Below are 62,623 nucleotides of genomic sequence, written 5' to 3' on the forward strand. Positions count from 1 at the left end.
GATGCAGCAGAGAAATATGATCAACTTATTAGACTAATTATTGGGTTTTTCACATGCAAGGAAGGTAATAATATCCCTCCCGGATGATATCATATTCTTATGATCTGCCTTAAAATTAAATTATAGATGCAAAAAGTATGGCTAAACATGAGTACTAAAGATATGGTGTCGATACAAACACACAATTCATATATATATATATTGCCAATTGTATTGAAGTTCATCTTTTTTCCCAAGTGAATTAGGCTCGTTCAACGATTAGTATCTTGTCTACCTATGGATGTCAGTGAACCTCTCCGAGGTAGGACCCTTTAGACCCATCCTTATAGAATAAACCCCAATCTTGTGTACCATTGCTACATCAATTCATTATCTTTTACTTGTGATATCCTTTTCATTTTGCTTAAATATTCATTTATCATGTGATATATTTTTATTATTTTACTTGTAAATATATAATGTAAAATAATCAAAATATCCCATATCTTATACTAAATATATAATATCCTCTATATTATATGCTTTTGTCCTTGTATCGTACGTATAGACATTCACTTACGGTGCATGTAATCATATTGTTATGTTCTATTTTCTTTCCCTTTAGTTTCACTAATACTTGGATTTTCTCAATTTGCATTGTGATACTAACAATACAAACCAATTCAAACGATCGAGAATGGTTTTTGTAATACTCTAGATTGAATTTAGAAAGATGGTAAATGAGATCGATTCTTTATTTATGATCTAAGATGGATAAGTTTTTGTAATTTATAATAATTCCAAACCGTTACGATTATAATCTTGATAACCTTTTTGTTTAAAGTCTTAATATTAATGAAAAACGATATTTCTTAAATTTTTTATTGGATCGTTATAAATTATTATTGTAAAATTTCGAACATTTCTATTTATATTTACTCCCCCTTTAAAATTATGATATTTAATTGTCTTTGAGTTGGCTCAATGGCTTTGTCCATTACAATTGACATAGAAGATGGAAGTCTTGAATGTAATTTCCTTTACATTTACAATTTACCCTTCACGTTTTCAATAAGAAAAACGTTACCTATGCATAGAAGACACTTTGGGCCTTGGCCTTACAGAGAAGAATAGTGGGAGAAGTGTTGTTCGTAGAGAGTACTAGCCCACCATTGCACAACACCCGCTACTAAAAACAAAAACGCCTTCGTTTAACATTATGTGATGATCATTGATCCTGTGCTCATCAAAGCTTCTACCAAATTCATAAAAAGTTATTGTTCTCCTCATAAGCAAACTTGTGCATTACAAAACCAAGTTTCCTCTGATCCTATCTCATGTTACAGTTAATCTGCATGTCATTATACTAGATTAACTCAATAGTTACTAAATAGATAAAAGATATTTATAACTGTAAATTGTGTAACAGTTACGTAATCGTTTTAAAAAAATGAACTAAACATGGAAATCAAATAAAAAAATTTTAATAGTGGACGTCACTTTTTTTCAAAATGATTACGCGATATTTATGTAGTTCACAGTTATATATAGAATTACTCTAATAAATAATGTCAAGTCAATATAGAAAAACATGAATAAAATGCAAGTGTATAATATAACATTTTCCTTCTATTTAGGAAATACCTTTGTTTTGGGTCATGATGGTCAACGCTTCATTGATAATTCCTTCAAGCGTCAAATAGCTCATTATAATAAAAATGTTTTTTTTTTTAGATATAAAAGAATCCACTAAAAAAGAGAGTAATATTAAATACACTCGTAGAGTGCTCAGTGCATAAGCATCATGCAATCTTTCTAAAAAAGTCTAAAGTTTACTATAAAAATTTATTCATTTTTTTTAAATAAATTATGAGTTGCTTACATATTTTACGACTGTAAATAATATATGTATATATATATATTTTAATCATGTCTATTGTAACGTTGGACCAACGTCGGGCCGATATATACTCTTGTTTCAACCTTATTGGATGTGGATGGCAATCAGAAGCACATAGTTTTGGCCCATATCTTACGATTTATAAATTCCGGAAATTTCTTGCCTTTTATGCATGGATTATTGGAATTTCTATCTCTACTTTTATTAAAACTAAAAGACGTTACCCACATTATTAAGTAGGAGTACTTAAATTACAAGTCATAAATTACTTCTTTTATATGGCAATAAAATACAAGCTTTTGAACTCAGTTGAAATAAACGTTACGCATTTTGACTTTTGGAGGGAAATAAGTAAATAACCTCAAAATTCTGTAAGAAATATTATTCACCAAAATCCCAATTAATAAAATGCTTCTATTGCTCTTGTACATATATCCATCCATTCATTAATATCCTCTCTAAATGGTTGAAATCTAAAATTTTATTGTTCCCTATACCTCTCTGTATACTTATCAATACCCGTTATTTTCTGTTTAATAATCGCATTCTGAATATTGTTAACGATCTAACCGTTTAGTATTTTGTCTTAAATATGTCGGCGATCTAATTTCCACTCCCAAATTATTATTAAAAATAAAAACAAAAAAAAAGAAAGAAAAAGAATACTAATGTCCCTCAAGGATACTATATATATGCATCATTTGTCATCCCTGGTACTCATCCCCAAGTTTTGAGAAAAAGATACTCGGAACTCATCACTCTATGGCAGGTCCTTCTCCCTCTCAGGTATGCCAAACTGGCTCAAGTCCTTAGGCTACTTCGTTTCTCCTTTCTTCTCGATATTCCTTTTACATTTCTCTTTTCTCTCAAAATCTTTCTGATCCTACTAGAGTTCTTTCTGTTCTATTATATCTAATGCAAATAATCAAGATTTGCTATGAAAGTTGTATCTTCTATACTGACTTACAAATAGAATAACTCTTTTGATTATTATATCAAAAAATGTATTTTGTTATATTTCTTGTGTTATCATGTTAGTTTACTCATTATATTCATCGTATATCTGTTCAATCAAATTAATGATGTTTGTATTAATAAGTTTACGAAAATGTGATTTGATAATTGAAATAATATCTCTGTTTTTTTTTTTTTTTTTTCATTTCAAGTGAAATAGATACGATATTTTTAATATAAGAGATAGAGTATTCTTATTATTTTCTTTAATAAATTTAATTCTTTTAGTAATAAAAACATCTCATATCTTATAGTTTCTGAAGATTATCTATCCTTCATATCAACTCAAGAATGAAAAATAGCTCCTTCATGAAAACAGCAAATACGAGGGAGGAGTCCTTGCTCTAAAATTTTATTATAATTTCTTCTCCGTGGTTTGTCTCTCTTTGGTGGACTATATACTTGGGCCAGAAGTCTTTCTGGCCCGTTGGGCTTTTTCCCTTATTAGTTCAAAGGAGCCCGGTTCATATGACAATGCAAAGTGGCCCGTTAAGTGTAGTTGAAAAAAACATAAACAAAAAATAGTCTGTGATTTAGGTGCTGTTTGGATTCATCTAATCTAATTTAATATCATCTCATTTTATTTTATTATTATAATTTTTTCAAATTCTCACATAAAATATAATAAAAAATTTAATTTTTTTAAAGAGTAATGCTATATATAGAGCATACTCTTTATACACTTTACTGATGTGATTAACTGCATTATTTTTTTAATACACAATCAATCACATCAATAGAGTGTCTAAAAAAATACACAAAAATAACTATAAATAGAATTTTTATTTTTTAAATCTTAATTCAATTTTTTCAAATCTCAAAATAAAAATAATTTTAAAAAATAATATTTAATAATATTTTATTTAATTTTTAATTTTTATATAAAATCATCTTTATCTCATCTCATTATTCAAACAGTGACTTAACATGCATCTGTTTAGACTTTTTGGGACTGACAAAAGCAAATTTTCTGGTGGAGGTTTACCTACTTCAGCATTATTTCTTTTCCTTTAGGTTTAAAAATATTTATTAAGTTATTGACTTAAAATAACTTTCTAGATCTAAAGTTGCTTTCTTTCTTAAGTGTCAATAAATAAACCATAGTTAATCATGCAAAATTATTAACTCCCCTGTTGATAATGATTAATTTAGAATTAATTTATCATATTGTCTATATTATTATTATAGGCTAAGAGTATGGTTTAATTTATTAATAATTATTATTTAATAATAATTATATTTCATCCAATTCTTCATGTGAGATTTATGGTTAGATTAATTATAGTTTATTTTTCAATAAAAAAAGTGAAATTTTCATTTTTAATTTGGATGTAAAAAAAAAAAAAATTTGTAAAATATATATAGTTTAAGATTTTAGAATGAAATTAAAATAATAAAAAAATCGAAAAGAAAAAAACGAAATTAAGTGCGACCAGTTCAAAGCGAGCGACCTTCTCGCAAACCCAAACGCCAATCAGTTTCTCGGCGAGGTAGCGAGAGCGATGACTATGACGATGCTAGACAGCATTGTCGGTTTTCTTCTCCTTATGCTGCTTTTGATCCTTCTCATTATCTTAATTGCCTGTAAACCATGGCGCTTCTTTTCCTCCTCATCTCGTTCCCGCACCATCAAGGTACCCCTTAGCTTTCTGATTTTACCCCAATTCTCCTCTCTATCTCTCTCTCTCTCTCTGAATTTTCTGGAAGCTACTGGGTTTTAATGTCCTTTTATTTATCTCCTTAGTGCAATGCACTGCTTTGTTGCTGAGAATTTGTCGGAAAAGATTTGACAAGATTTGAGATTTTTCGTAACGTTCGGTTTGTTCGATGTCGGTTTGTTTGTTTGGTTTTACATTTTGTTCCTCTTTCCGATTCTTGGGATTTATACGAAAGAAACGCACCCGTTTATGGATTTAATTCGGTGCGACTCTTTTCGGCTTGTTTCGAGATGCATCGACAAGCAGGATCAATCTTTTCAAGATGGATGACTGATGTGTGTAGGATTATGGAATTGAAGCGCCTTCTGCATGAGCGTTGATTTAGTATTTTTTTTCCCATATATTTCTTCTTGCTCGTCTTAGTTCGTTAGGGGCCGCCTTGTTCCATTCGGGTAAACTCCGAGCTAAGCAATTTAGATTCATTTTCTGTAATGGTACCGTTTTTGGATATTTGCTGTTTTTATTTTGTGTGTTCCGTTTGGGTTTGGTTCTGCTGGGAATATGAGTTCAGATTGATGTTGGACCAACTCACGTCAACTGGACAATTCCGTTTATTTACTCACTTGATTACAACTTGGAGTTGGGAACTTGTTAGTTTCTGTAAATTGCAACCTTGTTATGATTTTTTTTAGTTTTGTAATGGAATTTTAAAGCTATATTTTGTAGTCTTGTTACATGTAAGTGTTTTTTTTAAATTTTTATTTTTTTATTTTTTTTTTAATTGATGTTATATGCGAGCTTTTGATCATGTGAACGAGTTCATTGTGCTCAAAATTATTATAGGTTTCAATACAATTTTATTTCCTGGTTGCTAAAGGACAATCTGACCTTATATCATTTCATTATGTTTTTTTAGATTTGTTTGATATACCTGCAAAAGATGTAAATAAAATTAATAGATTTTTGAGTTGTCCTTCCACTTGATTACCAAGAAAATCTTATGCCATGGGATAGAGAAACCCATCTGAATATTAAATTGAAGCAATTTCTTAAGCTCAGAGATCAGTGTGTAAGAGTGAAACTAGGGACTTGTATTATTCAGGAAAAATGGGGACTAGAAAGGCCCTATTTCACATTTAATCTCCATGGATCAACGATGTTCACTCCCTGTGATTGCATATTTTGTAGGCTGGTGAGCTAGAAAGGCCCCTTGTTGCAGATGATGTGGGAATTTCCCGAAACCAAAGTAATGAATTGCCAAGGGATTATGATCTAGAGGGAGCACGTGTTCAAAATGAAGGGCATTTCCGCTCACCCCGGACTCATGGACTTGTTCATAAACAAAGGCTCCCCAATGTATCTTCCCATATAACTCAGGGTATTCAATGTTATTTTATATCTTTTCTTTTATCACCTAATGCTTTTGCTTTAATTGCTCTTCTACTTCCAGTACCCAAACAAAACCAAAAGTTTATTTTTCACTCTTCCCAGGTGATAGCTTGGTTTTAGACCTGACATCTGATCCTCCGGAAGATGTTTTGGTTGGTCAGACGCTTAAGAATCCTTTTTCACCAGAACAATTAGCTGAATTTTTAAAACATGGTAGACAGAGATTAGTAGGAGATAAGTTGCAGGAGCCCGTGCACAAGGACATTCTAGATCAAAGTAATTTCTTATATCTTTTACTTGTATTTGCAGTTCCGTTTTCTCTGTTTCTTATAATTGACTGAGTATATAAAACATGTCATCATATCTTTCTGTTAGAACTGCAGGAAGCTGCCTCACCCTGGAGGTTACCTCTGGTCCATCTCTTGGGGTCCGTTGTTCTGCACAGTCAACAAATACTTCTAGGCTTCCACTGACCCTTGGAAGGGTTTCTCCAAGTGATTTAGTATTGAAAGATTCAGAGGTGTCGGGGAAGCATGCGATGATAAACTGGAATTTGAATGTAAACCTTCATAACTTCTTTACTACTTCCTTTACCATTCTGCTTCCATGCTGTATCTATGGTGCTATTTATTGTATACTTGTCTATTGGTTTAGAAATTGAAGTGGGAGCTTGCAGACATGGGTAGTCTAAATGGGACACTTCTTAATTCACAGCCGATCAACCATCCTGATTCTGGAAGTAGACATTGGGGTGACCCAATTGAGCTTGCGAGTGGAGATATAATAACTCTTGGCACAACTTCAACAGTATCTGTAAGTTAATCTAAATGCTATTCTTTGTGCTTGTTTACAATTTGTAAATTTGTAACAATGTTGGCCCTTGGGACATCTCTGGTCATCATCTCAAATATATTGTATTAGTGAGTTTCCAAGGTGAAGAACTGTTGAAGCTACATTGAAAATTTTAAATTACACAGTTCTAAATACTTTTAATGCATTAAAAACTTTCAATCAAATGGATCTGAAGTCATGAATAATGCAACCCTGACAGAACTTTTGAGATGTAATTTCCCTCTCTTAAGCAAAATAATAAAGAGACCAGTTAATGGAGAATGGTTCACCGCTGTAATGAATTGAGTAATCTTTTTTTTTTTTTTTTTTTTTTTATAAGTTGAGTAATGTTTTAACTTTATTAAGATGCCATCTTACTGGTTTTCTTCTTCCTTTTTTTTTAAAAAATATTCTTTTTAAGTTATTTATTATGCTTATTTGTCAGATTAATGATAAATATTTCAAACTTAGATTTAGTTGCCTTAGAATTCTCTATCTAATTTCTATGGTGATATTAAAAAAGAAAAGATGTAGCATTAAGTATTATATTATTTATTATTATTGTATTATCATTTTGAATGAAAGTTCTAAAGATGCTGCAATAAATATTGTAGGGCCCACACATTGTGTTTGAGATCCCAAAATTTGCACATTATTTTTAGGGGATCTCGATCCAGTTTTGTCCAAGACAAGTAAAGAAAAATGCAGAATCCATCATTTATGGTATTGATAGACTCATGAAAGCAAAGGTTTATCCATATTGATATCAGTATTGATAATGTACAAAAAGGAAGGGAAAAGGTTTGACTTGTTGTGAATGACTAAATGTATATACTTTTTACCAATTGCCACGTGATGTCGAGTGCCATGCTGCACATCTTCCCTTATGATTTGTTCACCTCACCAAGATTTGTCTTTTTTTATACTTTTTCGTGCAACTCTTTTTGGTACTAATTTGGTTATATAACAATGGGAGTAAAATTTAAATATAGAAGAGTTTTGGAGCTTCATGTGTTAGCAGAAAAATAATAGTTTTGTGACCAATTTGGATAAACTAATCCAGCTAGTGACATGATTTGGGATATTCCTGTGTTTGAAAAAGAAAATATTTAGAACATGGCTTCAGAGATTTCCTATTGTAGATGATGGCTTGATTGGCAACTGTTTATTTTATTTTTGAAAAAAGGCAATTAATGCCACTATTTCCATTTTTGTAAGCACCTGAAATATCCTGTGCCAGGTTCACATTACATCTCAAACTGAGCAACAGATTCCCTTTGGAGTTGGTGTGGCATCAGATCCGATGGCTTTGCGTAGAGGAGGAAAGAAGCTTGCTATGGAAGATGTGTACTATTACCACTGGCCTCTCCCTGGTGCTGACCAGGTCTTGGAGTTATTTTTGTTTATTTCAGTGAATATCCTTCACATCTTCTTCAAAGAGTGACATTCACTCAACATGCCTACCTTGCAGTTTGGTTTGTTTGGCATCTGCGACGGCCATGGAGGAGCTGAGGCCGCAAAATCTGCTAGCAAGTTAGTTCTCAACTCAAATGGGTTACCGTTCTGGGTTTCTGAACTTTGTAATCTGTGTTGAAAAACTGGATAACTATTCGGTTAGTGGGAAGAATTTCACTATTATTTTATGGCATTCGGCCCCCATATACTTTGGCTATGCCTATTTCTCATCAACAAAATTCTTATTTACTGATCAAAACTAATTTTTTTTTTTCATTCAGCCTACTTTAAAAGTAGTGATTGATGATTCTAAGTGAATGCTTTATGCATTGTGTTTATCATCTAGTAAAGAAGTAATTGATTGTCTTTAATGCACTTTTTAGACCAAAATTCTCTTTGGTATGGACATGATCATGCAAATCCCAAGAACTTCACTTTTTTGCTTAACTATTATGCCCCTGGTCTTGCTTTTCGATAATGTGTGTCAAGATGCTTTGGTGTTCTGGTCCTTGGCTGCAGTTTGATACTTAAGTAATCACTGATAATTAAATTTCGTCTCCAGAATTCTACCGGAGATGGTTGCTGCAATTCTTTTGGATTCACTGACAAGGGAAAGGGTCTTTTCACATTGCGATGCTTCAGATGTTCTGAGGGATGCATTTTCTCAGACAGAAGCACGCATGGATCATTATTATGAGGTATGATAGTTTCTTGTTCTTTTGCAGTGAAATGCATTTTCCTTTTTGACCTTACTTTTTCTATGCATTTATCCACAACTTGCAATTTAAATGGTAGCTTTATTCATTGCAAAGTGATTTTTGTCAGTATCCAGTTTAGTAGCATCTCTAGCATTGACCGGCTACAATACGGACAAGGGTCCTTGTATCTTCAATGAATCTTGAATGATTCCTTCCATATCCGTGACACGTGTTCAGAATTCTGAATTATGTACAATGATTTGTAAGTTTGTCTGTCATGACTTGTAAGACCACAATAGGTCTATGATAAGATCATTCATTTACAATCTAATGGTATACAAATCAACGTCTCTAAATTAAAGAAAAATGAATTTATGGCTGTTGAGGATGATTCTATAGCTGGTCCAAGACAAACTATTATTGGTGATTTATTGAGACGACCCTTGCATTCGTAGTATGTTGGTGAACTAATCCTTTGATGGGTTTTGCTATGGCTCTATTTGTGAGATTCCTATCTATTATTTTGGAAATTTGTAATTCTTCCATTTTACTAGATAGAAACCCTTTGCTTCATGATGGCGTTTCCCAAGTGTTCTGAAGTAATCTTGTTAGTCTAACAATAGCCACGGGAAGTTACTTATAGGAAGTTCCGAAGTTGCAAATTTCATTCATCATACTTGCTGAGAAGTTGGTAAGCAGTTTGAAGAAATATTCCCTTCTCTCTCTCTCTCTCTCTCTCTCTCTCTCTCTCACACACACACACACACACACATACACACAAACAACTTAATCGTGCTTCTTAGATGAGCATGGGCTTGTTCTCAGTCTATATTGTTGTTTCTATAGATTTGAATGCTGCCTTTATTTTGGTGTTTTGCATTTTTTTAGCCAAATTCTTAACTGTTTGTCGAAATTTTGAGTTCATCCTGTTGATACCCTTTCCTATCAGAGTTCAACTTTTTGTGTATCCTACCTTTTATCTTACTGTGGCAAATTACTGGAGAAAAAAGAAGTAGAATTATTCCATCTTCCTTTTAAATATTTGTGTTCTTAGTAATTTAAGGCTGTGGTGTGGACATTGTGATAATCAATTCTTTGCAGGGTTGTACTGCAACAGTGCTTCTGGTATGGGCTGATGGTGAAGAAAATTTCTTTGCGCAATGTGCAAATGTTGGAGATTCAGATTGTGTTATGAAGTACGTGTTCATGTTGTCATTCTTCCATTCATATGATTGGTAGGATAATATTTTCCCAAAACTTGTATGCTACTGTTTTTGATGGGGTATACTGGTGGACCAAGGGGGAAGTTAAGGATCCTGACTCTGATCTTCTGAAGAATAGTCATTGTGGGTGGCTACTATGATTTTTGAAATTTTATGCGTTTCTTTTTTCAGCATTTCTTATGTATCCGTTTATTAAAATAGAGTTGCTCCTTTGAATGTGGTAGAATATAACAGGGCGTTGGTGGTTATTAATTTTACCTCCATATAATCACAAATATTACTGTTGGTAGTTTTTTTTTTTTACCTTGTTATATTACAATGACTTTGGGCTTGCAAATGTACACACTAATTCATCTTAATCTCTCTTGTTTGATACACGCTAATACATCTCAATCTCTCTTGTTTGTGTTGATGTCTGATCGTGTTCTCGTCGTCCCTCAAATAATTTCCTTTCCAGTAGTTTGAATGTCTGGTATGGTAGTTCAAAAGTTACTTGTGATAATATCTTTAAATGCCTTATTTACAACTACATGTCATTTTGTTTGTAGCAGTGTTGATGGGAAACAAATTAAGATGACAGAAGACCATAAAGTAATTAGTTATTCTGAAAAACTCCGTTTCAAAGAAACAGGAAAACCACTGAAAGAAGGGGAAACTCGTCTCTGTGGTAAGCAAAATTACATTTTAACCTTTTCATACATTATAATGATGGTTAATTGCTTACATATTTCTTTTTTCGTACTTCAGGTTTGAACCTTGCTCGGATGCTTGGAGATAAATTCCTTAAACAGCAGGATTCCCGCTTCAGTTCAGAGCCTTACATAAGTCAAGCTGTTCGTATCAATCAATCAAGTGGAGCATTTGCACTATTGGCAAGGTGATTTTGCCTTTGGTCAATTGCTTTTTGTAATTCTTGTGTATAGCATCAGTTTCAGCAAATATTGATTTGGCTACTGTTGGTTGATCCAATTGATTGGCCTTATTTAGGTTAACTAGATTTCATTTGTATGTGACCAACACATTGCTCTTGAACAAGTGCATTTATTTTCTAGACATACATAACTATTAGAAGTTGGATATACATTCTCAATTATATTCTGTTCTGTATTTTTTATTTTCTGTTGTGAAATTTAAGAAATATAACTCTGGATTGTGCAAAAATCACAGTGATGGGTTATGGGATGTCATTAGTATGAAGAAGGCAACACAGCTAGTCCTTCAGGTATTATATTTTTACATGATTCAAAGTTCTCTTCCGATCACTCTGAGGGTTTATTTTATTTTCCGTTGATTTGTTTTTTTTCCTCTCTCTTCCAATTCTTCCTAATATATCTCTAAATTTCTCTGCTTGACAGGCAAGGGAGAGACACTCGAGAGAAGAGAATTCTGCAGAGAAGATTGCTAATTTCTTGTTGAGTGAGGCTAGAACGCTGCGAACAAAGGATAACACATCTATAATTTTCTTAGATTTTGACTTTTCTGGAGTCTCATGTAAAGTTGAATCATGATCGGGTCAAAAAAAGGTTTGAGGACTTCACATATGATTATGTTTGTTGTCTATCATTTTTTTAAGTTTCTGGACCATATCTCCTATGCGATATCACCCATATGATGGATATACATTGGCCGATTCCTTGGTACAAGAAGAGTATAAGCATCTTCCAGATATGATGACCATTCAGTACCCACATTGGTGGCACTGGCAGTAGGTCGGAGAACTCTGCAAGGTTACAATGGTGGTTTTCCAAGCAGGGTCTTGTGCTGTAAGAGCACGTTACTGTTGTCATGAGCAAAGAACCGATCCAAGATACCGTCATCACCGAGTTATGGTGCAGTTCCGGTGCCTGAAAGTTGTCCAATGCCAGATTATGCTGCAGTGCTAGGGAGACGTTTTCCCCATGGTTTATAGGAGAATACCATAATTTCAAAACTTTTACCCAAGTTGGTTTTTCAATTATTGAAACTATATCATCTTATCTCAACATTTAAACACCATTTAAACATAAATATTTTTCAATTTCAATTTTTAAACTTTTTCATCTAATAATTATTTATTTATTATAACTTTTTCGAACTTTTAGACAATATAAAATATAATTTCATTTTTTCAAATCTCAAAATAAAAATTATATTAAAAGATTATATTTTAACTCTCTTTTAACTTTATAATTTTTTTATTCAATTTTTTTTATTTATTTTTAAAAATCTCATAAAAATTTTAATCTAACCTATTTTGTTACTATTTATAAATTATTTCACTACTATTTATAAATTTTTTATATCTCATAAGTGACACCTAAGAGGTAGAGGAATGATCACTTTTGACATGAGCCTAAGAAGTCGTCATATTTGATAACTCAAATCTCCAGATTCAACTTCAACCGGAGAGATTGAATAGAGGAAAAATGAAAATTATAATATAAAGAAGTTTAGAAAAACTCAACTCTAGTCTCTCAAAATTTGGAGAAAAACTTGAAAGATGTAATATAAATTATATATGTTTTCCAAAATTAAATAGTTTGTGAATAAATAAAAAATTATTCAAATAAATAGAAAAGTATTTATATTTTAAAGTGTAATTCGATGATAAAATTATACTTGATTCAAAACAAATAGAAGTTGAAACACTTATCATTCGACATTTACCTTTACTTAATTACGGTATACAAAACTTTAATTAAAACCCAACCGGGGGGTCCCCGCTGGTGCTCCCACTAATGCCAAGCTCACCTCACGGCCCAAACCCTCGCACTCTTGATCTCAAACCCTTGGAAACAAGGCGCGGGTTTTCTTGTCAGCTCGAAGGACCGTATAGAAATGGCGAAGAAGAAAAGGAAAGCCGAAGCTGAATCGGACTCAGGACCGAACGCACCGGATGCACGGCAAAACGATGTCGAGCTCGTTAATGGCAACCCTCATAAGAAGATCAAGAAGAAGAAGAAGAGAACGGACGAAGAAACACAGGAGATACCCACTGTCAGCATAGCCGTGCCCGGTTCCATCATCGACAACACCCAATCTTTCGAACTTGCCACCCGAGTACATCTTTCCCTACTCTCTATTTACTTTTCCGTTTATCTGAACTCTATTTTCGCTCTGCTTTCGCCGCGTCTAAACGGTGTCTTTCTGTCATGTTATTTATCTTTTTTCTCAATTTTATATTATTTTCTACTTCTCAGTTGGCTGGTCAGATTGCACGTGCGGCTACCATTTTCCGAATCGATGAAGTTTGTAACTAGTCCTTGTTAACTTTTACTCGCTCTGTGTTTGATTGTTTAAATTGTGCATTAGAGAAATTAACTTTCTGACTTATCACGTAACAAACGTATACATATTATGACTACATAACTAAATAATTCATAGGTATCTTATTCCTGAGATCTTTATTGTATTAACAGGTGATAGTATTTGATAACAAAAGTGATGGAGTGAACGATTTTATGGCTCTGGATAGTACAGATGAGAATGAAAGTGGTGCGGCTTTTCTTGTAAGGATCTTGCAGTATCTTGAGACGCCGCAATATTTAAGAAGAACTCTCTTCTCAATGCATAACAGCTTAAGATTCGTGGTATGGACTTCAGTTTGCGTTGATATGTTACCAGTAGCAATAGCATTTCTTTTAGTTGAATTTTGGTTGATGGTTGATTAAGTTGTTTGTATATTGCATTTTGACAGGGAATGTTGCCTCCTCTTGATGCTCCACACCATCTGCGGAAGCATGAGTGGGCCCCATATCGAGAAGGTATGCCTAAATAGTTGAAAAATGTAAATTTGAGCATGGTACTTACATTTTGAGACACTCATGCGTAGGTGTTACACTTGTATATGTCCCATGTACTTGGCTATGCCTATTAATAATAAAGCTTTTATTTACTTATCAAAATATACTTATAAAAAAAATTTATCAAAATATTTAGTGATTGATGGCTTTCAATGCCTAGAAATAACCTCATTTCTTAGGATTCTGTACTTTGCTTTAAAGTACCAGCAATGCTAGTGCTGGATATAGAGCTAAAAAGACATACGTACCATATGGAGAATCTAAGAGACAGACTATGTTTTGAAATTCTTGTATTTATGTACAAAAAGGATCTTGAATTTGTTAATTTGACAGAAGAAGTGGCTTAAAATGGATGTTATGGGTGGTGACAATTCTTGACTTTTTTTAAGATAAATTTATTTGTATTGTTGAGTTGATGCACGGAACAAATGGCAGGAGTCATGAACATATAATTGGAAATAGTTGATTTTTCGAGGGAACATTGTGCATTGCATGTTTCTGTTGTCTGACGTTAAATAATTGGCAATTTTAGTTTAAATGACTAGGTTTGCTTCCTTTGTTTTGGACCTTTGCCCAAAATTTTGATTTCTTGAATTTTCTTTATAGGTGTCACTCTAAAAGAAAGATCTGCAGGCTCGGGAACACTCGTTGATGTGGGTCTAAGTAAGGTATAATCACTTCTGCCTGTTCAAAAGCTATTTGTGCAACTATTATAAACTTTAATTAAGTAAATGTTGTGCCTCTCTCTCTCTCTCTCTCCCCCCCCCCCCCCCTTTCTTTTTCTCTAAAAACTAGAATTCTTTCTTTGATGTCGAGCATATCAAGTTGTTTGGCATCAACAAAAATAAGTCCTGCAATACTGTTGGTGTAATACTGCTAATTAAGTATGGAAAGGTGGTGATGGAATACCACATTGTTTGGGAGAAAATCATTCCAGTTTATAATGTTTAATTTTCTTCTGCTTGATATAACCACTGACATTGGGATGCTGACAAGGTGGTAGGATTCTTTTATGCCATTTGTATTTTCTTATTCTATGAAGATGTTGCCAATATAAGCACAAAAGATCATGCTTCTTAGTATGTATGAAAAGTGATAGCTGATGAACCAAAAAAGGGATAAATAACCACTCAACAAATGATCTGGTTGCTTATAATGTTGTCAATGAGCTCTAGCTCAAATGGCACTTCCTCCCCTCGTAAGAACTGGGAGGGTGATGCTTAAGACCCACTAAAATTACGTGTAACTTACTAACAAAAAAATATTATTTCACTGGTAATGCAGAATATTGTCATTAATCAAGTAATGGAACCCCATAAAAGAGTTACTGTGGCTATGGGAATCGACCGCAATCTGGATGCTGGTAACACGAGATTTTTCCTTTTCCCTTTTCTTAATTTTTTTCTCCTCTATGTTGTTTCTTAATCGTATTCATTAAGCTCTTATTATTGCTCAGTTGATTCCTTCTGCATATCCAAAATTCTGCCTTTGTTTCTTCTATCTACATGATATTTATTTGAAGCATTAGATTTTAGTTAAGCTGGTTTGACATTCATTTTATTCATCCCACCTGTTTTGGCATCAGGATAAAGCATTGCCTGTGAGTTCCATAAGCCAATGCAGTAGATGGAATTCTTTTAGGAAAAAATCATTTTTTATCATACCTTCAGGCATCCATATGCAATCTTCTGTATTTGGAAAAAGCTACATGATTAAATGGGGTTTATGATTCCTCTGTTGCATTTATCTAGATTTACCTCGTGAAATTGTCTCGTCCTCCAAGCCGAGGGAAGAAGCAGGAATTTATTGGGGGTATAGAGTTCGTTATGCTTCCAATATAAATTCAGTATTTAAGGATTGCCAATTCAAGGTCTTCATTCTCTGACTCTGATTTTTTTTTCTGCTCTCTTTTTCCTTTCAAGCCACAGTATTGTTTCTTTGATAACCATTCATCGGAGGCCTTTATCTATCAACTTGTGTCATATTAATCACAGGGGGGCTATGACCAAATAATCGGAACCTCAGAGCATGGTCAGATTGTTAATTCATCAGATCTGACTATACCTACCTTTAGGTATGCTTCTGTTTGATGTCTTGATCACAAGTAATTTTTTTTTTTTTTTTTAAATGGTGCTGCGATTGTGACTTCCTTTGGCTGGCTGTTCTTTAGTGACTGGAGCTAAGTTGCTCTCAGCAAAATTGTAAATGGTGGCTCTTTGAGGTCTAAAAAGAGAACTGGTGAGCACTAGAAGATATGTATTGAGAACATGTCTCCGGGCCTGGGGCAACGACATGTCTCATAATGAGGTTGGAAAATGGGAAGAACAGAGATTGTCTTTCCCTCTTCTTGTTACTTGATAGGTTGGAATGAAAAGAGAAAGATAGGAAACTTTGAAGGTTTGTTTTTCTGGAAAAGTAATAGATTTTTTTTTTTTTTTTCTTTTAAGACAAAATGAAACAATCAACTGCACAGGAAGTGCACAAGAAAGTCGCCTAAAGAATTCCACTGTGCAATTCATTTTTGAGAAGTATTAAAAAAAAAAATAGAAAGTCATCAAATGACTACCACTGCAATTCTACATCAATAAAATACTAATATATATAATAATTATCAATTCAAATGATCTGTTTTGACAAGTGGGGCATTCAGTAGTTTCTATTTTACATTAATTTGTCAGGATTCGTGATATTTCCTTTGTTTAAGTTCATCTTGAGGCATTCTTAACATATTAGTCTTTCCACCTTCAGTTACAAACCAAATTTAGGTATGCGGCAATATTACATCGAGTATTTTCATCAAGATATAAATACTTTGGTCTACACTTCATGATTGTTTTTTGTTTTTGTATTTTTTTTTGGTGGGGGGGGGGAAGGGGGGGTTATGCCAATCAGGCCACATGCCTTTTGGCTACACTTCATGATTGTTAATCTGATGTTTTGTGATTTTGTAGGCATCTGTTGATTGCTTTTGGTGGACTTGCTGGGTTAGAAGAAAGTATAGAAGAAGACAACAACTTAAAAGTATGGTTCTACAAGAAAATTAATTTCTGTCACTCAACACTTCTCTGGTTTAATTTTTTGTGAAACTGCTCCCAATTGTTCCAGAACATTGTTTTGAATAGAGGACATGTTTGTAAGAGAATGATACTTCTACAACTATTTTACAAAAATTCTCTTAACTTTAACCAGAGTTGTAAAAAGGGTTGTAAAGGAGATTTCTATCATTACTCATGATTTTATATCACTGGAGCTAGTTTTAAAAAAGCCATAAATACTGAGTATTGTTCTTTTTTCTCCCCTTTTGCTTTCAGGATAAAGATGTGCGCCAGGTATTTGATTTGTACTTGAACACTTGTCCAAATCAGGGGAGTCGAACAATTCGAACAGAGGTACTCATATATTCTCCATTTCTGAGTTTTCCCGCTAAGATATAATAATAATAATAATAATAATAATAAGTCTTCTCTAACTAATTTTGTTCTTACTCAATTTGCATCTTTATGGACAGGAAGCAATTTTTATTTCTCTTCAGTATTTCCAAGAGCCCATAACCCGAGCATTGCAGAGAGTGGAACTTTAAAGTTACTTGAGTCAATTAACAGCTAGGTAATTAGGTATTTTTGGACTTATGGGCCTGTGGCCTTACTTGGTGTAAGTCCTCAATCTGGTAACACCATTCTGCAGATCCTAAATCTGGTTTCAGACAGATGAAATACAAAGTATGCATAGAAAGGTATAATTATCCCCATCTGTCTTTATTTCAAATCTAGTCCACTTGTTTTAGGCATTTTGCCAAGATTTTTAATTTGTAGTATGTAGTTCAGTTGTTGAATTTTGAGCTGTAGATGGGGGATGTTGTAACATAATGACTTGTTTACTTGATTTTTCTTACTTGAAACTTCTGGCTGAAGAACAGAATTGAAGGTTGATTTGTGGTTCTTATTTGATGTAATTTTTCGAAATTCAAATAAGGAAAATGTGCAAAAGAAAAATTATCTGTTGACAACATACTTGTTGCCTTAATATTTAAAACTATTTTGGAGAATATTAGATTTTTCTAAAAGCTTATGCCAGGTATTATTTCTCTCTCTAAAATTTCTGTCCCTACATGTAACTCTAATTTAGCAGCCAATAAAAAAAAAAAAAACTCATTAATCAAGATACAGTTTATTAAATTGTTTATTTAACTTCTAATTACATTGTTTTTGTTAATGCGTAAATTTGTACAACAGACCGGAATGGATAAGAGAATCATCCCGAGCTCACGATGATAATTCAGGTGTTCTTTGTGTTCATTTATGAAATAAATAATAAATAAGTAAATAAAAATAGATAAAAGAGACATAAAGATTTACGTGATTTGACATAATGGTTACGTTCACGGATTGTTTGGAGGTGAAATTTGCTATGATAGGTGATCTTACAATCTCTCGTACCCTCACATATCTCATAATATAATTGAAGAATTTAGTCTAAGTGTAGGAAATTTTTAGTGAGTCTGGGTGTAGGGAGCTTCTCTAGAGAGCTTGTGGAGAGTTCTCTCCTTATATAGATGTTTATTTCCTCGAAGTGATTGAGATTAACTTGCCTTGTGAACTCATTTCCTTTTATGAGTTTGAATTTCTTTTTCTTTGGGAGTCTAAGTTAATTTTTTCTGACTTATCTCTTACTTGCATTGACTCTTCTCTGCCTTATTTCTTAATTTTATATATTCCCTTATTATTAGTGATAGGTTTTCAATGGGTTAAACTTAGTCAATTTAGCCCCTAATAGATGCTTGCGATTTTAAGGTCGACTTGTTTATCAAGGTCTTGAAAATTTTCAAGTCAACCGTGATTGAGATAACCTGTAAAAATCTGAAGAAAAGCAATTCTAGGAACTGGTCCATGTCATTATTATGCAATGCAATGGAGATCTCAATGAGCAGTCCTCAAGAAAAATTTGTGAAATTTGTAATAAGGGCCTTCGAAAATAGGCCTATGTGAAGTTTGTTTGTAAGAATGTTTATGTGATAATTGAGTGTACTAGTGATTGTATGTAACTGTTTATCGTTATAAAAGCGTGCATATTTCCATGCTCGGTGATCTTTTTGGTTTTCGGTGGCATTAGTGGATTTTGCCCAGTGTTGCAAGTTTCTGTTGGTGCTTTTCTGTTTTGATGTATATGTAAAAATTTATTTGTAGTAACCTACGCTTAAGTGGTTAGGGAGGTCATTGACCCCTTGGATCCATCCTAGGTGGTTGTTGAGCCTGTCAATTTATTCTTGAAGGAAATCCACTCGAGACGGTTGTAGAGTTCAAAGGTTTGTTCCCGAATGTAATCCTTTAGCGGTAATTGTAACAAGTGGAGACACTTGACTTATACTTGGCAGAAGGATGCCTTGATTGCGCTAATGGTGAGTGTAGTGGAGGGTGCCTCGACCACATACCTCTGGCAATGAAAGTGTAGTGGGAGGATGCCTCGACCGCGTAACTCTGCTAATGAGAGTGTAGCGGAAGGATGCCTCGATCACGTAACTCTGGCAATGAAAATGTAGCGGGAACATGCCTTGACCGCGTAATTCTGGCGATGCGAGTGTAGCAAGAAGATGCCTCGACCGCATAACTCTGCTAATGAAAGTGTAGTGGAAGGATGCCTCGATCATGTAACTTTGGCGATGGAAGTGTAGCGGGACCATACCTCAACTGTGTAACTCTGGCAATGGGAGTGTAGTGGGAGGATGCCTCCACATAACTTGGCAATGGGAGTGTAGCAGGAGAATGCATTGACTGCATAACTCTGACGATGTGAGTGTAGCAGGAGAATGCCTCGACCATGTAACTCTTTGTGGTGGAAGACATAGTGCAACTGCACTCTATGGTGGGAGCTAGAGCTCGATTGTGCCAAAATAAAAAACCAAAGATTAAACAATCTAAATCACAAGTTTGAGATGTGCAATAATGTTTTAAAAATCGTACCATACCAGCCGATATTTTCCATAGTTGGACAGTAACCTGTACAAGAGAAGGTTGTGCTTCGTACCGAGTCAAGTACTAGCCATACAGGGTGTTTTGGCTGGTATGCCGAATTTTGGCCGAAATCTACATTTCACCTGATACGTCAAATAGGGGCTGTTATAGTTTGGACGTTTTGTAATTTACATAAAACTTCATGGGCATTTTACAGTTCCAACCATCATTTGTTGCGCTACTGATGGCCATCTGTAAAACACTTCAATTGATGCCCAGCTTCAAGAGAACTTAAAAAGAAAAAATTCTTTACTTTCCCTTCTTTTGCTCTTTTACAATTTATTGAGTTAGTACTTAGGGACAAGTTTTTCACTTTTTTGTTTTCCAATGCATTATGCATCGAGCCATGAGCCATCCACTTTTTTTACTATCGGTGTAAGGCAGTAGTTACTCTTCCATGCGATTTAAATGTTGATGATGATGGTGATATTGATGAAAATATTTTGATTAAAATTTCGAATGTTAATTTGTATTATCTTATTGATGAAGATGAGTGATTTTATTTTAATAATTGGATTGAAAACTTAGAATTATTATTTAGTTTGACAAGTATGTGTGTTGTGTGTTGTTAAAATTTAAGATTTGTATTGAAAAGTATTATTGAGTTTATGACTTATTTTATTATTATTTTAGAACATAATTTATGTATATATACATATAATTTTTCCATGTATATACTATTACAAAACGGTATATGCAATGGTACATGTATTAAAATATTTCGTTATAATGTTTTAATCGAAACGGTTACTGAAACAGTATTCAAAACATTGATTTGCAAACCTGAGTCATCTTACTTGAGTGTGGTAAAAGCTGATGACACATGGGCGATACCCGTAGGCAGCCATGCTTTGGCAGTAATGAGGACACAAGATGCTCGCGATATCAAACAGTCTATTCTAACGATAACAAATTAATATGCCCGAGCGATGCTTGAGAGGGGCTTCACAACCGGTGTTTCATGCCATGTAGGTGATTCCCAACAACTAAGTATATTCTTCAGGCCTACAACCACTAGATTTCTCGTGCAACCTCATGGAGCTTTGTTGAGAAAATCCCTAAAATTCAAATTTGTTTGTAAAAAATAAAATAGTAAGTTTGAAAGAGACAAATCAGAGTAATTTAGTTCCTGCTTTCAATTCCTCTTTGACTAAGATCATTTGCTATTGAATAATTTTTGCATGGGGAAATTGTTCATCCTCGAGTGCTCTTGTGATAATGAAAATTATTTTGTCTCTGGATATTTTTGTTCATTCATTGATCTCTTGGAAGCGACACGAGTTCAACTCCAAGTCAAGTAGCTCACATCTTTCTTCTTTTTCTGCTTCTTTTATTGGACTATATCACTGAGCAAAGTTCATGTGTATGGCATGGGAAATACTGTGTATGGCGAGGGACACTCTGCATGGTGAGCAACTGGTGAAGAACACTGTGCTGTGCGTAACTGGTGAGCAGCACCTAGTGGGCAAGCATTGGTGAATAGCATCTTGCGGGAGAGCAACTGGCGAGGGACACTTCGTGTGGTTAGCAAGGAACACTCCGTGTGGCGAGCAACGCTCAACAAGCCAGAAACCAACAAGCAATGCTCTAAGAAACTCGTGTGGGGTGAGTGAACCACCATTTGGAGCTGAAGTCACAGTGGTGAGGAACCATATAATTGGTAGCAACTTGTAGCCGTGAGAACCATTGGTGAGGAGTTTTAGTGGAGTTGCGGTGGTGAGTAGCTATGCAACGGGAGTTCCTTCGTCGGGGACGTTCTTGCCAACAATAAGAGCTCCAGTACTTTCTGGTGTCCTCCTCTAAATGACGCCATTGCTAGTGGCTCTAGACGGTAAGAACTCACAATGTGTAGCTACATTGGTATAGATCTCTCGTGGCAACCGCCAATGATGGCGGAGGCGACTGATGGGGAACAAAACCTCTGTGGTCGAGGACGATCTTGCTGACAACAGAAAATGTTGGTGAGCTAGCTGGTGGCTGGTGGCTGGACCTTTGGGGTGCACAGGAACATGCATCCTCTACCCACAGTTCTGTGCCCGACGTGATTGGCTTCTAGCGTCGAGAAACCACCCCACCAGCAAAAGAAATCATCGGCGGTGCGGGTGGTAGCAAGCGGTGGCCCTGCTCACTCACTAATGCCGGTGTGTGGGCCTTTAGTCACTCATCAATCTTTTCCCATATTGTGCTAGGCATGCATAGCACACTGCTGCAATGAGCAGTCGGTGGAGAGCTCTGCTATCGTGATTGTTGAACCCAAGATTTCAAGTTTTGTGTAATTATATATCTATACATGGATTTTGATGATAACAAATAAATTCAAAGAATAAAGAAGTCTCAAGCTCAAGTTGTCTACACAATGGAGTCAAGCACATCAAGGAAACAAGCATGAGCAAGAAGGGAACAAGTTCACATTAAAATTATAGAATAATGTTGTAAATCTCTTAAAAATTCGAAATTAGGATTAAGGCTCAAAATTAATATTTTATCATAAAGCATTAAAATACATTTTCCACATGTGCATGAATATTTTAAAAATTAAATTTGAAAATTTTGAAAGATGATTGATTGTCATCTTTTACATGTACATGCCTTGATTAAAGGGTTGAACTTTGAAAATATTAAAGATGATTGATTGTCATCTTTCACATGTAAATGTTTTATTTGAATATTTTCAAAAGTGATTGATACTTTTTTTGACTTATGCAAAAGGTAGATGATTTTGTTTGAAAAATAAAGTGTGCTCATTTTGTTATATGCAAAAAGTAAAAGATTAGGTTTGAATTTTTTAAAAAGTAAAGTGTTCTCCTTTTGTCATATGCCAAAAGTAAAAGATTAGGTTTGAAGTTTTTGAAAAAAATGAATGATGTTGTCTTTGACAATTGAAAAAGAAGAACCTTTTATTTGAAATTTTTGAAAAAATGAATGATGTTGTCTTTGACATGTGAATCTTTTTAAATTTGAATATGAAGTCTCATATGCCTATAAATAGATTATTTGAGAGCTTCACATTTACAACACCAAGAGCATACAACATTCATTCAAAACTTTCATTCTCTCTTCTCTAAGCATTGAGTCTTAATCCTTGTTCATTTTGAGAGATATAGTTTGTGCTGTATTGTTCTTATTTCACTAATTGATGAGTGTTTTTTGATAACCTACCCACTATCAGCTCTTATATCAGTAAAAGAGTGTGTATAACCCTTGTGCGTGTAGAAAGTGTTCTACACAGGGAATAGTTGAATCACCACGTGTAAGGTGATTGCAAGTGTAGAGGGTGTTCTACATGGATCCTTTGTAGCGGTGTTATTCAAAGGTGTAATAGGTTTCTATCTCCACCTGAAGGAGGTTGAATAGTGAATTTGGAAATCCTCAAGGGTAGCTTGAGGCGAGGACGTAGGCAGTGGGGCCGAACCTCGTTAACATACTGAGTTTGCTTCTCTCTTACCCTTACTCTTTATATTTATTACCGTTTCGTATTTTGTTTATATTTTATATTGTATATTTGATTTATAATTGTTATTTTTTTTAAATACAACTCAATTCACCCCCCTCTTGTGTTAGTCATCTGGGCAACATCGATATCTCAACCATACCAAGTTACTTGCGTCAAACCCTGTCGTTGCTATAGGGTGGAGGTTCTAGGTCCTATATCGCAAGCGCCTTACATGTGTTGTGCATGGCACATGCACAATGCATGCTGCACGTGCGTAGTGCCATGTTATACGTGCAAAGTGCATGTTGCACATGTGATTGGCTTCTTTATTCTCTCTTTGTATATATATATATATATATATATATATATATTACCATTCGTTGTTGTGTTAAGAGAATAAATAATAGGAAATAGTAAAGTTGAGGAGATCTTATCTGGTTTTTCAAAGATGATCGATCTCCTGAGTTGGAGAATATCCTTCTCCTAATTATGGTGTAAAAGATATCGTCAATACCACAAACGGCACCAACTATTAATGCATAAATTTTCACAATAGATCGTAAGGGAGGAAAGAATCATCATCAACTCACGATGATAATTCAGGTGTTCTTCGAGTTCATCCATGAAATAAATAATAAATAAGCAAATAAAAATAGATAAAGAGAAACATAATGATTTATTTGGTTTGGCATAATGTCTATGTTTACGGGTTATTTGGGGGTGAAATCCAATTTGATAGGTAGTTTTACAATCTCTCATGACCTCACATATCTCACAATACAATGGAAGAATTTAGTCTAAGCGTAGAAAAGTTGTGATAAGTCTAGACGTAGGGAGCGTAAATGTGTGGTTGTAAATGTGTTCGTTAAGACTATGGTTTTTTTAAAGAATAATAATAATAATAAAATTTGTTGTCGTTTCAAGAATAATGATATTGATCTATGCTGATTTGTAGTTCAATTAAGACTACGTTTGGATGTTAGGTTGAATTGAGCTGAACTGAGTTCTTTATGAATAGTAGTGAGCTGAGTAGGTTGAATGAGTTATGTGAGACCCATCTAAAATGAGTTTAAATGTGTTTAGATGTTAAGATGAGTGTTGAGGACGTGTCTCACTTCCAATCTTCCACTGTTCAGCTGATCTCTGTTGATGAAACTCAAGGGAGGCTCCTCCTGAAAACACTCCGATGCTAAATTCAGTCAAGAAGTGATCGTTCTTGAAACCTCAAAGATTACCTGTATATATAGACTTGTTTGCTGTACATATCTCATCCGATATTTATCGAAACAGATCAAGACTTAGGATTTTGAATAATCCTATCACTTCTTACTGTTTTTATCCTTTCGTTAAAGGTGGCGCCATACATATCTCTTTTTGAATTCCTCTTGATTATCCCTTTGTGACTTTTGGGCCCATACTTTGGGTTTCTTGGTGTTTAATGTATTATGGGCCTTTTTTATATGTTCCATGGCCCTCTGGTCGGAATTGTCCCTCCAGCTACCCCGCCAATTCTATTCGCCTTCTAGTGGATGGAATTTATTTTTAATCAAACCCGTTGTTGTGAAAATGCTGGGTATGATAGTATGGGCATAGGTGCTCAGAAAATATGTAGGCATGGTCATGGGCCCAAATGACCCACAGCCTTTCAGTGTTTCCTGGCCCGTCACGCCCTCTGGCCGCTTTACACTATTTCCTTCCCCCCATAAAGATTTTGTTATGAAGAATCGTAGATTCGATATCATTTCCCGCTATTGTGGCAAAGAAGATAGACACTTTTCTTGCACCGGTTAGCCTTCTTGCAGAGTTACCTTTTCTTTCCGTTTGGCTTTTTGCAATTCACTACCCTTCAAAAATTCACTTTTCTGTTGCCTCTCATTCCTTCCCCTGTTAAGCTCTATGCCCTTCCATTCCTATCTTTGCTCTTTGCTCATCTTGTTCTTTCTTGCTATCATCTTCCCAACAATTCCAATGGCTCCCTACAACGAAGGTGAGGTTTCTGAAAACCTTTTTGAGATCCCAGAGGGCACAGTCTTTGCTAGATACCGATGGCATTCAGGCATCCGAGAGAAACATTTTCCCAAGATTCAGAAAGACTTTCGTATTCCTGAAACCGTTATCTTAAGCATTCCTGAATATGGAGTTTGTAATAGTGAGGGCTTTGCCACTAAAGTGGCTATTACTGTTTCTCTTTTGCAGAATGGGTTGAGGCTCCCCTTCTACCGCCCTCTCCGCGACCTTTTGGATCTTCTTAATCTTGCTCCTGCCCAATTACATCCTTTCACACTGAGGGTGTACCTCTGCACCTACGTTGTATTCCGTATGGCTTTGGAACCTATTGGGGATCCTTATCCTGATCTGAGAGCCCGGGAATCTTTGGCGTTCTATAACATGAGGGAAGTTTTCAAAGGCAACATTCTCAGCTTCCGTAGGAAAGATGATGGGCAAATGTTGGCCCGGTTTGAGACTCGCCACTCCAATGCCAAGGCATGGACCACCAGGTTCTTTTATATCTCCGGCCATGGTTGGGAATACCCCAGCACAGAAGAAGTTTTTCATGATTTTCCAATTAAATCGATTTGGCGCCCTTTTCCCGATGAGAAGAATCTATGGCTTAAAATGCTGCCTCTGTCGCGTCGTGAACTGGCTCAAATCGCCACAGTTGATTCTTGGGCCAAAGCTAATTCAGATGCGCTTTGGACTAACTACTTGTTGACCTCCACCCATATTGATTGGTTCTTGAGGTCTCCCAACCGATCTTGTGTTCAAGGGCGCGATTTCATGATTTCAGACACCATTCCTCCTCCCATGCCGAAGCCCACTAAGAAAACTGCGAGGTCTGACTCTAAGTGAAAGAAACGTTCGGAAGAGGGGGAGGAGGAAGAGGCCGCCAAAAAGAGGGAAAAAATAAGTAAGAAAAAGAATGATGGAAAGAAGGAGGTGGCCGCCGAGAAGAGAGAGAAGAGGAGCAAGAAAAAAAACGAAGCGGGCGGTCGCCAAAAGAAAGCTCGTTCTGGAGATCCCTCTCCGCCTTCTTCTCTTCACAAGAGATTCTGGCGCCCTCAAGGGACGTCCAGAGCTTGGTGTTGCAAGAGGGTACTCCTTCTCAGGAGTCTTCGCAGCTGGCCGTCGCTCAGCCTCCGTTGCCCCAACCGGAGGTCCTTGTAGTATCATCAGGGGAAAAACACAGCTAGGGATCTACCCCGCCCGGTACCACTAGGGCTTCTTCGCCTTTGCCGTCCCCGTCGCCGCCACATTCTGGTAGCTTGAGGGATGTGGAGAGTCTAGCCGACCTGGTCCTTTTTGGCCTGACTGCCTCCCCCCAGGTCGTGGCTCAGACACAAGAGCCTGCCACGACGCCTGCCCCTGCGTTTGAGTTTCTTGTGCTAACGAGGTGGGCGAGTCAGTTTGAGCTGGGCGCAAGAGTGGTTGCGGCCCTTAATCTTGACTTAATCACTTTGGCGGGAGCTTGCTCGCCCCCTTCTTCTACTGCTGCCCATGCTGAGGCGGCCACTATTTTGCCCACAGGTAGCCACATGGAAGCGCCGGGCGCCTTGCTTTCGAATGGGGCGGAAGGTGCCACAAGGAATGTCCATCCACGCCCGACGGAATCAGGTGGCGAGGTTGGTTTACACCAAACTTCCCTAGAGAGTTTACCGAACACCATTTATGGGGGAAAAACCCCTTTGCCCATCGGCAGCGGGCTTGGACTTTCTCTTCCTCCTACCCATGCCTCCTCTTTTGGCGGGGATACTAACTCCTTCCTTGAAGAGGAGTGGGCAAATTTCTTGAATGAAGATGCCCACCTTCGTGATGCTGACTTGGCTCAACCACCACCTCCTCTACCCCCTTTGCGCTTGGTTAATTCATCGGGGAGGACGATGGCTTCATCTGTGAAGCCTGAGGGAGAAAACCTTCCGGCCCCTGGTGAGATTGTGAGAGGGGAGGCTAGCGGTGGTGATTCTTCAACAACAGTCTACTCCCATGCAGAGGCCACTGCCCAGATGGTTAACCGTTTGAAAAATTGGTTTTTTGAGGTATTATGCTTTTTGTCCTCTTTTGCATATACTTATTTCGTATCTTTGCCTCTCTTCATGTTGGTTGCCTATTTTTCTTTTCGCAGGGGATCAATGACTTGGCTACATGGATTGTTGCTGACCGTTCCCGTCTTGAGGAGGAGGTCAGGGAGAGTCGCCAGCTGTGCTACATAGCCAAACGTGCCTCTGAGAGATGGCGGGCTGACAGAGTTGAATTGGCAGCTTTGGCCGAGGCTAGGGAGGATTTGAAGATCCTACTGGAATAATCCGAGGGTTACTCCCATTCCTTGCAAGGCAATCTCGAGATGCACGAGGCTGAACTCCTGGAGCTGCGCAAGGCTGTCTGCCTAGCAAATGAGGCCAAGGCCAAAGATGACTTCGCCTCGTCAATTCTTCTTTCGGAGAGGGACTTAGCTAGGCGGCAAATTTCAGAGGCTCAGGAGAGCCTTAAGGCTGAGAGCTCTAGTTTGAACTCTGAGCTTGCCGCTCGTGATGAAGCATTGTCCTCTCTTTGTGGAGACTTGGCCCATTCTCAAGACAGCTTCAGGTCTTCCGAGGAGAGTCTTCGAGAGGCAAATTTGGCCCTTGGTGCCAGCCAGCGGAGTCTGTCTGAGAAGGAGGGGGAGCTGACTGCCGCTCGGGAGGAGGTTGCACGGTTTCGTGCCCAGTTGGCCCACGTCCCTACTACAAGGGATGATGCATTTGCTTACGGGTATGGTTGTGGCATTTTGAGGCTGAGGGACGGTCTCACGAATGATCCTGCCACCAATCTTAGGATTCTCGACCGGGAGTTGTTCTACCTTGAGGAAGCTTCCCTTCGCATGGTTGATGACTTTGGGCGAAAAGAGATGCTCGATGTTTTTGCAAACGTGCCCCGAGCCTTCCTGCCTGAGGATGCCCCTTGACTAGTTTTTGCCTTTTCTGTACTTGATTGTGGATAATAATATTGTTTCTTGGTATACATTTGTAACAATGGACTTTGATTCGCTCTATTGAACGCTTTGGCTACTGTGTTCTTTTACTTCTTGTCTTTTTCATGGCACCACAAGCTTCTGAGACTTGCCTTCGGCGTTTAGGGTCGGCGTGATCTAAGGACCTACGCGCCCTTTTTTTATGGCACCAAAAGTTGCTATAGCTTGCCTTTGGTGTTTAGAATCGGCATGGTCTGAGGACCTATGCGTCCTCTTTGCATGGCACCACAAGCTGCTATGGCTTGTCTTTGGTGTTTAGGGTCGGCGTAGTCTGGAGACTTATGTGCCCTTTTTTTCATGGCACCACAAGCTGCTAAGGCTTGTCTTTGGTGTTTAGGGTCGGCGTGGTCTGTAGACCTACGCGCCATGTTTTTATGGCACCACAAGCTGCTATGGCTTGTCTTTGGTGTTTAGGGTCGGCGTGGTCTGAGGAATTACGCGCCCTTTTTTTATGGCACCACAAGCTGCTATGGCTTGTCTTTAGTATTTATGGTCGAGCGATCTCGGACCTTTCTCACCCTTTTTTCATGGCACCACAAGCTGCTATGGCTTGTCTTTGGTATTTAGGGTCGGCATGGTCTAAGGACTTACACGCCCTTTTTGCATGGCATCACAAGCTGCTATGGCTTGTTTTTTGTGTTTAGGGTCGGCGTGGTCTGAGGACCTACGCGCCTTTTTTTTCATGGCACCACAAGCTGCTAAGGCTTGTCTTTGGTGTTTAGGGTCAGCGTGGTCTGAGGACCTACGTGCCCTTTTTTCATGGCACCACAAGCTGATATGGCTTATCTCTGGTGTTTAGGGTCAGCGTGGTCTGAGGACCTACACGCCTTTTTTTTCATGGCACCATAAGCTGCGAAGGCTTGTCTTTGGTGTTTAGGGTCGGCGTGGTCTGAGGACCTAAGCGCCATTTTTTCATGGCACCACAAGTTGCTATGGCTTGTCTTTGGTGTTTAGGGTCGAGCAGTCCCAGACCTTTCTCGCCCTTTTTTCATGGCGTTTATATTCACCCCTGGGAACTTTTTTCTCTGTAAAGAATTCTCAATGACCAAAATGGAATATATTTATAAATAGTAATGTTGCAAACATTGAACAAAAATAAAGATAAAGAATGTTTAAATCAACAAATACTATAAAAATTATTGATAAAATTTCTTCAAGTGTTCTGCGTTCCATGAGTGCGGTAGTTCCTTACTCTTGTTGTCTTTCAATCTGTACGTTCCAGGCCGGTTGTTGGCTACTACTAGATAAGGACCTTCCCATCAGGGTCCCATTTTCCCCTTTCCTTGGGTAGTCACCCGACTTTTCTTCAAAACCAGGTTGCCCACTTTAAAGGTCCTGGGCTTTACTCTTTTGTTGAAGTACTGCGCAGCTTTCCTCTTTTCTTGCAGCATCCGAGTCTCGGCTATCTCTCTTTCTTCTTCGAGTAAGTTGAGGTATTCTTCTATCTTTTTGTCATTCTGAGTACCCGATAAATGGCTCATTCTGTAGGTTGGCAGCCCTACTTCCACTGCTGTAACTACCTCGCATCCGTACGCCAGCGTAAACGGGGATTCCCCTGTCGAAGTTTTTGTTGTAGTTCTGTATGCCTAGAGAACCCCTGGGAGCTCGTTCGCCCAATCTCCTTTCTTCTCCACGACCTTTTTCTTGAGGATTGAGAGTAATGCCTTGTTTGTTGTCTCAGCTTGACCATTTGCTTGGGGGTGGCCTGGGGAGGATTACTTTGCCTTGATCCTTAACTCCACGCACCATTTTCTGTAGTGATCTGAGTCGAACTGGCGCCCATTATCGATTATAATACTCTGGGGAATCCCAAACCTGCAGACGACATTCTTCCACAAGAATTTTGTCACAGCTTTGCCTGTGATTGTTACTAACGACTCTGCTTCTACCCATTTTGTAAAATAATCGACGGCAACTATCATGAATTTAACACCATCTTTTCCTGGCGGGAAGGGTCCCACTAGATCTACCCCCCACTGGGCGAATGGCCATGGCGCTGTTACTGATGGTAATTCCTCCAGAGGGGCAAGCGGTATAGGTGCGTAAGTCTGGCATTTTGCACACTTATTAACGAACTCTCGTGCATCTCTTAGAGCATTAGGCCTGTAATATTCTACCTGGACCGCTTTCCTAGCCAAGGTTCTTCCCCCACTGTGGTTTCCACATATCCCTTTGTGTATCTCAGCCAGGACATACTGTACTTCTTGTGTGGAGATGCATCGCAGTAAAGGAACAGAGAAGCCTCTTTTATAAAGGATATCATCAATGAGTAGAAACCTTGCCGCCCTTTTCTTTATCTTTCTTGCCTCTTTTTTGGCTTCCAGCAATTTTCCTTCATCCAAGTATTCCACTACACTATTCGCCCAATCTGGGGTGCTTGACCCCAGAACTCCTACCTCGATTCCCACAACTGGGATCTCGACGACCCTTCTCTTGACTAGCCATGGTAAGGGTACCTCCTCCCCTCCTGATGCCGGTCGTGCCAATCTATCTGCGACCTCGTTGTCCAGTCTTGGTATTTGAGTTATAGCGAAATATGAGAAATGATCGTGTATTTCCCAAACCCGTGCCAAATATTTCTTCAACTTTTTACCCTTAGCAGCATACAAGCCCAAAACTTGATTTACTACCACTTGTGAATCCGACCTAGCATCTACTTCGGTTGCCCCGATCTAGGCGACCACAGACAAACCTGCTATCAGCGCTTCATACTAAGTTTCGTTGTTCGTTTCTTTGAAAGCCAGTGTGACCATGTAATACCGCTCCTGGCCGTCGAGGCTCAGCAAATGTATCCCCAGGCCTCCGCCTATCCGGCAGGACGATTCGTCTATAAACAATACCCAGGGCTTTCCTGACAGTGCTATCACCTTCTCTTGGGGAAAGTCTGAGAATTTTGCTACAAAATCCGTCATTGCTTGCCCTTTAATGGCTTTCCTTGGCTTGTACTCTATATCGAACTCACTCAGCTCGATTGACCAATCTATCAGCCTCCCTGTACAATCTGGCTTCCTTAGTATTTTCGCCAATGGAGCCTTCATCAGTACCTTCACTGCGTGAGCCTGGAAATAAGGACGGAGTTTCCTAGCCACCACTACCAAGGCAAATGCCAACAACTCAATTCGATGGTATCTTGCCTCTGCTCCTCTGAGTGCTCAACTCACATAATATACCGGATGTTGCACGGCTTCTTCTTCCTTTATGAGGATGGCGGATACAGTGTGTAGGGAGACTGCTAGATACGCATAGAGTACGTCTCCCTTCTCTGGTCGCTTTAAAAGGGGCGGACTAGCCAGATACTGTTTTAATCTTTCAAACGCTTCGTCGCACTGCTCATTCCAAGGATTTACTTTCTGCAATAATTGGAAAAAGGTGAGGCACTTGTCTATTGACCTGGCTATGAACCTTCCTAGGGCGGCCACTCTCTCCGCCAGTCGTTGAGTCTCGTTTAGATTTTTTGGCGGCTTCATATTGATTATGCCCTCTATTTTATCTAGAGAAGTTTCAATTCCTCTCTCCGATACGATGAAGCCCAAGAATTTCCCCGACTGGACCCCGAAAGCACATTTTGATGGGTTCAGCCTCATTTTGTAACGACATAAGAATCCAAACGTTGTTCACAAATCCAAAAGGTGCTGGGCTAGCCCTTTGCTCTTTACGAGCAGGTCATCCACGTATACCTCCATAGATTTCCTAATCTGCTCCTTGAACATCCGATTTACCAGCCTTTGATAGGTCGCCCCTTCATTCTTCAATCCAAAGGGTATGACCTGGTAGCAATACAGTCCTCGATCAGTGATGAAAGATGTCTTTTCTTCGTCCGCTACATTCATCCGTATCTAGTTGTAGCCCAAATATGCGTCCATGAAGCTCAACATATGATGCCCCACTGTAGCATCTACAATAACGTCGATGCGTGGTAAAGGGAAGCTATCTTTCAGACAAGTTTTTGTTTAAATCTATGAAGTCTACACACATTCTTCGCTTCCCATTTACCTTTTTCAACATGACAACGTTGGATAACCACTCCGAGTAGTGGGCCTCTCTAATGAAGCCAGCCGCGAGCAACCTTTCAACTTCTTCATTAATGGCAACGTACTTTTCTGTGTTGAAGGATCTCCTCTTCTGTCTCATTGCTTTGTATGTTGGGTCTATGCCCAAGCAATGCTCAATGATTTCGTTGTCTATATCGGGCATTTCTTCATGGCTCCACTCGAAGACATCCCTATGTTCTATCAATAACTGTATCAGGGCTTCTCTGTCTGCTGGTGGGACTTGTGTCCCAATACGGGTAGTGGACCCAGGGCTGTCAGTGTGTAATGTCACGAGTTCCAGAGGTTCATTGACTTCTGCATGCTGCTGAACCCGATCATCCCTGACTTCTATGTCTCTCTCGCAAGTTACCACTACAGGTGGTGGCAAGGGCCGCAAGGCCCCATCCAGTTCTGCCACCGTGCAAACTTCCTTCTTAACTTTCCTTAATTCCTGCACATAACATTTTTAAGCTAGGGCCTGCTCGCCTCTCCCACGCCGCCATCTGTTGGGAACTTCATCTTAAGATGGTAGGTGAATGTTACCGCCTTCAAATGGTTGAGTGTCAGTCTTCCCAATATGGCATTGTAAGAAGAAGGGGCTTTCACTACTAAAAAATCGGTCATTGTGGTTGCTGTCCGCACCCCCGTGCCTGCAGTCACTGGTAGTGTGATTGCCCCTACGGGCTGGATAGTATCCCATGAGAAACCCTTCAATGGCATAGGGGAGAGCCTTAGTTTGCCAACATCAATCCCCATTTTGACAAACGCTTCCCAGAACAGTATATCAGCCGAGCTCCCATTGTCTATTAGTACCCGCCTAGTTGTATAATTGGTTATCACGAGGGTTATTACTAGAGCATCGTCATGCGGATATATAATTTCTTCCCTGTCTGCCTCTTCGAAGGATATCACTATTCGCTCATTGCTAAGCTTTGGTTGTTTGTGTGCTCTGTCCGCCACGAACACTTCTTCATATCTTTCCTTCTGTGCATACGACTTTAGGCTAGATGTGAAAATACCACTCCCAGCAAAACCTCCCGCTATGGTCTTTATTTTCCCTATAGGCACCCTATTCCGATTGCCTTTTGGGGGCGACCTCGCTCTCCTGTCCTAGCAGTTATTGACATGGCGCCTTCTTTCTGGACTAAAGTTCCGCCTTGCTCCTTTCCTAGTCTCCTAACACCTTTTAGGCTTTGACTCTCTTTCTCATGGTCGTGCAGTCCTCAGTCCAGTGCGAGCTCGTCTGATGGTACTTGTAGTACCGATCGCCTGTTTTGACAGGGTGGTGACTTTCCTTTTCTCTCTCCCCTTCCTGTACGCCCAGATTATTGTGCACCAATCTGAGGTTGCGATCTGACCGCCTTTATCTGGCACTTTCTCACCTACTTGGATTACCCTTCTTATCAACCCGCCTGCTTCTCTGTTCAACCTAAGTATCTTCTTTACAAGGGTCCACCAAAGCTTGCAAAGTATCTTCCGCATTGACAAAATCGTTTGCCCTGTCCATGAACTCCCTGAGAGTGGAATGAGTCCTCCGGGCCAACTCTGCCATGAAAGGACTGTGCGGCCATACCCCTCCTAAGAAGGTGGCCAGAGTGATATTATCATATTGGTCATTCGTTGTTAAGCGCTCTTTGTTGAAACGGGCCAAGTAGGCCTTTAAATTCTCATCCTCCTTTTGCTTAATCGTTAACAGGTAGGCGGTTGGGCGCCGACGTCTCCGGCTAGGCATAAACTAGGTCAAGAACTGTTTTTTCAGTTCCTCAAAGCTATCTATTGACTTCGGTCTAAGGGTCCCGAACCATCCTCCAGCGATCCCTTTCAGGGTCAGAGGGAAAGCCCGGCATGCAATCTCCCCTTGGAAACCGTGGAGCATGATGTGAGCTTTAAAGTTTTCTAGATGATCTACCGGGTCCTTGGACCCATCGTACATATCTATCTGGGGAACTTTAAACTTTGGCGGGAGAGGCACAACCATAATTCGTGAGCTGTACGGCAGATCTATCTGGTGTAGTAGACTTTCCACCGAGGAAGAACCGCCCATCTTTTTCACCATCTCTTCATATTTTCCCGCTAACTCCTTTAACTCATCATGCATCATTTCTTTCTCTTCACGTTCAGCATCATTTTCTATCTAGCAATGTGCTTTTTGCTCACCTTGCTCGCTGTGGGCGGGCACATCCTCATTCTTCTATCTTAAGTCGTCGTTCTCCTTTTGTAAGATTCTCATAGCCTCCAGAGCTTGTTTAAACTTTTTCTCTACTACTGCTGGTCGTGCTTCCATAGATGACGATCCTGCGTCCATCGTTCGGCTTGCTACCGAGCATGTTACAATTGGCATGTGAGAACCACGCTGAATCACACAAGATCCCACAGACGACGCCAAATGTTGAGGACGTGTCTCACTTCCAATTTTCCATTGCTCAGCCGATCTCCGTTGATGAAACTTAAGGGGAGCTCCTCCTAAAAACACTCTGATGCTAAAGTTAGTCAATAAGTGATCATTCTTGAAACCTCAAAGATTACATGTATATATAAGCTCATTTGCTATACATATCTCATCCAGTATTTATCGGAACAGATCAAGGTTTAGGATTTTGAATAATCCTATCACTTCTTGCTGTTTTTATCCTTCCGTTAAAGGTGGCACCATGCATATCTCTTTTTGAATTCCTCTTGATTATCCTTTTGTGATTTCTGGGCCCATACTTTGGGTTTCTTGGTGTTTAATGTATTATGAGCCTTTTTTATATGTTCCAGGGCCCTCTGGTCAGAATGGTCCCTCCAATGAGTTTAATACTATTTATGAAAAACTGAAAATTATTGTAGGTCTGGTATGAAGATGTGTTAAGTTGAAAAAGTCTGCGGGTCTCACATATAAGGAAGGTTTGAATTGAGATGAGTTTAGTAATTTGAGAGTTTGGAGTTTAGATGTTATACTTAACTTAAAATTAGAGTGAATTGTATGCTCATGTATACTTTCAGTGTACTTGGGTTATGCCCATCTTTATTTCAATAAATCTTACTTATTACCTATAAAAAAAAATAGACTGAATTGAGTTGATATCAGCTGAGTTTTGCAACCAAACAAAATATATCATGTAGAGATTTTCCTTTATAATTGTAAAAAGAGAGTAAAGCGAGTCAAGTAATGGATTCTATGTAGGGGTGGGCAGCGGGGCCCAGGAACCTGCTACTCCGCCCCGTTTGCCCCGCCCCCGCATATGCAGGGCGAGGCATTTGCACCGCAAGGGCGGGGTACGGGGGCCCCCTCCCGTATCGGATGCCCTCAGCGGAGGCGGGGGACGAATACGCCGCGACCCCGGTCCGGTTTTCCCCCGCCCCGCCCCTTGTTACGTATATATATAATATATATTATATTATATATTTATATATAATAAATACAGTTTATAGATGAAACGGTTTCATTAAGCCACTTAAATGAAATGGCACCGTTTTGTCCATTACAAAACGGCGCTGTTTCATTTAGTTTTAACTCTAACGGGTTAACCCCCCCCCCCGGTCGCCCCCTCCCTTCGGCAGTCTCTCTCTCTCTCTCTCTCTCTCTCTCTCTCTCTCTCTCTCTCTCTCTCTCTCTCTCTCTCTCTCTCTCTCCCAGTACTCCGTTCTCTCCTCCCTCTCGTAGTCTCGGTTGGAGAGTCCTTGGAGTCGCTCTCGTTCTCTCCTCAATCTCGCACGACGCCGGATGCACACCGCATGGTACACGATAAATTAGCTCGTTCTCCCCTCTCTCTCCTTTCTCCGTTGTTTGTTTTCTTGCTGTGATTGTTTCGGATTCTGTCTAAATTGATTGTTTTTTTGTAAATTTAATTGTATTGAAAACCCCTAAATTAATTTAGGGATTTCAATCATTGAGGGGTTTCATTCTAATTTAATTTAGGGTTCCAATCCGAATCCCTATTTTGTTTTTGGGTTTCATTGATTGAAACCCCAATTAATTTAGGGTTTCGGATTGGAACCCTAAATTAAATTAGGGTTCCAATCTGAAATCCTTATTATTTTTTTTTTCATTGATTGAAACTCCTAAATTGACCTAAATCGATTTAGGGTTTCGGATTGGAACCCTAAATTAAATTAGGGTTCCTACTCTAATTTTTTTTGGGGTTTGAGAATACAATTTAGTGCCCAAACCCTAAATTAATTGAAAACAAAAAAATTAGGGTCTTTTGTTAAAGTAAATTAGTTACTTTTATTATAATCTAACATATCTTATAAATTTATTTAAATTCGTAAATTTTGTTAAAATATTTTTCTATATATAAATTGTACTTAATTTCATTTGGATTGCATATGAACCTTTTCATATAATATACAATCAGATGTGTGCGTGTCTATAAGATGAAATGGTTACTATCATTTTATAATTTATTTATTTATTATTTTATATTTTATACTCTTTTATACATGATATTAAATACTTGAATGACATTATATATGATTTTTAATAATTGTATGCATGCATGTTAATTGAGGGGTTTCAATCGGGCCTTTGGGGTTTCATTCAATGAAACTCCTAAAAAAAAAATTAAAAAGATGTGTGGGTCTACTATTTGTATGCAGTTTTTGATGATTGTGTTAGATTGCACTTTGATTTTTTGTTTTTTTTTTGTTGAAGAATCAGGAATGTTTTCGGATTTCAGTGATAACTCGTCTGCCCACTACTCCTACCCCTATAAGGAGTACACCTTGCCCTATCCTAAAGCCCACACAGGGCAAGAAACCTATATCAATAGTTTGGCAATACTTTACCAAACTAGAGGGTGGTGACCCCAACAACCCACAAACTAAATGTAATCATTGTGGGAAAATGTATGGATGTCACTATAGGAAACATGGTACACCCCAGCTGAAGGTCCATTTAGAGGAACAATGCAAGAAGAGTCCAATTTTAAAATCCTTGGTAGAGAAAGGTCAATTTAAACTAGATATTAAAATGGCGGATGAGAGTAGTGGGGCTGAAGGGCCAACATTGAAGGGGTATACGAAGTATAATCCCGATGAGTGTAGAAGGAAGTTAGCTCGTATGATTATCATAGACGAGCTGCCTTTTCAGTTTGTGGAGAGCAAAGGGTTCCAAGAATTTGTCCAAGAGTTGGAACCGAGATTTGTACTTCTTTCTCGTCACACTGTGGCAAAGGATATTAAGAAGATGTACTTCCGTGATAAAAATGTTTAAGAGGCCAATTGGTAGGTTTGATAGTTTGCCTCACTACCGATACTTGGACTTTTATCCAAAATATGAATTACATGTCGTTGACTATGCATTTTGTTGATTCTGATTGGGTTTTGCATAAAAATATTATTAAATTTTGTCAAATAATTGATCATAAGGGTGAGACGATTGGGAAGGCCTTGGAGGCCGCAATAAAGGAGTAGGGGTTGGAAAAGGTTTTGTCTATTTCAGTTGATAATACGTCGTCTAATGATGTCGCCTTGGGATATCTAAATAATTATCTTAAAAATGCAAATAAAACATTCTTGGGTGGTGAATATTTGCATGTTAGATGTGCTGCACATATTTTGAATTTAATTGTGATTGAGGGGTTGAAAGATGTTGATGACTCGGTTGTACAAGTTAGAATGGTTGTAAAATTTGTGATGTCTTCTCCTTCTACATTCGAGAAATTCAAAGTTGCTGCAAAGGCTGCGAACATAACATCGAAGAAGGGTCTTTGTACTGATGTTCCTACTAGATGAAACTCAACCTTTTTTATGTTGGAGGCGGCCTAAGAATATAAGGCAGCCTTTCAATTATTGGGTGATAAAGACATCCAATATGTCAAATACTTTGATGAGCACGGAGGATTACGAAAGCCTAATGATGGTGATTGGTGGTAGTTTCTACTTTTGTTGATTTTCTTGGATTATTTTACGATGTCACATTAAATATATCTGGTTCTTTGTACCCTACATCCTATGGGTTTTGTCAACAAATATGTAGGGTAAAAGAAGAATTAGAAGATATACGTAGGAGTTCCAATGAAATGATAAGGGGGATGACAGTGACCATGATGCTAAAATATGACAAGTATTGGGGAGATTTGACTAGAATGTATTTTGTTATATGTGGCTGTTATTCTTGATTCCCGTCTGAAAGTTTCAGGCTTATTATATGGGTTGAGACTTGTTCACGATCAGGTATGGACTGAACTTATTGGTGAATTGGCCCGAGATACCCTGACTAAATTGTATGATGAGTTTAATGCAATTAAGGGTGGTACTACATCCAAGACACATACACCTACCCCAACGCTTTCTATAGACACCGTGACTGGGCCTTCTACAAAGAAGTACAGAATGCTGTGGACTAAGACCCTCGTACAGAATCCCACACTAGCCCATCAATCTACGGAGGTGGTTTTCGAGTTAGACAACTATTTTTCAGCGGATATGGTCTAAGATGATGATGATAATTTCGATATATTAGGATGGTGGAAGAATGCCTCAAAGAAATATCCCATCATTTCTAAGATTACCTGCTATATTTTGGCCATCCCTATTAGCACCGTTGCCTCAAAGTCAGTCTTTAGTACCGGAGGTCATATATTAGATCCTTTCCGTAATTCATTGTCTCCTACAATTATAGAGGCATTGATATGCACACAGAGCTGGACGATAGGAAATGATATTCATGTTCCGGATATTTTAGATTTTAAGGAGACCGATGAGGGTGGTGATCAGTCTGAATTTGGACCACCTGGTAATTGTTTTTTATTTTATTATTTTAATTTATTTATATTCATTTCGATTTCATCGTTATTAATTTTAATATTAATTTTTGTAATAACACATGAGACGACATCTAACACCTCTGCAATATAAAAATGTTTTCAAACCCGGGCCGCCCCAAGTGTCACAAACTTACAGTCAAAGGCAAGCCACAACTGACAACTCTCTCAGTCCCTTTTTAGAATATTCAATTTTTAATTATTTGTTCATATTTCATATTCAATGATTTGTAATGTTGATACAATGTCTCTTGGACACTTTTATGTTTGTAATTTTGTAATTGTTTAGCCTTTCAATTTTGTAATAGCTTAGTTATTATTATTAGTATATTAGGTATTAGACTCTTAGACTAGTACCTTTTATTAGCCATAAAATCAATTACCATCTATAACACTTTTTTTTTTTTTTATTCTGGTTTTTAATTTTTTTTTCTTTTTACTTATAATTTTATGGGTTGAAAATGAACTACAAGCTTTTTTTAGACCAAAAATACAAGCTTGTGGGTTATTTTTTGCCCATTGCTGATGTTTTTGGGCCATTTTTAACCCAAAAATTACTTATGGGCCTAAGTCCTAAAAGGGGTGCAGGGGGGCGGACGGATTGCCCCCACAATCCATATCCCGTCATGCGGGACGGGATACCCCGCCCTCGCATACCAGGGGTGAGGGACGGGAAAAATTTTTTTCATCCGTCCCATGTGGGGATGAGGGGCGGGGGGTCTACCCCGCACCATACGGTGCGGGTAGCACCCCTAATTCTATGGGTATGTTATTTCTTTGTGCAAACAAATAAATGGAGAAGTTGTAAATATTATCAGTGATTTTATTTATAAATTTTTTGGTAGGATTCATTATTTATATCGGTTAAATGATAAGATTTGTGTTAAAAAAATGAAGTGATATATTAGCACACGAGTGTAGCAAAACTCGAATGGAAAATACGAGGAGTAGATCAATTAAATACGAACCAAGGCGGGACTTCGGATAGTGAGAGGGGTAATTTCGTCACACAGTACAAGAGTAAAGGCGTGTTTCGTCGAGAATAAAATGATAAAAAGGGACTCTCTACCGTAACACGCCACCCAGTCCAACTATTCTTCTCGTAATTGTGTGAGCGCCGAAGAGAGGGAGAGAGGGAGAGAGAGGAGATCCTAATACGAGTTGTAACCCCAATATAGCACACGCTGATTAAAGTTTTTCGCTTTAATTTTTCAAATATTCGTTAGAACAAGGGACCGTTGGGGAGGCTCCCGCCACGGCGTGCCATGGCCCAGCTAGAGAGCCAGACCCAGAGCCAGAGCCAGACCCCGTGCCACCAGCAGCAGCAGCCCGCGGTCCTCAACACCAAATCTCTGATCTGCGCCCTCAACCTCGTGTCCCGCAACCTCCCCCTCCCTCCCGACCTCCACGACGCCGTTTCCTCAATCTACTTCGCCCCCGAGGACACTGAGGCTAATGCTGGAGGTGGCGCTGGACCCGACGACGAGTTGGTTCCCCGGAAGAGTTTGGTATGGATCCCTTAGAACTCCCCCTTCTCTGGTTTCGCTATTTCCCCTACTTCGAAAGGAGTTTTTTATAGGGCGTCTTTTTGGCTAATGGGGAATTTAGGTTTAGGATGGGTTTTTGTGGGTATTTGTTTGTCTTTATCATTGGTGTTTTCTGTTGGTTTGCGATTGTTCCTCATACCTATTGTGTGTGCGTGTATTTGTGAGTAATCATGTAATTGAAAATCTGTACTGAAAGAGATTAGTGATTCGGGTTTCTTTAGGGCTCAAGGTTGTGCCCTTGGTTGTTTGGAGAGTTTCTTCCTTTTTTTTTTTTTTTTGGGGGGGGGGGGGGGGGGGGGGGGGGTGGTGGTGTGTGGATTGGGGGAGTATGAAAATCTAGCAAAATTTGTAGTTTTATTTTATTCCTTGTTTCTCCAGTAAACACAAAGTGTTTTAGAAATTATGCAATTTCCCCTTTTTTCGGATATTTTTATTTCTGAATTTCTCTCTTTTTTTAATTTTTTGTACAAGCTGAATTTCACTTTTTATTATTATCATGTTGAGTCATTTTTTGTAATGAGAAATTAAAAAAAACTTGTTTCTTAATGTCAAATTGAAATAATTATGCAGGAAGATCGCAGTAGCTACAAAGGAGATCTGTTGGCCGACTTTGAGGATTCACTGCTGGAGCAACGTCCGAACTGCATGTCAGGTTCTGGATTGACTATAGCAAGGGAAAATCGTTATCAGAGCCACATTCAGCATCGGTTGACTGAGCTTGAAGGTTAGTTAAGAACCTCCACCTTGTGTATCATACTGTTGGTGCATGTAACTCCTAGCACAATGGGTAGCTTTATCAGGTTTTCCTTGCATACATTAATGTCAGATGGTACTCTCTGTTCTAAAAATAGAATAATTTATAGGTTTATTTTGAGTATGAAATAGCATATGTATACATTTGGTTGCTTTAAAATGTTAAGGATCAGAAGACTAAAGATGGTGCTGGTTGTTGGTTAAATTTTGATGCTGCCACTAGATCTTTGTAACATGATTTTGCCAGCTCTAGATTCCATTTCGTGATCCGCACAGCATGAAATGTGTTTGTATGAGAATGTTCAGAAGCTTTCTCTACGAAGTGATCTTTTTTTAAGAATTAATTATTTCTGATTATAAGTCATTATATAGTCGGTCTTTCAGAATGAATCACTTACTTATTATTTTTTTTGAAATTAGCATTGCCTTCAAATAGAGGTGAGGATCTGCAGACAAAGTGCTTGCTTGAGCTCTATGGAATTAAGGTAAAATAGCCACACTAAACTATGACAATTGTATACCAGTTGTGTGAAATGAAGGTAAGGAAGCATTTGGTTGTACTTTAAATTACTATTTTTCAAGCACACTATTATGTCATTAGTGGAAAAGACACACTAAACTATGACAATTGTATGCCAGTTGTGTGAATGAAGGTAAGGCAGCATTTGGTTGTACATTATTAAATGACTATTTTTCAAGCACACCATTATTTCATGGGTGGAAAAGATCAGTTCTTCAGGGAGACAGTCAATTTTTGTTGCACCTCTTCCATAATTGTCTGATGAAATTTGTTACTTAATCAAAAAAAAAAAAAAAAATTGTCTGATGAAATTTGTGATTCATCGCTTGCAAAACATAACCCAATATGGCCTCTATACAAGTCAATGATTTTACAGATGCAAATTTCTGTATTGCTTGTTGGCAGTTTATTAATATATGCACAAAATGTAGTTCTTCTAGTAATTGTAAATGGACTCGTTTTCTGTTTGTTACTACTAATATCATGGGATGACATAGGTTCTATCCTTGTCAGTGAATAGTTTTTATGTTTTAATTATTTCTTTTCTTCTTCCTAGCAGCTGGCAGAGTTGCAAAGCAGGGTTCGATCTAATGTGAGTTCAGAGTACTGGCTCCGTATGAAATGTGCTGAACCCGACAAGCAATTATTTGACTGGGGTATGATGCGTCTGCGTCGCCCACTTTATGGCGTCGGAGATGCTTTTGCCGTGGATGCTGACGACCAATTCAGGAAAAAACGGGATGCTGAGGTCAATTATTAGTTTATGCATATTTTTCTGAACTTTTATCCATATTCATTATGATGAAATTGGGAATTTGGGGTTATACGTTTTATGGTGTCTTTAGAAAGTGAAACTTCACATCATGGGATGTGCTTACACACTCTATTTGTGGGATCTTGATTGGCAGCTATGAGTTACCTGAATAGATTTTGAATTTATCTGATTATTTTAGCCATCAAGTTTCTAAAATTAACACAAATATTAGAAGAAAGCAAATGAATGCTGTATGACAGTGATAAAATAGTACAATTACTATAAACGGTCAAGTTTTGGCTTGAGAGATTCTCAGAAAGGGCCACTGATTGTGAGACTGATCTTCTTGTGTTTAACGTGATTTATGAGTTTCTAGACAGAGTATATAGATCAGAAGATCCCAAATGTGAATCCATAATGTGGAAAAATAGGAATAATGTGTTCCTGCTGACATGGTTAAAACCTTTCATGCAGAGATTGTCAAGGTTAGAAGAGGAGGAGAAGAATCAGATTGAAACTAGAAAAAGAAAATTTTTTGCAGAAATTCTCAATGCAGTTCGTGAGTTCCAGTTGCAAATTCAAGCATCCATGAAACGCCGGAAACAAAGGAATGATGGGGTACAGGTATGCTATCTCTTCCTCCATCCGTCCCTTTTTACATTTCATGAGTATTTAAAATGGGAAATGAAACAGAAACAGGGAGATCGAAGTCAGAAATGCTGCCTTAAATTATATTGAAAACTGAATGGGAAAGTTTGATTGATGAAGTAGGTATCATCTGAAAACTGTATGGTAAATGGGTTGAAGTGCTGGATGGCATTCCACAGACCTAGGTAGGTTTGTTAATAAACATTTTTTTTTATAAGTAATAATCTTTATTGAATAGATGAAACTAGGCAATGCCTAAGTACACAAGAAGTATACAAAGTGAGACACCTAGTTACATTCTAGTAGACTGAAAAGAAGATAAAAACTCATGAACATTCCCACCCTTCAAAACAATAGCAGAAAAACATTGGAAAAGAGAGAATTAAAAAAAATTCCAGATTTTCCTCACTACACGCTCCTTAAAGCACCTATCATTCCTTTCTGACCATAAACACCACATTAAGCACAAAGGTATCATCCGCCACACTGCCGCCAGTTGAGCGCTATTGTGAGTCCTATTCCAGCATGCTGGTAGATCCACCACCCTCTTAGGCATAACCCAACTCAAACCGGCTCTACGAAGAATACCAGCCCATAACTCCCCAGCCACCTCACAATGTAAAAGCAAATGATCTATCGATTCCCCACTCCTTTTACACATGTAGCACCACTCCATGACAATCATACCTCACTTTCTTAGATTATCAACCGTTAGAATCTTCCCATGTGTAGCTGTCCAGGTAAAGAAAGAAACGTTAGACGGTACTAAAACCTTCCATATACTCTTCCACAGAAAGAAAGTGGGCTGTTGGATTGTCAAAACCTTATAAAAAGATTTAACAGTAAACCTTTTTCTCCCCGTATGATTCCACAATAAACGGTCACCCCCATTGCCTCCCAGCTTTGCTGAATACAAATAACTGTAAAAAACTGCCGGCTCTTCAAGTTCTCAGTCCTGAAGGTTTCTTGTAAAAGTGACATTTCAAGTTACCGTCCCATTGGCATGACATGGTACTTCTGAAATTGGGGCCTGCTTATTTCCAGCCAAGTTAAAAACAGCTGGAAAAACAATGCAAAGAGGGCTCTCCCTACTCCATACATTGAACCAAAAGGTGGTTCGTGCTCCATCACCCACCTCAAACTTGAGATATTTTTCAAAAGTGTTCCACCCCTCTCTTATGAATTTCCATAGGCTTACTCCATAAGATCTCCTACCCTCATTAGAACACCATCCCCCCCACGCACAACCATACTTGTGATCAATAACCTCTCTCCACAACGAGTTCCCTTCCATTTGGTACCTCCATAGCCACTTCCCTAATAGTGCCTTGTTAAAAACACACAAATTTCGCACCCCTAACCCCCCATTCGCAATCAGACAGCTCACCCTTTGCCAACTCACTAGATGAAATTTAAATTCCTCCCCCATGCCACCCCACAAGAAGGCTCTGAACAACTTTTCTATCCGGTTTGCCACACCCACCGGTAATGGGAAGAGAGAGAGATAGTAAGTGGGAAGATTGGAAAGGATGCTTTTGATGAGGGTTAATCTCCCCCCTTTTGATAGGTATAACCGCTTCCAACGAGATAATCTTTTCTCAAGTCTTCTCTACCACTCCATCCCAAATACTCTTTGCTTTGAATGACGCCCCTAAGGGAAGTCCAAGATATTTCATAGGAAGAGAGGCAATTTTACAACCCAATAACTCCGCTAAAGAGGCTATATTACTCACATCCCCCACCAGAACCAACTCCGACTTCTCCAAGTTCACCTTGAGTCCCGAAACACCTTCAAAACACAACAAAACTGCCCTTAGAGCTTGAATCTGGCCACTAACAGCATCACAAAAAAATGAGAGTATCATCCACAAAAAGTAGGTGAGAAATGGAACTCACATTACTATTGCTGCCCACTGAAAAACCAGCAAGAAATCCCCCCCTTACAGTAGCCTCCACCATGCGACTCAAAGCCTCCATTGCAATAACAAAAAGGAAAGGGGAGAGCGGGTCTCCTTGTCTTAGACCCCTAGAAGTCTGAAAAAATCCACATGATCTTCCATTGACTAAAACTGAAAACCGAGCGGTCGAAACACAATGTTTAATCCATTCACACCACCTATCCCCGAAACCACATCTTCCATTGTTAATAAACATTGTTGGAACTGTTGGGGGAGTTTTTTTTTTTTTTTTTTTTTTGGGGGGGGGGGGGGGGGGGGGAGGAAGGGGTCAAGCATTGTGTCTCATGTATTTCAAGAAATGCTCGAATGCCTTTGAACTTCAAAACCATGTCCCTTACTCCATTCAATCTTAACGGCGGGACAAATCGTGTATGTAGATACTACATGGAAATATATTTAAACCATTGTTTTGTGTGGTATCTTTATAACTTGATTATGAGTGTTATTTAAGTCATGTAGAACATATGTGGTACCTATCTCATGTAATTATATCACATAAGTTACCGGAAAGTTTCTATATCAAGAAATAGGGGATTACATGTCTCATGTGTCTGGCACTCTCTCTCTTTCTAAAGTTCTTTACCTTCTTTGGAAATGTCTTCGCATACATTTTTTAAAACTATATTGTTTTCTTTACATCTTTCCTATGTGAGGAATGCTTAGGAAGAAACAAGTTACATAATCTTTTGGGACTGATTCTCTTTAGAAGATAATTGTTATATTTGGAGAGGGAGAGACAGAGAGTGAGTGAGGAACTTTATTGTTAATTTTTGTTGGAGTATATTGGTTATCAATTGAAGAGAAGGTAAAAGGAGCACTTATATTTTAACAGGCATGGCATGGAAGGCAAAGGCAACGTGCTACACGGTTAGAGAAATTGAGGTTCCAAGCTTTGAAGGCTGATGATCAAGAAGCATACATGAGAATGGTAAAAGAAAGCAAGAATGAACGATTGACAATGCTTCTGGAAGAAACAAATAAACTTCTTGTAAACTTGGGAGCAGCCGTTCAACGTCAGAAAGATTCTAAACATTCAGATGTGATAGAGGACTTGAAAGACTCAGAAGCTGATTCGCCTGAGGAAGAGATGGACATCATTGATTCCAGTCACAATATTGAAACTAGTGATTTACTTGAAGGTCAAAGACAGTATAACTCAGCCATCCATTCAATTCAGGAGAAGGTAAGGATAAAGCCATAATGTGCATCTTTTTCTTTTCTTTTTTAATCTGTAAACCATAATGTGCATCTTATTACTTGGTGCTAGATTATTTCATAAAAAAATTAGACTGCAGGACATTTCATCGGAATGAGACTGTAATTGGTGGTTGCTATGTGAATGTTGAACAAGGCCTTCATGTAATTTGTAAGAAAGGCACAATTCCATATAGCACTTGTGCAGTATATGAGGTTTATCTTGCTCTTTTATGGTGAGCAGGCTGAAACTTAGCAGTTTCCTCCTGGAAGTTGCCTAGGCTCTTGAATGGGGCCATATGTTGTTAATCATTGCTTCTGATGTCAGCAAACTCGTATGGTCACTTTTGTATGTCTCTGAGATTTAATTATGTTCTAGAATCTTTGTAGATTTTATAGGTGGGGTAATATGCAAACAGATTCCAGCCCAAAAGTATATGTGTTGAACTGCTTGACCAGTGCATCAATTTATTTGAGAATGCTTGATGTTGAAGAGTTGAATGGATTTTGAAGAAATCATGACTGCAAACTCCATTCAGCTCTTTATTTTTGGTTGATAATAATAGAAACCTAATTATAATACTCAAAAAATCATGAGGGGATCAGAGAATCTAACTGAGTTTAGTTCTACAGGTAACTGAACAACCATCCATGCTTCAAGGAGGAGAATTAAGGCCATACCAGGTAGAGGGGCTTCAGTGGATGGTCTCCTTGTTTAATAACAACTTAAATGGAATTTTAGCTGATGAGATGGGGTTGGGGAAGACAATACAAACTATTTCGCTGATAGCATATCTCATGGAGTACAAGGGTGTGCCTGGGCCTCACTTGATAGTGGCTCCGAAGGCTGTATTACCAAATTGGATCTATGAATTCTCAATGTGGGCTCCTAGGTATGCAGGAAGCATTTTTTGAAACTGTCAATGTGAGCACGTGCATGCACGTTTTCTGTTTCCCAGTGTAAGATGTATTTTGAAATGATCCTTTGATTTTCTTTTGTGATCCAGTATTGCAGCTTTTCTTTACGATGGACGTTTAGATGAGAGAAAAACAATGAGGGAAGAGTTATTAGGGGAGGGGAAGTTTAACGTGTTGATCACACACTACGATCTTATCATGAGAGATAAGGCATTTTTGAAGAAAATTCAGTGGTACTACATGATTGTTGATGAAGGGCATCGGTTAAAGAATCATGAGAGTGTTCTTGCAAAGACTCTCGTCTCAGGGTATGATTGACCTTACTTGTCATGTTTTAATATAAATGATGCATTCAAATAGGATTGAAGAAGTGACTTCAGCCTCCACCTCTTGCTTTTGGAGGAGGACATACCATTTTGCCCAAAGAGCAGTAATGGCACTTCTTGTTTCTTCTATCTGTTTTCTTTCAATGATTTTAAGTTAAATTGCATGATTGTGGTATGACTGTTTACCAAAATTGGCTGTTTACCTGCTCTATAACTGTTAAACATGGTTATCGAGAAATGAATCCATTAGTGGATTGGCTTGAGAAGCAAGGAGCAAGAGGGCACACAGGAATTCCACACACTCCAGAGTATTCCAAAAGAAGTTCAAGGGTTCCTGAAACTTGACAAAATTGGCTTGCCTACCATCCATTGTAAATGGACCCTTTGTGTTTGGGTGTTGATGCATAATAGAGTTAGGCAACTGGTCCTCGCATCCATCCAGTTGCACATGTTACCATGGTTTTCCTCTGCCATAAACAAGAGTTCTATCAATAAAGCTTATGGGGAGTAGTCCTTTTTAAAAAAAAAAAAAGTGGTATGGCTGTTTAGTTCAGGGAGTATCTTCCTATTGTCTGCCTTTTAAAGTAGAGGTACTCTACATAATGGAAAAAGATCAGCCTTTTCTCACGGACCACACAGAAAGAATGATATTGGTGTAGAATTTGGATCACGCATCAGTCATAGTAAGTCTATTTATTTGGATTATTTTCTTTGCATAATAATGATATATGATTAGAAATTTGAAACCTTCTTCTTCTTCTTTTCCCTTTTAACTCATAATGCATTACAATGTTTGGCCAAAGTAGAAGTTGCCTTTCAATGCCTTTTTAGATGATTGCTTGTTACACCCCCTTCTTGTAAGGTTAGGAATAGCACGTCATAACATTATAATGATTTTACAATTTTTTGAATTTGGATCACCTTTTATGAAGAAACCAAAAAACAAAATGAAAAACAATTATTTGATTTGAGTTTTTTCTTGTTTACAGCTATCAGATACGACGGAGGCTTCTCTTAACCGGTACCCCAATACAGAATAGTTTGCAGGAATTATGGGCCTTGCTTAATTTTCTTCTGCCACACATTTTCAATTCAGTTCAAAATTTCGAGGAGTGGTTTAATGCACCATTTGCAGACAAAGGCGATGCTTCTCTTTCAGATGAGGAAGAACTACTGATCATTCGTCGTCTGCATCAAGTGAGGACTATCTCCTAATCTGTGCTTTCTACCATTTTCTCATGACTTGTTTGTTGATATGTGTTATTGATTCCTAGGTGATAAGGCCATTCATATTGAGGAGGAAAAAGGATGAGGTGGAGAAGTACCTTCCTGGAAAATCCCAGGTCATTTTGAAATGTGATACATCCGCTTGGCAGAAAGCATACTATCAACAGATTACAGATGTGGGCAGAGTTGGGCTAGATAATGGTTTGTTGCCTCTGTACATGCAATCTATGCAACTGCGATTTCCATCCTACTTTTTAAAAAATATCAACGGGTAGAAAACCCAATTTAAAAATGAAGTTAATGTTTCTCAAAATGCTTATGATTTGGGAAAATGCTTAATTTGGTAGGCGATTTCAAAGTTTTTATTTATTTATTATTCTACCATTAAGAACCGAACTATGGTTGTGGTTTCAATTTTCAGGCTGTCAAGAATGTTGGTGTGATCTTTGTGAGTGATCACTTCAAGTGAAAATGCGGAAGGTTTAATATCATATCACCACTACCAAGACCTTTCTTTAAGAGAATCAAAGCCTAAAATATCAATACTATGACTTCCTGTACTTTTGGATTTAATAAAGCATGTATAGTTTTTTCAAAATGTTAACTAAACGGCTGCCACCTTGTTCAAGAAGCAAGCCATAATAACAATGCCATCCAGTGGCTTAAGAGCTCCCAGTTCCATATTATCTTCTAACTACTGCAGTTTTCTCAGAGAGAACTGCAGAATAGCTGTATTTTTCTTTTGATATCATTGAACTGTTCTTGCATATTTTTTTCTGTTCATGTTGAAGTTTATCTTTATATTTCAAATTGTGTTGAAGTAACCACCCATTCACCAAGTGGTAACAATTTGCAGGTTCCGGGAAATCAAAGGGTCTACAGAACCTGACCATGCAGCTCAGAAAATGTTGTAATCACCCATACCTTTTTGTTGCAGCAGATTATAATACATGGCAAAAGGAGGAGATAGTCAGAGCATCGGGGAAATTTGAACTTCTTGATCGTTTACTGCCAAAACTCCATAGAGCAGGGCATAGAGTTCTGCTTTTCTCACAAATGACTCGTCTCCTTGACATTTTGGAAATTTATCTGCAACTTCACAATTATAAGTATCTTAGACTTGATGGTAACACGAAAACTGAGTATAGAGGGACTCTAGTAGAACAATTCAATGCTCCTGACTCTCCTTTCTTTATGTTTCTCTTGAGCACTCGTGCTGGAGGTCTTGGTTTGAACTTACAATCAGCAGATACAGTAATACTTTTTGACATTGACTGGAACCCTCAAAATGATCAGCAGGCCGAAGATCGAGCCCATCGTATTGGACAGAAAAAGGAAGTTAGGGTATTTGTGCTGATTACTGTTGGATCAGTTGAAGAGGCAATCTTAGAGCGGGCAAAGCAGAAGATGGGCATTGATGAAAAGGTCATCCAAGCTGGACTTTTCAATACAACTTCCACAGGTTTGTAATTTCATCCATCACTACTCCTGCATTTTTAAAATGTAAGTCCTCCCTTAGGGAACATCCGAATAAATGTCTACTTTCTGAAAGTGGAATATCTCGTTTCTTTGTATACCCAATATTTCCCTTTTTAGAAAACTAAGCAAGTTTCTCGTGAAGGTCAGGAACTCCTATTAAAAGGTGGGCTGTTTTTAAGGAGATGCCATACTTGTTTTTAATATTCGCGTTTAGAAACATGGAGGGAACATTTATTCATTTTTTTCATTCTCTGCTTCAGAGATAGGGCGGTAATATCTTCACTATTTAGTGAGAAACTGGTTGGCATCACTGCCACAAAAATTCCCACCCATTCCATGAATACCGTTGCCATGTTCCAGTAAAGATTTTATCACTCAATCAACAGAAAAATGTAGTGTTGGATATAAATGTCTCTATGCATGTCCAACCAGAAGCAGTAATATAAGGGAAGTAGACTACTTTTTAGGTGTCATGTAACTTATCTAGCAATCAAATAGGAACATTTGTTCCCTGCACTAACTTTCATTTTTCTCTCCGTACAAGTGCGAAAATTTCTGTGTTTTCTTTGTTTTGTCGAGGATGGAAGTTAGTTAGGAAAGTGTATTTGTGATACCGATTGTTACATTGTTTTATTCCCGGGATATTGTGATTGAAAACAAATTATTTTCGGTTGTGAGAGAAGGTGGTTTAATACGTTTAACTGAGAGAGGGAAGAGGTTCAAACAAGAGCTGTTGTTGGGATTGCACACTGCGCAATGGCTGGGGAGAGCTTTGGAGGATTGTGGGAGGGGTGAAAGTTACTCATCCAAGAGGGAAGGCTATCGGAGTTTTGTAGTACAGAGAGGCTCGAACAGTAGAGAGAATTTTTTGGAGGTCTCTGTCTATGGTGAGGGAGATCGTAGGAGTTTCCTCATTATTCCTGATGAGGAGGGAGGTAGGGGCTGGAAAAGACTTTCCGGGATCTTAAAGGATGGCTCACAGTTGGACAGAAGCAAGGTGGAGCTTGTAGAAGGTGCACAGAGGAACCTGTGGAGAGAAGAACCGTCGGCGAGGTCATACAAGGAGGTGGTTGTGGCGGCAGGGACGCAAGGAGAGAAGAGTAAGGGGGTCGGTGGGGGAAGCCTAGAGGCAGTAGGGCCACATTGAGCCCCTCGTGACCAGACGTGGGAGAGAGATGATGGCAGAGACGTGAGGGAGGTGCTCTGCATGGTACGTGATTTGCAGACTCAAATGGAGAAGTTGCAGGGAGAGGTGGCTAAAATTGTAGTTGATGTCGGGGCCATAAGGGGGAGATACGAAACGGGGAGCTTTAGGGGAAGGGCTCTTAAAGGTAACCAAGATGGGCCACGGGCCAAGGCCCAGGTTGCGTTCAGGAATGAGGCTTGGACACACGGGGAGTGGGCCTGGGATTGGTATGAAGAGGGGCCGAAACTAAGGAAGCCGATGCAAGCCCGTAAGGAGTGAAGGGGTTGGGCATCGAATCCGGGTAGAGATGGGGGGAGGGTCTCTCCTCTGCCAGAATCCTCACGAGGCCATCGGCGGGAGACGGACTTTCTCTCCGAGAAACAGAAAGTGACGGCGAAACTATCGGAGGGGGAAGTTGCACCCATTTCGCCGACGAAGCTCCAGAGTGCTATCTCTGAGCCTTCGGTGGAACTCCCACCACTTCAGACTGCACAGAACGTGCCGACAGGGGGAGGGGATGTCACCGAAAGTCCAACGAGTCCACCAGAGATGTTTAGGGAGGCCGTAGAGGTGGGGGATTGCCGGAATGAGGTTGTTGAAGTTTCGGTCAGTGAAGATCTCTGTCAATACGCCTCGGCAAGTGGTATCACCCTTCGGGGAATGCACAGAGGAAGTCGATAGGGAGGGGATGAGGGCTCCAAGGAACCGACGAGCACACCAGAGCTGCACAGGGAGGTCGCTTTGGTGGGGGATTACGGGACGGGGATCTGTAAACTTGGAATGTGAGGATCTTTTTCAATATGTGTCGGCAAGTGAAGAACAGAGTTTGAGTGATCATGGCGGGTCTGTTGGGCTTGTGAGTGGGGAAGATAATGAAGGCTTAGAGGAACAGCGGGAGTGTAGAGTGCAGAATCCTATCCCATTGAATTGTTTGTACCCAGACCCAGCCTATGTTTCAGACTGGGTGTTGCAGACAGTTAGTGATATTAAGGACTTGATAGGTTTGAAGTGTGATGGGTATGAGGAACAATTCATGGCGTTATTCACAGCTATTGAAGCTGGACACCAATAACAAAGAAAAACTGATTCCAAGAAACAACGTGAACTCAAGAGACTTACATGGTCTATGAATTCTGAAGGTAGTTCAAGCCGAGAGAGATCAAAAGGGAAGGGACTGGCTTTACCCAATAAATGAAACCAAAAATCCTTTCATGGAATGTCCGCGGACTTAATGAGGCTAGTAAGCGACTTCAAGTAAGAAACTTACTGCGGGAGTGGAAGGCGGATATTATTTGTTTACAGGAGACGAAGCTGAAAATTATTTCTACAAAAACAATACGCAGTTTATGGAGCTGTATATACGTAGATTGGGTGTACTTGGCAGCTAATGGGGCCTCAAGAGGAGTGTTGGTGATGTGGGACAAAAGGGTGGTGGAAAAAAGGGAGGAGTTTATAGGTCTCTTCTCAGTAGCATGTTCTTTTAGGAATGTGCTAGATGGTTTCTTGTGGGCCTTTGCCGGGGTCTATGGTCCTAACTCAGACACCGATAGAAAATTACTGTGGGATGAGTTACCAGGGGTGCATAGCTGGTGGGATCTCCCTTGGTGCATTGGTGGTAATTTCAATGTCACAAGATTCCCAAGTGAGTGTTATGGAAACAGAAGAATGAGGTCCGCTATGGCTGATTTTTTCCGAATGCATCTTTGAGCTAAACCTTGTAGACTTACCTCTAGCGGGTGGTTGTGGTACGTGGGCTAACAATCAGACTTGGTCAAGACTTGACAGATTTTTAATCTCCCCGGAGTGGGAAATTCATTATCCGGAGGTATGGCAAAAAAGATTAACGCGTTTATGCTCGGATCATTGGCCTATTATGTTGGATAGCGGGGGGATTCAAAGAAGGCGTCGGCATTTTAAGTTCGAAAATATGTGGCTGAAATCTGAAGGTTTCGTGGATAGGGTTGGAAGATGGTGGTCATCCTATCAGATACAGGGTACTCCAAGCTACATCTTTGCTGGAAAACTAAAGGCCTTGAAGCAAGACTTAAAACAGTGGAATATGCAATCCTTTGGTAACATCAGGGAACTTATGAAAACCAAGCAAACAGAGATTCAAGAACTTGAAAGGGTTCAGGAATCTAGGCCTTTGAACCAGGAGGAAGCGGCTCAAAAGTTAGTTTTGGTTTCAAATCTCGAGAGGTTCATCCTTATGGAAGAGATCTCATGGAGATAGAAGTCGAGAGCGTTATGGTTGAGATAAGGTGATCGTAGCACAAAGTTCTTCCATAGAATTGCTAATTCTCACAGGAGATATAATAATATTGAGAAGTTGAAGATTGATGGGGTAGAATGTAAGGAAGAGCAAGTGATTAACAATCATGTGGTTGGTTTTTTTGAACAACTTCTTTCCGAGCAGGAGGTTTGGAGGCCTAAGTTAGAGGGGCTGATTTTTTAGACCATAGGGACGATGGAGGCAAATCATTTGGAGAGGCCGTTTGAGGAAGGCGAGGTGTTAGAAGTGGTTAGGAAAATGGCATCAGATAAGGCACCGAGTCCTGATGGTTTCTCTATGGGATTCTTTCAAACATGCTGGGAGGTACTAAAGGAGGATCTAATGAAGGTGTTCCGGGAGTTCTACTTGTTTGGAAAGTTTGAGAAATGCTTAAACGCCACTTTTCTTGCTTTGATACCAAAAGAGTGGGGGCGGAGGAGATTAAGGATTTTAGACCCATAAGCTTGGTTAATGGGGTGTACAAGATTCTATCTAAGGTTCTTGCAAATCGTCTTAGCAAGACAGTGGGAAAATAATCTCAAATCCTCAAAATGCCTTCGTAAAGGATAGGCAGATTTTAGATGCAGTACTCATTGCAAACGAATGTTTGGACAGTAGAATGAAAGCGGGCCTTCCAGGGATTATTTGCAAGTTAGACATGGAGAAGGCATACGACCATGTCAACTGGGATTTTCTCATAGACATTCTGGGAAAGTGTGGCTTTGGAGGGAGATGGTGTTCCTGGATCCGTTGGTGTATCTCTACAGTGAAATTTTCAGTCCTAATAAACAGAAGCCCAACGGGATTCTTCAGTAGCACAAGAGGCCTGAGACAAGGCGATCCATTGTCCCCACTTCTTTTCGTTTTTGTGATGGAAGCCTTGAGTAAAATGATTTCAGTTCTGGTTGCAAATGGGAGGTTGAACGGGTATTCGATCGGTCCCTCGGGAGAGGGTAATATTAGTATTTCTCACTTATTATTTGCAGATGACACCCTGATTTTCTGCGAGGCGGACCAAAGCTAGGTTCGGGTCCTGAAGGTATTACTTCTCTGTTTCGAGGTGGTCTCAGGATTGAAAGTGAATCTGGACAAGTCAGAGATGGTGCCTATCGGAGGCGTTCTGCAGTTAAGACTCTTGGCTAATACTCTAGGATGCAAGATTGCCTCACTCCCTATGACCTATCTAGGCCTTCCATTGGGGGCTCCTTCGAGAGCGGCTGCTATCTGGGACACAGTGATTGAGAAAATAGAGTATCGATTGGCAGGGTGGAAGCGTATGTATTTATCTAAAGGGGGTAGAACTACTCTTATCAAGAGTACTTTATCCAATCTTCCGACTTACTTCTTGTTCTTATTCCCTATTCCAGCACGGACGGCACTTCGCATTGAAAAGCTTCAAAGGGATTTTTTGTGGGAAGGTATGGGCGAGGAATTCAAGTTTCATCTTGTCAGGTGGGAACAGGTATGTAGGCCTCTGGCAAATGGTGGTCTGGGCATAAGAAATTTGAGACTGTTTAATAGAGCATTACTTGGTAAGTGGTTATGGCGTTACCATAGAGAACCAGAAGCACTTTGGAAGTTGGTGATTGAGAGTAAATACGAAGGTTCATGGGGTGGATGGTGTACTAAGGAAGTAAGAGTGGCGTATGGTGTGGGGTTGTGGAAACATATCAGGCAAGGTTGGGGGGTTTTCTCTCGGCACACTAGTCTTCGTTTAGGAGAAGGGAATAGAATCAAGTTCTGGCACGACACATGGTACGGTAATTGTGCACTTAAGGAACTATTCCCGACACTGTTCAGGGTGGCAAGAGCCAGAGAGGCCTCGGTGGCTGAGGTCATGGTGGTAGTAGGAAATCAAATCCAATGGAACATCAATTTCAGCAGGGCAGCGCAAGATTGGGAGTTGGACAGCTTTGAAGCCTTTCTAAGTTTGTTATACTCAATCAGACCAAGCAACCAGCCCTTAGACGTATTGTGGTGGATACCTTCAAACAAAGGTATGTTCACGGTACGTGAGTTCTATAAGTCCTTAACACAAATGCATCACCCCCAGTTCCCATGGAAAAGACTGTGGAAACACAAAGCTCCCCTCAAAGCAGCCTTCTTTGTATGGTCAGCTGCTATGGGGAAGATTCTCACAACGGATAATCTGAGAAAACGAAGGGTGATCATTGTAGATTGGTGTTGTATGTGTAGGAACGGGGGCGAATCGGTGGGGCATCTACTACTACACTGCGAGGTAGCTAGAGGGTTGTGGAACGAGGTATTTAGCCGTTTAGACTTGGGTTGGGTTATGCCGGAGACAGTAGTGGCAACACTAGCTAGCTGGACTGACATAAGGGGTAACGACCAGATAAAGGTCTTATGGAAGATGATTCCGATTTGTATCATGTGGTGCATATGGCAGGAGCGCAATGCACGGACGTTCGAGGACAAAGAGAGATCGATGGAGGAACTTAAAGCTTTCTTTTTTAGAACTCTTTGTACTTGGGCCATTGCTGTTAATTTTAATGGCCAAGATTTGCATGATTTTCTTATTTCCCTTGTTCCTACATAGTTAGGACATTCTTTGTACTGAGCGAGGCTTTGCCAATTCTTTTATTAATATACTTCTTACTTTTCTCAAAAAATGTAACTTATCTAGCAAAGTCTCTTCTCGTCATACACAGATACTGAGCTAGGAGCCCAACTATGGGAGGACAGATGGGCTTCGAATTGGATAGGTCTGCCTTCCCTTTGAAAGCCCATATGTCAATGGTTCTCCAATGGACTACCTCGGGCATTGTCTGTGAGGTGTCTCAAACTTGCTACAGACACTTTATGGGAAAGAACCATTTTTGTTGTGTTTTCTGTTCAAGTTCGATATATTTTGTTAAGGTTTACAACAATTGGATATGTTGCATGCTTACTAGTGATGTATGTATTCGCTCGTGGGTTTTCTTACTGAACATGCGTTGACTTGGCAAATCTTTATGCGTACAGCTCAGGACAGCAAGCAGATGCTAGAGGAGATCATGCGCAGAGGTACAAGTTCACTCGGGACAGATGTGCCAAGTGAGAGAGAAATCAATCGCCTTGCTGCCCGATCAGATGAGGAATTCTGGCTGTTTGAGAAAATGGATGAGGAAAGAAAACAGAAGGAGAAATACAGATCTCGGCTTATGGAAGAACATGAAGTGCCCGATTGGGCATATTCTGCTCCCGAAATTAAGGAAGATGAGACCTTAGGTATTGACAGTGGCGGTGTCACTGGAAAGCGTAGAAGAAAGGAGGTGGTTTATGTTGATACTCTGAGTGATTTACAGTGGATGAAGGCTGTGGAAAATGGAGAAGACATGTCAAGGCTTTCAGTTAGAAGGAAGAGAAGAGATCCTTTTGCATCTGAGGGAAATGCATCGGCTATACATAATGCAGTTTCAGAGGAAAAGGTCTTGGAGTTGGGGAATGAAATCATGCCTACGACAAGTGAAGATAACACTGCTCTGGCCCAAACCCCAGCCCCAAAGGGACCCAAGTCTGAAGATGCTGAGAAACATGAATATCATGGTTTTGGAGGAAGCAACTGGAATGGGCATATGTTTACATGGAATGCTCATAAGAGAAAGAGATCAAGCTATGTTATCCCGAGCTCGTCATCGGATTCTAGAGGGCAGAATTCCAATGGAAGAGGTGGATGGACTTGATCAAGATGACTCAAAAAGAATATGAAACATGGATATAAGATATCCAATCAAGTACCTTAGCCTCATTGTATTTTTAGCCGCTAGTGTAACATACAAGAGGCTCGAGCGTGTGCTCAGATGTTATAGGCTCACCTGATATTCTGGGGCAGTGAGCTTTGGATGATAAATTTAACTGGTGCAGTAATGTTCACTCCTCCACCTCCAGTCATTCTGCTGTTATGAGCATGTTCCGTATCGGCAACAATAATGGCAAGTACTTCAATTATTTTGCTCTCTATGAGTTTCCAGAGGAATCATCTGATTGGATAACCAACTTAAGAGACTCCTAAGCGGTGTGCAGAGAAAAGGAGGAATATTTGTATTGATGGTGTAGTTACAGTTGGTAAGGGAATATGTTTTTTTTTTTTCAAAAAAAAAAAAAAAAGAGAGAGAAAGAAAAACAAAGGATGGGAGAGCATTTTGCAAGTATATGAATTGGATCCGACTCTTGTGCTCGCGGACAAAATGTAAAACATATCTTCTAAGTTTGCAAGGTTCAGTTCGATTAATTTAGTTTTCTTAAATGCCATTTGAACTTTCTCTACCATTGTTCAGATCCTTTCAAAATAATTGAGAAAACATTGCATAAAAGTCAAGGTAACCGATCTTTTCGAGTGAACTCTGTTACGAATAATTACGTTCACGTATTTACGTGAAAAGGACACAGTTTTTCTGTGGAGATTAACGCACAAATCACTCGAGCAGCTTGCTTGGAGATGCCAACATTCATTGAATAGAGCTCCGCCAAGCAAGCCTATGATTTCAGTAGTGCTCCAAATGCCCCACATCATTCTCAACCAAAGCATTGTTTGAGAAGTTCAGACGTGCAAGATGCTACGGTTCCAGTGCAGCAGAAAACATACTCCTGAGTTCAAGAGTTTCTGCCTCTTTTAACTCTGAAAGGTCTGATTTCTTCTCCATCTGAACCTAGAAGGAAATCAGACCCGGGATAACCAAAATGACATTTTTTCATGCATGAGTAGCTGAATAACGATACCTGTATGCAAAAATGGTAATTAGGACTGAGCAGAAATCCGAAAATCCGATTCCGACCCCGCCTCCGCTCCGGCTCTGCTCCGGAGTCAGAGTTTTTTCCCACTGAAAAGTTGGAGTCGGAGTCGGAGGTGGAGGTGTTCCAACTCCGACTCCGCTTCGATCTGACTCCGGCGCACCGAATCCGACTCTGACTCATTCTCCGACTCCGATTCCAACTCCGACTTTTATATTAACATCTAATAAATAATAATGTATAAACATTATAATAAATAATATAAGTTAATATAGTTACTATAAGTTAGTTTACATTACTAATTTATTATAAGTTACTATAAGTTAATATAGTTACACTATAAGTTACTATACCTTATTTTAATATCAAATATCTTATTTTATTTTATATAAATATTATATATATAGTATAGTTTATATATATATAATATACTATATAACTATATATATACTGTATAGTATTAGAGTCATTAGACTATATATAGTTATACTTATATAATATATAGTTATATTATATATAATAGTATAGTTAATATATATAGTATTAAAACAAAATTAATATTTGATTTAGGGTTTACATAAAAAAAAAAAAAAAAAAAAAAAAAAAAAAAAAAAGCTGAAAATACCAAAACAGAGCCCAGACAGCATCGTTGGACTCTGTTTTGGTCACAAAAACAGAGTTCATTACTCCAAAACGGCACCGTTTTGGAGGTAGACGGCACCTTTTACTTTAGGCCAAACAAGATTTAATTTCCCCCCGAGTCCGGTCCCCTACTCTCAGTCTCAACTTTGCTTTAGGGTTTACCACTTTACTTCAGTCACACATTCGGCCATTTGCATCCTAACTCAGCCCCCACGATTTGGCCACGAAACGGCGCCACAATCTCAGCTACAACCCAGCCCCAACTTCCGACGCGTCGTTGCTTCTCCGATATCTCCTCTCTCTCTCTCTCTCTAACAGAAATCGTTCGATTCGTTCTTGGGTTTGAAACTTTGAAATCTGTTTTAGTTATTTTGAATCTTTGATTTCTCTTTTATCTGTTATGGTTTTGATATATATATATATATATATATATTTGTTTTTTGATTTTTTTGAAGCTCTGTTTTCAGGTGCCCCAGTCGGCACTCGACAGTCCCTGTCGGCCATCGCCCCGAGTCCCACGCCGTCGCAGATCTGGGTCATCGCACGGTGCCCACTGCCCTCCCACGGTCTCACTAACTCCGTTCCGACAAGTTAGAGTCAGAGCCGAAGAGGAGCATATAGCCTCCAGAGCTGGAATCGGACTCGAAGTCGGAAGACCCAGATACTGACTCCAATCTGTCGGTGCTCAGCCCTAATGGTAACCATGCTCCTGAAGAACGTAGTCTTATATTCAATGTGATTTCCAAACAATTTGGAACCCACAAACTAAACTCAGTGTGTCGGCAATTTGGGAGACATTGCTAGCTTGCACTTCCACCATTCGGTGCAAAATAGCAAAAGACTTCAATCATTTCACTCCAAGGGTTTCCTAATAGCAGGCAGCCATAGTTGATAAATCCAGAATCTAAACTACAAAAGTAAGAAATTATGATATAAAACTTGCAGCATTTGCACTCACACAACCAGCAGCATCAATAATAATGTCACAACATCCCGTGCACAAAACTAATGAATACCCGGTCGCCTTTACTATCATACTTCAAGAACCCAAAATAAATGTTAAGATAATGGAACGCATACAACCTTCACATTTTGAAGCATTAAACCACTGGCTTTGAAGCATGGAAATCATCTGGCATTTGTCATTCGAGTTAGTTCTGATAGTTCCCTATCTTAACTTCTCTGACAACTCCAACTCGTTATTGCCTAATGACTTGTATAGGCAACCCATATGCAAATGGAATTTGAATAAAGAAAAATCATGCCAGCTGTGGCTGCCCATGCCTCCCATAAATTTAGATGGACAGCATGGAAAATTTGCAAACTGAAAGGAAACAATGGTTACGTTTATTGCAAAGCATTCACATAGTGAGTTTTAAACGCATCGCTCTGATGCCCTTCCCCATCTATTGTATTACCTCGTCCTACATCCATCATGGTTAGACCTCTTATACAAAATATGCCTGATTTCATCATCGTTACTAGCCCAGAATACGATAAACTGAAGGCACTCTTAGATGCATGAAGCAACATGCCAAGCAAAATGTCTAAAAAGGTTTGATATTAAGTAATAACAGACCAGTTTTCTGGGTTGTCTCCCAAAATCCAATTGAAGAGGGCACACATGGCATGCAGTAGCCAATCATTTAATAATCTGAAGTTTCATAACCTATAAAGCTGTGAACATATGTCTCCAAGTTTCAACCAAGACTTCAAGCCACTAAAGAGCTCCTAATTTCCAATTATCAACATCTACATTACCTAAAACAACTCAAAACAAAGTTCAATTTTATAAAACCGAAGCAAGAAGCCTTAACCAAAGCACCTCATCTCTACACAAACCAATGAACCCAAATCAATCCAGATCGTCAAAGATTCTAGTCCTTACAAAAACTTAGGTACATGACAATTGACCGACGTCCTCAAGTCTGATGCGTGGTCAAACTTACGTTCTAGCATAAATTGAGAACTAGCAGTACCCGGTTTACAGAAACAGTATACCAAATGCAATCCTCTATTTCAAGTTTAAAGCAAAACAAACCTAGAAAGCTTAACACCCCAAATCCCCTGAAACTAGAAACATCCCCAACAACTCAAACAACGGCAAACAATAGAACATCGAATTATTGGCAAAAGATTTACCAAAACACCTAATTCAAAAACTTTTTGACAATATCCGAAACAAAGTGTGCCAAGTACTTAATAATACCGAATCCAAAATTCATGCCAAAATTTTAAACCAATCATAATCTCCCTCATAGAACAAAGATCGAAAAGAAACAAGACGGCATAGATAGTTGTATAAAAGCGAAGCACGTGAAACTTAGTCCCGAGTAGGACCTTCTCAACGGTAGGACTTCTGGAACCTAGCCCTGGCACCGCGACCACCAAACTTCTTGGGCTCGCACCGCCTGGGGTCAGCGACAAGCAGGGTTCGGTCGTAGCGGACGAGTATGTCCTTGATCTCCTTCTTGCTCTGCTCGTCGACGTATTTCTGGTAGAAGGCGACGAGGGCCTTGGCGATGCTCTGGCGGATGGCGTAGATCTGGGAGGTGTGGCCCCCGCCCTTCACGCGGATGCGCATGTCGACATCTGAGAAACGGTGTCTTCCGAGGAGGAGGATGGGCTCGTAGGCCTTGAACCGGAGGATCTCCGGCTCCACAAGCTCGATCGGGCACCCGTTGATCTTGATCAGTCCACGCCCACGCTTGCAGTATGTCACGGCCACAGCGGTCTTCTTGCGGCCGAAACACTGTACGGAATCCACCGTTGCCGCCATGGTTGGTAGCCTTTGAGTGTGTTTCGGTGCTGTGGTTCTTGGAAACCCTAGGGGCTGCGGAGAAGGAAGGATCTAAGTAATATGGAGGATAGGTGTTTTAGGGTTTGGCCAAGGGTTTTGGTGCGGCGATTTGAAGTTTGGAGTGTATGGACGGCTGTGATTGTTTGTGATAGAGTGACTGGCACGTGGTCATAAGAAAGGGAGAATGACTACCATATACTCCATTTGCAAATCTATTTAGATAGCAATTACAAATAGACAGGGACGTTTACGAGTGAAACTAACCAAACACCTAAAAAAAAAAAAAAAATGATAAACACAATATTTTTTATAATATATTTTACAAGCATGTTTTAAGATAAGAATATTATTATAAAATACCTTATTAAAGTAAAATTGTTTTTCAAAAATATTCTTATTTTACCTCACTTTACAATAATGTATTATGAAAGTGTTATGAAGAGCGTTATGTGTATATCATTACTCATCCACCCCTCCAACCCAGGCAAGTGCGAGCGCCAGGGTAGCCGACTA

The 62,623-nt window shown here is 39.1% G+C and overlaps 4 protein-coding genes across 8 annotated transcripts; 3 read left to right on the forward strand and 1 right to left on the reverse strand.

The window, feature by feature from the left end:
- The first annotated feature begins 4,327 nt into the window (after positions 1 to 4,327).
- LOC122300532 (protein phosphatase 2C 70) lies at positions 4,328 to 11,688 on the forward strand. Of its 2 annotated transcripts, none has more exons than XM_043111263.1 (13): positions 4,328 to 4,527; positions 5,740 to 5,929; positions 6,043 to 6,216; positions 6,324 to 6,499; positions 6,595 to 6,753; positions 8,012 to 8,155; positions 8,243 to 8,304; positions 8,789 to 8,924; positions 10,026 to 10,120; positions 10,696 to 10,814; positions 10,895 to 11,024; positions 11,315 to 11,369; positions 11,503 to 11,688. In XM_043111263.1, the coding sequence occupies exons 1-13, from the start codon at positions 4,396 to 4,398 to the stop codon at positions 11,653 to 11,655; spliced, it is 1,725 nt and encodes a 574-aa protein (XP_042967197.1). In that variant the 5' UTR covers positions 4,328 to 4,395; the 3' UTR covers positions 11,656 to 11,688. The 2 variants fall into 2 exon arrangements, with proteins under 2 accessions (XP_042967197.1, XP_042967198.1); XM_043111264.1 differs by having other exon boundaries at positions 10,699 to 10,814.
- A 1,111-nt stretch (positions 11,689 to 12,799) lies between these two features.
- LOC122300533 (putative methyltransferase C9orf114) lies at positions 12,800 to 17,868 on the forward strand. Of its 3 annotated transcripts, none has more exons than XR_006240038.1 (11): positions 12,800 to 13,186; positions 13,327 to 13,374; positions 13,546 to 13,716; positions 13,824 to 13,890; positions 14,536 to 14,597; positions 15,214 to 15,292; positions 15,681 to 15,799; positions 15,924 to 16,003; positions 16,100 to 16,326; positions 16,881 to 16,950; positions 17,241 to 17,312. XR_006240038.1 is itself a non-coding variant. In XM_043111265.1 (11 exons), exons 1-11 carry the CDS (start codon positions 12,965 to 12,967, stop codon positions 17,507 to 17,509), a joined length of 1,068 nt encoding a protein of 355 aa, XP_042967199.1. In that variant the 5' UTR covers positions 12,804 to 12,964; the 3' UTR covers positions 17,510 to 17,868. The 3 variants fall into 3 exon arrangements, 1 of the variants encoding a protein (XP_042967199.1); XR_006240039.1 differs by having other exon boundaries at positions 16,100 to 16,236; positions 17,241 to 17,306; XM_043111265.1 differs by lacking the exon at positions 16,100 to 16,326 and adding an exon at positions 17,438 to 17,868 and having other exon boundaries at positions 12,804 to 13,186; positions 17,241 to 17,318.
- A 22,344-nt stretch (positions 17,869 to 40,212) lies between these two features.
- Positions 40,213 to 60,108, forward strand: LOC122300534 (probable ATP-dependent DNA helicase CHR12). Of its 2 annotated transcripts, none has more exons than XM_043111267.1 (12): positions 40,213 to 40,663; positions 41,273 to 41,426; positions 41,876 to 41,940; positions 42,535 to 42,723; positions 43,204 to 43,353; positions 46,168 to 46,518; positions 47,163 to 47,422; positions 47,537 to 47,755; positions 48,763 to 48,970; positions 49,048 to 49,201; positions 49,857 to 50,462; positions 59,778 to 60,108. In XM_043111267.1, the coding sequence occupies exons 1-12, from the start codon at positions 40,421 to 40,423 to the stop codon at positions 59,903 to 59,905; spliced, it is 2,727 nt and encodes a 908-aa protein (XP_042967201.1). In that variant the 5' UTR covers positions 40,213 to 40,420; the 3' UTR covers positions 59,906 to 60,108. The 2 variants fall into 2 exon arrangements, with proteins under 2 accessions (XP_042967201.1, XP_042967200.1); XM_043111266.1 differs by lacking the exon at positions 59,778 to 60,108 and adding an exon at positions 56,920 to 58,188 and having other exon boundaries at positions 40,215 to 40,663.
- A 1,339-nt stretch (positions 60,109 to 61,447) lies between these two features.
- On the reverse strand, positions 61,448 to 62,234 carry LOC122300535 (40S ribosomal protein S16-like). Its single transcript, XM_043111268.1, has one exon. It carries the CDS (start codon positions 62,087 to 62,089, stop codon positions 61,655 to 61,657), a length of 435 nt encoding a protein of 144 aa, XP_042967202.1. The 5' UTR covers positions 62,090 to 62,234; the 3' UTR covers positions 61,448 to 61,654.
- Positions 62,235 to 62,623: the final 389 nt, after the last annotated feature.

This window comes from Carya illinoinensis, chromosome 2, assembly GCF_018687715.1.
Source record: "Carya illinoinensis cultivar Pawnee chromosome 2, C.illinoinensisPawnee_v1, whole genome shotgun sequence".
Taxonomy (NCBI): Eukaryota; Viridiplantae; Streptophyta; class Magnoliopsida; order Fagales; family Juglandaceae; genus Carya; species Carya illinoinensis.

What these genes read in the sequence shown, in the direction of transcription:
- LOC122300532 (XM_043111263.1), top strand. Translation starts at nt 4,396, where the DNA reads ATGACTATGACGATGCTAGACAGCATTGTCGGTTTTCTTCTCCTTATG. An exon ending in AGGGGAAACTCGTCTCTGTG is followed by an intron (nt 10,815 to 10,894) that starts GTAAGCAAAATT and finishes TTCGTACTTCAG; the next exon opens with GTTTGAACCTTGCTCGGATG. An exon ending in CAACACAGCTAGTCCTTCAG is followed by an intron (nt 11,370 to 11,502) that starts GTATTATATTTT and finishes TCTGCTTGACAG; the next exon opens with GCAAGGGAGAGACACTCGAG.
- LOC122300533 (XM_043111265.1), top strand. Translation starts at nt 12,965, where the DNA reads ATGGCGAAGAAGAAAAGGAAAGCCGAAGCTGAATCGGACTCAGGACCG. An exon ending in TTAAGGATTGCCAATTCAAG is followed by an intron (nt 15,800 to 15,923) that starts GTCTTCATTCTC and finishes TATTAATCACAG; the next exon opens with GGGGGCTATGACCAAATAAT. An exon ending in AAGAAGACAACAACTTAAAA is followed by an intron (nt 16,951 to 17,240) that starts GTATGGTTCTAC and finishes TTTTGCTTTCAG; the next exon opens with GATAAAGATGTGCGCCAGGT.
- LOC122300534 (XM_043111266.1), top strand. Translation starts at nt 40,421, where the DNA reads ATGGCCCAGCTAGAGAGCCAGACCCAGAGCCAGAGCCAGACCCCGTGC. An exon ending in TTGAGCTCTATGGAATTAAG is followed by an intron (nt 41,941 to 42,534) that starts GTAAAATAGCCA and finishes TCTTCCTAGCAG; the next exon opens with CTGGCAGAGTTGCAAAGCAG. An exon ending in AAAGGAATGATGGGGTACAG is followed by an intron (nt 43,354 to 46,167) that starts GTATGCTATCTC and finishes ATATTTTAACAG; the next exon opens with GCATGGCATGGAAGGCAAAG.
- LOC122300535 (XM_043111268.1), bottom strand. Translation starts at nt 62,089, where the DNA reads ATGGCGGCAACGGTGGATTCCGTACAGTGTTTCGGCCGCAAGAAGACC.